The sequence below is a fragment of the Triturus cristatus genome, chromosome 9, assembly GCF_964204655.1.
Source record: "Triturus cristatus chromosome 9, aTriCri1.1, whole genome shotgun sequence".
Lineage (NCBI taxonomy): Eukaryota > Metazoa > Chordata > Amphibia > Caudata > Salamandridae > Triturus > Triturus cristatus.
The window spans coordinates 223,980,649-224,052,737 of NC_140592.1; positions in this window are offsets into that span (position 1 = coordinate 223,980,649).

The window sequence follows — 72,089 nt, forward strand, 5'->3', positions numbered from 1 at the left end:
GTATGTAAATATGACTGCTTACTGAAAGTGCTATTCACTTTGCTTTTATGGTTCTGTCTAGCGCTTTTGACAGTGTTAACAGATCTAAGAGGTGGGACCTCTTGACTTAAATGGGTGTGGGGAAGGGGTTAATACAGTTCCTGAGGAAGCTGCACTTAAATCTCCAGGCCAGGGTGATGCATGGGAAAAACGGGGAATGTTTTGACTCTTTGAGTCTGCAGAGAGGGGTCCAGCAGGGGTGTGTGCTTGCACCAATCCTCTTCCTACTGTACATCAATAAGCTAGAGACAGCCCTAGCAGGTTTAGGCACTGATGTCCCTAAAATCAAAAGCAGGATAGTGCCGACATTACTCTATGACCATGACACCATACTTCTGGCCAGAACGTCCAACGGGCTGAAGACTCGCATTGACTGTTTCGCTGATTTATAGAGGATCTCATCTTGGAAACAAATAGATCTAAAACATTTATGATGGTTAGTGGCCCCAGGACTCTGAAGACTCATACTATTTAGATTAAGACCCATCGAGTAGAGTGAGTGGGATCCTTCCCCTATTTAGGCATTTCGTTTGAGGAGCATCTTAGCTGGACCGCATGTTTGGCTAATAGGTGTTCGAGTGGGTCTATTTTTTAAGTTTCAACATGTATAGAGAACAAGCCCATTCATCTGCTTATTGAAATCTATACACACAGATGTGTCCCTGTTTTTACACATGGTGCTGGGATTTGGAGTTGAACAAGTGTGGATAACCTGTAGATAGAAGAAAACAGGGTGCTACATAAGCTTTTATCTGTTACCCCCACCAGTAGTGATTGAAAGAGATTGGTATAGACGTTTCTGAAGATCCTATTATGTTAGCTCAATTATTACTCTGGTGTTCAATCTGGTCTAATGCCCAGGCATCGCTGTGTAAAGCTGCAATTGAAGACTGTTTGGAGTGCTCCCAGGGTCCTTCGCTGCAATGCTTCCTATACATTCAAAGTAACCTCTCCAGTCTTGGCAGACCTAGTCTTTTCACCGATCCTATATCCATCACGAAGGAGGAAAAGAGTTGGATTAAGGAAACATTCCCGCTGAAAGATCCAGGGCAAGGGACCGGGCCCTATCCTCTTCAGATTCCTATAGACATTATATGATGATTTAAATGCATCCCGGATCTGAACCATACCTAGAGTGGGTGAATAGCCACTGAGAACGGTCACTCCTCACAAGATTTCGCCTGGGCTCTGTTAAATGGAAACTGTGCTTCCCTCTTAGTCGGTACTTTCTTTTTTTTGTGGGCTTTATTAACTTCAGTCACGTCTGATTTAGAATGGGCCATTTCTTAAAGTCTGCTGTTACACTCAGTAATTCCTTAATGTTTAAACTGCCTTTTTATCCCTTTTATGTATTTAACATTTGGGCTTTGATCTTGCCTTTTTTATCTGTAAATTGTGTTTTTAATTTTATTTTTAATTTATTGTGTCAAATATCTATTGTTTATTGTTTTGATTGTGCTTTTATAGTCAATATCCTTGGCCGGAAAAAAGATTATTCTGATTCTGTGACTTCAGAGTTCCATCCAGTGGCTGTTGTAGTTCTACTAGAGTTCAGCTTGGCTTAAAAATACAAATAAATATTAATAAATTGTTCACAGGATGTTTACTGCCATGCTCATGTTTTCATGTTTGCAGTGAGTTTAGCCTATGTGACATTTTTCTCTTCCCACTGGCCTTGCAACGCTCACCCATTCCTTGACTCTACTTTCCTTTTCCTCTCCTAACCCCTCCTCGCTTCATCTCCTCAAATCAGGCCCTCCACACACATTTAACCTGCTTAGAGTGGTGTCTGTTAAACTCCTTGGAATAAGGAATGCCATGTGGGATTCTGCACAGTAATTCTTTCTGTGCCCATATAGCTGTTCCCTGTTCTGAGGGGTCTAACTCATAATATGTGCAGTTCGGTAATTACGGGCACCGGGAATCTCTCCATGGAATCCCGACCAACTTATAATTAGATCCTTATTGTCCATTTTTTTCAAAAGGTTTATATTGTTATGTTATTTTAATTTATAAAGAGCACGAATCAACCCGGAAGGGCTATCTCGGTATTCCATGCTTGCAAAGTAAAATTCTTTTTACAAATGTATTAAATGTTTTCCAGTGGGAGCTAAACAATGGACAATATTTTATAATGCTGAATATTGTGCGTGATTTCATACATTTTTGCTGACATTTTCATGCTTTCTTTAGCTATCACTGCTGCCTATTACCACATCAATTAACTGTCTTTGAGTCCTATGAATATATGTTTTTCAATACATGATTGTCTAGTCAGGTATTTTATTTTATTTAGAAAACGATCACTCCCTAATTGTTCAGTGGGTCAGCTGATGTTTGTCCAGTTCTGATGATTCATTACCTTTCAAGACCACTAACATCAACAATACATTTTATTGGACGTTCAGCGCAAGACTATTTTTTTCTGTTATAACCTGGATAGGTCACACTCTGTGTTGCTTAGTATGTACTAACACTCTCCTGAAATGTTAAATATTTAATTACCACATGAGATCCTAGGCACATTTTAAATCACATTTTCCGTGACTGAATACTTTGATTAAAAAAGCATCACCTTCAATAGACCCGAGCCTTGTTCTTAACGCGGTATGACACCAACAATGATAATCTTTTTGGAAAAACGTGTTGCTGTTGTATTGCATCGAATCATGTAATGAATGGAACTGTAGTATTATAAGCTGCAACAAACTGAAGATTAAAATGGTTAAAGGAACTTTGGCTTGCGACCGCGAAAAGAAGAACGAATTATAGTTACTGGATGGCATATTATTGGATACCCCTTGAATCCCTCATTTTCATATTGCCTGTCCTAGTCCTTTCTTTCTTGCATCACTCTTACACATTATCAGACTGTCTTTCTCTCTGTAGTTCTGTCTCTTCCCTTGTCACTTTCTACCTCACTGTCAACTCCACCTCCCTTTCACTTTCTCTCTCCTATATTTGTTTAGCTTTGTCTCTCTTTCCAAACCCCTTTCCCTGTTTCTTTTTATGTCTCATTTCATTTTCCCTAGGTTCTGTTGTCCATTTGCTGTTATCCGTCTTTACTCGCTTTTTTCCTGGCATTCTTAATTCATTTTGTCTTTCTCTATAAATAATTATTTTTCATTATTGAACTTAGTCCCATTATTAATAAGTTGGGCCTCTCTCAGTGTAGTAGTAGTTATAGTAGATGTAGTAGTTTAGTATTTTATTTTAGTAGTAACCAAAAAATAGTCCACCCGTATTCATTTTTTTTATTTTTTATTTTGAGAGAGTATACAAAATACAAAAATGCAGTTTTGGCTAATATATGTTTACAGAGAATCAGATTTTTTTAACAGTTCATATATATTTATATACAGTACGGATAAATCTCTGTCCAATATCACTGTAACCGATATTGGGTAAAATCACAGAAAGACTAGTTAACAGAGAACTGTTTAACTTCCTTGCAACCGCCAGGATCCTTCACCTGCGGCAATCAGGTTTCCGTCCCAAGCATTCAACAGAATTCAACAGAATCTGCGCTTTTGGAAATATCGGACACACTAAAATCTATGGCTGACAAAGGCAGGAAGGCAGTCTTGATTTTACTCGCCCTGCCTGCAGCATTTGATATCATCTCACATTGCATTCTCGTTGCACGGCTAAAGTCTAGTGGCATCTCAAACACTGTATTGGCCTGGATTAGATCCTATCTTACCAATCATAGGCAAGCAGCGGAGGGGAGTTGGCCTAACGGTTAGGGTGCTCGACCTCGGACCTGGGGGAACTATGTTCGAGTCTCGGTAATGACTCTTAAACATCCTGTGATTCTTGGCAAATCACTTAATCTCCCTGTGCCTAACAAAAAAAATAAATGAATGTGTGTCCTCATGTAACGTAACTATGCTTTGTAAATCGCTCTGATCCTGATTGGATTCGGGTCAAGTTTGCGCTATATAAAACTCTGCAAAAGAAAAAAGCAGTGGCTCTTGGAACGTTCCTCTCTGCCGAATGTCCAATGACATCAGGAGTACCACAGGGCTCATCTCTCAGCCCTCTGTTATTCAATATATACATGGCCCCTCTCATCTCCTTGATATCTTCTTTTGATATTGAAGTAACGCCCCACGCAGACGACACACAATTGATCCTATCTGGATAAAGATTCCACAAAGGCAGAACTCATTTTCAAACTATGTCTAACAGAGGTCATCCAGAGGATGAAGCTTAACCATCTCAGGTGCAATGCAGATAAAACTGAGATCCTCCTGATAGGAAAGGACAATCCCTTCCATTCAAGTCTGTGGTGGCCGGAAGATGCAACAAAACCCTAAATTACTGTCGAAGTAGCAAAGAACTTGGGAGTGCAATTCAACACCTCACTTTCCTTCCAACCACTCGCCTTGACGGTGGCAGGGTTTTAATATAATTAAGACACTAAAAAAAATTCTTCGACTTTATTCCTCTCTCTGCAAGGAAGACAGTTGCGGTGGCACTTATCCTTTCGCATCTAGATTACTGCAATAGCCTATTGGCGGGAGCAAATAAACAAACACTAAAGAGACTACAAGTGGTACAACACGCAGCGGCTCGCCTAGTTGTAAAATTACCACATAGGTCCTCCACCTCAGCAGCTCTCAAAACCCTCTCAAAATCCTCCATTGGCTACCACTGCATAAGAGAATCCTATTCAAGATACTCTTAATCACCTTCAGAGCATCCTTAAATTTAGGCCCAACACATCTCTCAGCTAGATTCACCCCCTACACCACAGCCAGGGCTCTCAGATCCTCATCGGCAAACCTCCTCAAACCCCTCTGTTTTAGGTATAAAACCAAGGGAGGAAAAACTGTAGCCGCACTAGGAACCAAACCTTGGAATCTCATGCCAACACACCTGAGGTTGCTTAAAACAGAAACACAGTTCAGGAAGGCTCTGAAGACATGGATCTTTGGATCTTCAGATGAACTCTGTCTATCCCTCATATAGGGTCCCCCCTGTCCTCCTTGACTTTCTTCTGCCCAGCACCAGGATGCTCCTTCTGGAGTAACAGCCCACACTTTATAAATGCCTATTCAATTCAATTCAATTCAATGATTCTGAGGGTGTGTGATTCACTGTATAAGTGAGTGATTATACGTGTCTCAGTGAATGTATGGGTGACTGACTAATCTATGTGAATGTCTGTATCAGTCTGTCAGTTGGTGTGTAAGTGGCTGCATGGGTTGATGAGTACCTACATGAGTGTCTACATGGGTTATTGATTAGTTGTCTGAGTACCTGTATGGGTGCCTGAGTGTCTTTGTGGGTGGGTGGGGGGGAGGGTGTGACTCCCTGCATGGATGTGTGAGTGGGTGATTCACTCGGTGTATAGGTTCATGAGTGCATCTGTGAAGGGCTGTGTGGGTGAGTGAGTATGTTGGAGAGTGAATGGATGTCTCAGTGGTATATGGGCGAGTAACTGCATATGTGATAGGCAGTATATATGAGTGTTGGAGTATATCAGTGACTGTATGTGAGAATGAGTGATTGAGAGAGTGGCTGTATAAATGAATGTGTGCTTATGTCAGTAATTGTATACAATAGTATGTGTTAGTATCTGTATGAATAAGTGAGGGAGGTTGTGTGTGTATAACTATAGGTGAGTAAATGGCAGTGTGATTGACTTTGGGTGACTGACTAGGTGTGTGAGTAACTATAGGTGAGTGGCAGCATGTGAGTGTCTATATGGGTGTATGAGTGCATATATCAGTGGCTATATTGGTGAGGGACTGTGTGTATGAGTAGGTGTATGGGTGAGTGAGTGGATGTGTGTGTAGACCTATGAATCAGTGAGTGGGTATGTAGGTACTGGTATTGGTGTGTCTATGGTTTCAAGAATGGCAGTCTGAATTTGGGAGTGGGTGTATGAAATATTATATTAGGGTGTGAGTAGGTGCATCAAAGATTATGTGGGTATTGTCATCAATGATGTCATTAGTGATGTCATCAGTGATGTCACTGACCATGTCATGAGTGATGTAATATGTGATGTCATCAGCAGTACATTGCTGGGGAGCTAGTTATAGTTAGCTCAGCAAACTATAAAGGCTAAATTTCACTGGTTTTGTATGAGTGAAATGTCAGCGTAACTATAACGTCTCTGTAACCTTTGTTTTTTCCGTGAATTTCTAAGGTTTTTTAAATGCTAATTCTTAACTGTAACGTCCCTGAAACCTGTGTTTTTTTCAGTGAATTTCTCAGTTTTTTTAATTAGCAGTCACATTTGCAGAGTGGTGGAGAAAAGGGGCTGGGCCTCCAACCAGCTCTCAGGAATTCTGCTGGGTAGGACTTACAGCAGCTACCAGGAGGGCTTCTTGGCCCCCATGGTCCTTTTGGAGTAAAGTGGACTTCACCCCCAAACCAGTAGTGCGCTAGGAGGCACTTTTGCAGAGTGGTGGAGAAAGGGAGAATGTGGCCTCCAAAGACCTCTTAGCAATATCACTGTGTGGGACTTACTGGAGGTAACAAGAGGGGTAGTTGGCCTCCAAGGACATCTTTGTGGGCCAACTACCCCTCCTGTTACCTCCAGTAAGTCCCACACAGCAGGATTGCTGAGTTGTGATAGCAGGACATGCCCCCTCTCTGTACCAGTCTGCCAATGCGCCTCCTGGTGCACTCTTGGTTGGGGGATGAAGTCCCCTTCACTGCTGGGGTTCCTTAGGGGCCAACTAGCCCCCTTACGTCCAGTAAGTCCCACACAGTGGGACTGCTGAGAGGTGGTCGCTTGCCATGCCCCCTTTCTCCACCACTCTTTAAACGCACCTCCTGGCTGGCTCTTGGTTAAGGGATGAAGTCCCCTTCACTGCTGGGGTTCCTTAGGTGCCAACTTTCCTACTTGTTACCTCCAGTAATCCCCACAGAGTGGGATTGCTGAGAGGTGGTCGCAGGTCATGCCCCCTTTCTCCACCACTCTGCAAACACACCTCCTGGCATTCTCTTGGTTGGGGGATGAAGTCCCCTTGCCTCTTGAGGGTCCCTGGGGGCCAACTAGCCCTACTGTTACCTCTATTAAGCACCACACAGCTGGATTACTGAGAGGTGATTAGAGGCCACGATCCCTTTCTCCACCACTCTGCAAATGCACCTCCTGGCATACTGCTGCTTGAGGGATGAAGTCCACTTTAGTCCTGAGGCCCTCAGGATGCAAAGGTACCTCATCGCTCCACCAGCAGTGTGCTGAGTGGTGCGTTTGCAGAGTGGTGGAAAAAGAGGTAGGTCTCCAACCACTTCTCAGCAATCCCACTGTGTGGGGCTTACTGGAGGTAACAGGTGGGCTAGTTGGCCCCTAAGGACCTGCAGCAGTGAAGGGGACTTCATCCCCCAACCAAGAGCACGCCAGGAGGTGCGTTTGCAGAGTAGTGCAGAGAGGGGGCGGGCCTCCGGCGAGTTGCCATCTTAATTTTTCTTTTTTAGGAGGCGGGCTGTGTGGCCCCCCTTCTCTTGATCCTTTTTGGACCCCGGGGACCACATCCCCCATTTTTTAATCAAAATAAAACAGGAGGGGGGCTGCTTGGCCCCCCTCCCCAGACTAATTTCATCCTCAGGAACCCCATCCCCTGGGAAAGGCCAGCTGGTTGGGCACCATGGGGGTAGCCTGAAGCCCCCGCGTGGTCTCGGCCGGCTCCTGTCTCCTGCGGGAGCCAGCATGGCTTTTTCCCCCATGGCGCTGCTGACATGCAGCTCTCTGGGAGTAAAAAGCAAGATGTTCTCGCTTTGAACAAGCGAGAACAAAGTGCTCTCACTTGTTCAAAGCGAGCACTCTGTTTGCTGTGGGATGGCGGGAGCAGTGCTCCCGCCATCCTGTTGCAAACTGCAATGTCCCGGGAGTGGGTAGGTGGTCCCATGACCATTTAGGGCTCCAGGAGGGGGGCCACATGGCCCCCCTACAATTTGAAAAGTAGCCCCGGGGAGGTGGTGGTCCCCACAGCTGTGTGGGGGGGCTTGAGCCCCCCACACATTATTTTAAACATAGCCCTGGGGAGGTGGCAGTCCCCGGGGCTGTGTGGAGGGGCAGGAGCCTCCACTCCTAATGAACTACTTGGCCCCGGGGAGGTGGTGGTCCCCAGGGCTGCGGGGGGCTGTGTGCCGCTCCTACATTTCACAAACATAGCCCAGGGAGGTGGCGGTCCACAGGGTTACATGGGGTCAGAAGCATCCCCCACATTGATTTTTTTTAAATATAGCCCCGGAAAGGTGACGGTCCACGGGGCTGCAGGGAGCCACATGGGACCCTGCATCTCATTTTTTCATTGTCCCCGGGACCTGGCCCACCCGGAAGCTTAAAGGAAACGAAGTGCGGGAGCCTGCACTCCGTTTTTCAAAAAAGAATTCTGCCAGATTCATGGTTTCACCATGAATCCCACCAAATTTTTTTTTTTAAATGCATGTTTTGGTCCTGGGGGTCTCAATGGGACCCCCTAAGCAGGCATAGGGGGTCAGGGTGTTTCAGCCTGACCTATTTTCTTTATGTTTTCTTTATGTTTTTAACCTTTTTTCTTGTGACTCGGTTGAACCGAGTCACAAGATGGCTGCCAACACTTCCTGGTTTAGAGTGAAGGCAGCCAATCAGATTGCAGGCACCAGATCGGGAGGGTTGAAATTTCTCATGAACTACTGAATGGATTTACACCATTTAACCAAAAGAGTGCCTCTGAACCGAGAGCTACCTTTTTGCCAAATTTGGTGTAATTCCGTTCAGCAGTTTGGGCTGTAGCCGTGTCTAAATTTTCCTATGGAAATTAACATGGAGCAAAAGCATTTTGGGTCCCCCTTTTTCTTGGCCCCTACTTGACGAATCACCCTGAAACTTTCAACACAGCAGCTGAGGTGAGTGGCGTATTAGTTATGAAAATCTTGCAAAGATTTGTCAAACAACGCTAAAGTTATTGGCAAATCAAAAAAGGCTTTTCCAATGGAAACTAGCTCCTAACTATAATCACGTACTGGTGATTGCCAAGAAAGAAAGGGACAAAGTATTTTGTCCTAACTCTAGCGTTTTTTGCCATTTCTATAGCAAAGTCTTTAAACATAGGATTAGCACAGTGCTATCCATGACTTTGTCCCTTTCTATCTCAGCGTGGATGGCACTGTGCTAATCATATGCTTAAAGACTTTGATAGAAAAGCAGACATTTGAGGTGAGCAAATTTAGAGTCTCACTATTGTTGAGAATGCTCTATGCTGAAGCTGCTTTCCACCTAAACTTGAGAACTACCCATAGTTCTCTGCTTCATTTTTTTCATAATTTATGCATCACTCTATGCCTGAAAGGGTATTGTTTTGACTTATACTGGGTGATCCCTTGTTTCTGGACAAAGCTATACCTCTCTGAAGAGCTCTAATGAGAGTGAAACACATATCAGGGGTTGCTTTTATTAATTCCAGGTTGGCTTGGATGGTATTTTACAAATCCAAAGCTGTAATACTGTGCCTGGAGTTGTAAAAGGCTTTTGTCATTATACAGCTCGTCATGGATAGCACTGTGCTAATCCTATGCCTAAAGACTTTGCTATAGAAATAGCAAAAGACTTTATCCCTTTCTATCTCGGCGTGGCTGGCACTCTGCTAATCCTATGCTTAAAGACTTTGATAGAAAAGCAAACATTTGAGGTGAGCATAGAGTGTCGCTGGTGTTGAGAGTGCTCTATACGGGAGCTGCTTTCCACCTAAACTTGAGAACTACCCAGAGTTCTCTGCTTCTTTTTATGCATATATATGTATAGAAAGGTGGTACGTTCACCAAACCGTGTCAGGGCCTCCTTTTGAATTAAAATTTTGTGTTGAATCATCCACAGTGTCAGTGCCTGCTTCGGTATTGGGAATATATATATATATATATATATATATATATATATATATATATATATATATATATATATATAACCTACTGGCGGTCGCCAGTAGGTAGTTATAGTTAGGACCCCTTTTCCATAGGAAATCCGCAACATTCTATTTTGAATAACTTTGGCGCCGGTCGATGAATCCTCGCGAATTTCTCAAAATAGGTGGGGCGCTACGCTCCGCTCCTACCCTGAAAGTCTCGGGGGGATTCGTCAAGCGGGGGCTGAGATAAAAGGGGGGTCCCAAAACGCGTTTTTCCCATGCATTTTTCCATAGGACCTTTAGAACGAGCTACAGCCCGAACGGCTGAACAGAATTACTAGAAATTTGGCAGAGAGGTAGTCCCTATGTCAAGGAAGTGCCTTTTGTAGGTTTGGTGTAAATCTGTTCAGTAGATTCTGAGAAAATAGCCTTTAAATCAATATATATATCTGAGCCCGCTTACGGTACGCTTACCGTACGCTTACCGTACGCGTACGGTGGCGTGCGCGAGCGCGATTCTAATTGGCTCTTAGATCTTAGTAAACATTCGAATCGGCCGAAACCAGGAAGCGGCGTCCGCCATTTTGTCTCTCGCACTGAGTGTTATTTATCAAACTTGATGCCCAAAAACATGTTACGGGGCTGTTTTGACAACTCCCTCCCACATAGTCATGTTGAGGGAGTCCCCAAACATCCCCCAAGAGCAAAAACGGTTTTATTTTTTTTTCGGCAATTTCGCCGAGTACGCTTACCGTACGCTTACCGTAAGCGTACGGTAAAAAATAGAAATAAAAAAAACACTATCCACACTTACCCCACCCCCTGTGCTTTTGGTGGCCGTAGGCCACCAAATGTACAGGGCTTATTACATCAGTAAAAAAACTATATTTTGGCAACATGAAATTCTAAAATCGAAATAAAAAAAACACTATCCACATTGACCCCACCCCCTGTGCTTTTGGTGGCCGAAGGCCACCAAATGTACAGGGCTTATTAAAGTTGATAAAAACCGTGCACGGAACGCACTGCGTTAAGTGGGCGCGCACGCCTCGAATGGCGTAAAGTAACTTAGCATTTAAAAAACCGTACAAATTCACTGAAAAAACCATAGGTTTCACACACGTTATAGTTAGGAATTAGCATTTAAAAAACCTTGCAAATTCACTGAAAAAACCATAGGTTTCACACATGTTATAGTTAGCGGAAATTTTACTGATAAAAAACCAATGAAATTGCCCCGTTATAGTTAGTGCTGGCAACTATAACTCACGCGACCGCAATCTTCTGCTGATGACATATGTGTCTTTATAAAAAAAAATATTTGTAATATATGTATAGCTAAAAATGTATGGAAGAAGACATGGGCAAATAAGTGTCTAAATACAGTATTAGCATCAGCAGAGGATTGCGGTCGCGTGAGTTATAGTTGCCAGCACTAACTATAACGGGGCAATTTCATTGGTTTTTTATCAGTAAAATTTCCGCTAACTATAACATGTGTGAAACCTATGGTTTTTTCAGTGAATATATATATATATATATATATATATATATATATATATATATATATATATATATATATATATATATATATACATATATTTTACCTACTGGCAGTTGCCAGTAGGTAGTTATAGTTAGGACCTATTATCCAGAGGAAATCTGCAACATTCTATTTGGAATAACTTTGGCGCCGGTTGACGAATCTTCACGAAATTTTCAAAACTAGTGAGGCGCTCCGGTCCGCTCCTATCCTGAAAGTCTTGGGGTGATTTGTCAAGCGGGGGCCAAGAAAAAAGGGGGGTCCCAAAACGTGCAATTTTCCATAGGAACCTTTAATCGCAGCTACAGCCCGAACTGCTGAATGGAATTACACCAAATTTGGCAAAAAGGTAGCCCTTGGGTCAGAGTCATGCTTTTGGTTAAATGGTGTAAATCCGTTCAGTAGCTCCTGAGAAAATCAAAAGTAAAATCACATATATACCTGAGCGGAGCCTAACCACACATCTCATTGTGAGATCTGATTGGCTGTCAGCACTTCATCCAAGAAGTGTTGGCAGCCATCTTGGGACCAATATACATGATAGCACCTCATTAAAAAGCATTGCAGTTAATAGAAGGTTTTAAGACTTTAGATACATTATAAATCATTTGTTGATGGTACCATACTCATTTTAGGAATTGTGGTGTGTTCTAAGGTGATTTTACCATGTGAAAAAGCCTTCTGCGAGCGGTCGCGAGCATACGCGACCACTCGCAATGAGAAACCTCACCTCCCCGCGTTGAGAATCTCGCCAGGAGGTTTATTTCCACGCTTGCGATCGCCAACTTGATGTTGCTGATCGCGAACGAGGAAAAAGTCTCGCCGGGATGTCATTTTGCTTGCTTGCGGTCGCCAACTTGACGTTGAGGACCACGAGCAAGCAAAAAATGATCGCTGCCCTACACAACGCTACGCTACGCGTGTTTGCACTGTGCTACGTGCAATTCGCGTAGGGCAAAGCAGCGCAAACTGCGCAAACTACGCGAGCGTAGCATAGTGCTTTGCTCAGGATTAATCTGAATACCTTCTTGATGGAATCAAGGTAAAAAACTGAAAGCATTTCCCACTGAGGAGACTGCAGTAAATTAGGAAATTAGGAAACTTCACAACAAATAAATCTCCCAAGATGGCCACCAGAGACAAAAGAGCCCAAATGCAGCACTAATATCACCCAGATGTAGCCCACATGTAGCCCGATGACAGAAGTGTGCAAAACACTTTTTATTTTTTGTGTTTTTGCAGTTTTATATAGTGCAGACTTGTCAGGTATTGGAGTGCTTTACATGAGCATTGCTTACATCACACAAGAACAAATTCATTTTGGTTGTAGACATGAGGATATTAAGTGATTTGACCAGAATCACAGAATGTCGAGCTGAAGCAGAAACTCCAACCTGGTTCCCCAGTTGCAAAGTCTGCAGCTCTGGAAGTAACACCACATTCTCTCCCCTAAGTGCAACATTTAATCAAGTGGTCAACTGGATAAAAAAACATAAAGATAACAAATAATTTAAAAGTGCTTTGTCGCTATTTGAAAGCTCAGAAAATATGTCCTCATTTTAGTTTTTTAGAGCACTAACCATAATTTTGATGCAAATAAGACCCTCTCATATATGTAATTTCTAAAGGAAATGCTCTAGGTATTAGTTTTGATTACATCAAGATGACGTTAGGCGTTCCACACTTTTGTAATAAATACAGAATGTTAGCAATCTAGTTGTTCATTAGGATAATGTTGAGAGGCAGAGGCCAGGGGCACGGACTCTGAAAATTATAGACAGGTAGGAGGGTGCAGAGGCAACAATTTGACCACACTGGGCAGGCAGGAAGGGCAGTGGCAGCATACCAGACTATGGAGGGCAGTGGAAAGGGGGGCAGGGGAAACAAACCAACAATACAGGACTGGCAAGAGCGGCTGTGGCAATATAATAGACCATTGTGGACAGAAGAAAGAGGCAGTGGTAGTACAACCATACATGCCAACAGACCCGTTTCAGCCAGGAAACGTCCAATGTTTTTAAGCTCAAATGAGCTTTATTTGATCTGTCTCCTGTCTACAATCTCCTCTTTTTCAATGTAACTCAAAGGGGAAAATCAATACCCCAGTTTTTTTCAAAATCTCCCTCTTACCAAGTTCAAAATGTTTGCAAGTATGGTACATTGGATCATGGAAGGCAGGAGAAATTGCAGTAGGGACATGAACTCGGATAACAGAGGACAGGAGGGACATGGAGAGGTGCACCTGCTGGAGCAGAGTTTTCTGTTGAAAATCTATTGGGTTTTTTTAAGCTCTGGTTTGTCTATTGTCGAAAGAAATTAAAATTATTAATTTATAACTACTAATTATTTGTTTTGTGTAAATGTTCTGATTAATCAATACGTACTAATAAGAGAAAACTATACGTGGGGATGCATTAATGTTGCTAAATAATAATGTGCGGGTTTAATTAAATAAATGTTGCTGAGTGCTGTTTATTTTAAAGCACAAAAACGCTTTTAAAATGTTGTGTACTAATGCTTTTCTTGTGTTGCAAAGGCTAGATAATTACATACACATAAGGGTATTAGTGGGGTTAACACTGTTTAATCACTATGCTGTGGTAACGTTGTTTTGTCTCTTTTAATTAAGATGGTACGTTTTGGCCTAGTGAAAGATGGCTGCCGTTTAAAGCCTGTATTTGAGTAGTCGATTTGTGATGAGAAGGCCTTGCTGAACATGGTCGAGAGTCATCTGACCACAGTCTTCGCCTGGTTAAAAAAATTTCCGTGAGGACAGCAGCTCTGGGCGGACATCCAAGTGTCCTTGGAGGACAAAGGAGCCACAATGAACTTTGTGATCACAATGCTGGTTCCGAGGAAATATGAACATGAAAAGAAACATTTGCAAGTTTTAGTTCCTTCTTCCGTCTTTTTATTTTTGTGATTTTTCTGAGCGGAGATTTTTCCAAATGTAGCAATGCTATATCCTTTCCTGCTCGCTCTGCTCAGCGGTTCAGCGGATATCTAAAACATTTTATGTTGCCCTCTTTTGTTAAATTTATTATAAATATTGTTAGCCTCGAGAGGGTCTGTGTCATTGCATTTTGGATTCTGAGGCCACTTCTTTCCGAACTTGCGTTGGTGAGGATCGATGCTGTGAGGACGGTGACTTGGGAGATTTCTACTGAGAGACCTGTCCTGACCCGTTTATGACATTTAGCTAGAATAGGTAATTATGAGAATAATGATTTTGCTTTTGAATTGATTTTCTTTGAACTAATTTTAGATAAATTACCATTATTTGAAATACAGTGTTGGTGGTTATTTCTTGTCAATTATTGAGTACTCTATTTTGATTATTGTTGATTATTATTGGTTAAATCATGACTCAAGACAGTGTCAATTAGGTCTTATCGACCTTAGTGTAGATGCAGGGTGTTTAGAAGGTTTTCTCTCCACAGGTTCAGTGCTGATAGAGTAATCGAGTATATGTTAGTGAAATGGGCCCAAGCGTATGATGAGTGTATGTGCGTGTATCTGTGAATTTACTCTATCCGTGGAAGTAGGGAGAATTTGTACACCCCAATCTGCACCACACCAAACTGACCCTACAGGGCAGGCATCAGGGTTTGCAGCAGCACAATACACCACACAGGGCATGCGGGATGGGAGTGCAGCACAACAATCCATAGAAAGCAATAGGAAGGGGACAGGACCATTCACATGGACAACAGAGAACAGAGGGGAAAGAGGCAATGGTAGCTAGCCGACTATAATGGACAGACAGGAGAGAAAGCTGCAGCATAACATTCCATAAAGGGCAGGAGGGACAGATCAGGGGCAATACAATGGAACAGACAAGCCAGGAGGGAGGGAATAGGGGTCTGCACATGGAAAAAGAGGGCTGGGGCAAGGGGGCAGGGCAGGAGCAGGAATATGACCATGACGGTCAGACAAGATGGGCACTAGAAGCACAACACCCCATGGAGAGCAACAGTGAGACTGTGATGGCATACACACAGACCATGGAGGGAAGGTGGGAGGGGGTCAGGGGCAGCTAGCTGACCACACAGGGAAGGTGGGAGGGGCCGTGGCAACACAGAAGACCATGCATGGCAAGCGGGAGGGTTAGTGGCAACACAATGGCTATGAAGGGCAAGAAATAGGGTGCAGGGGCATGCACAAAGGACCATGGAGGATAGAAGGGAGGGTCAGGACCTGGGCACAGACAAGAGAGTTCAGGGGAAGGGGTCTCATAACAGACCACGCGGGGCAGGCAGGAGGAGCAGTTGCAGCACAACAGACCAGGGAGGGCAGAAGGGTGTGGCAGTAAAATGGACTATGGAGGATAGGAGGAAGGGGATAGGGGCATGGAATGTGGACAGGCAGGGTGGAGGTGGCAGGGACAGGTTACAGTCATTTGACAATGTTAGGCAGGTGGGAGGAGAGTGGCAGCTCAACAGAACACTCAGAGTAGATAGGAGTGGCAGGTCCATGGAACATGGTGGGCAAAAAGGATGGAGCAGGGGCATGCACAAAGACATCGGAGGGCAGGGGGAAGGAGAATAGGGGCAGCAATCTAAGCACAGTGGCTTAGCAGGAGGTCAATGATGGGGCATAGAATTGGGCAATGGAGGGCAGGAGGAGTGGACTGGTACATCATGCTAAATGGAGGGCAGTGGCACCACATCAGACCATGCATGGCAGGAGGGAGGAGGCTAGTCCATGGATTCAGACAACAGAGGATATGGAGGAGGTGGATGGGGCAGCAAGCTAACTGTTCAGAGAAGGCGAGTATTAGGAACTTTATTGTTTTTAAAAATGTGTGTCTGTGCGAACTACTTAAAATATGAACAAGTATGCAGCATAATCTCACTTTTATTCAGGAAGAAGAGGACGCTTGTCACTGTGACTCTGGGCTCACTTGGCAGAAACACCCCCTGACCCTCCACCCCCCATCGCAAAATGTAATGCTCGTGAAAAGGGTAGGTGAACACAGAGTTATATAGAATATAGTCCTGAGAGCACGATTGAAAATTAAAACTAGATATAGTGTATGGTATAAACTATGCATCAAATAGTGTGATATAAGATGAACCGGGACGTGAAATATAATATGCAGTACATTGTGCGCAATGACAGATTCATTGGAGAGCGCGAGATAGCACAGGCACTAGCGCGTGCTATGCGATATGCACCTTGGGGTGTAATATGCACAGGGCAGTGTTGTGTAACCTAACTAGTCTCTAAAGTTGTAATATAAAATATGTGCTGGGGAGTGTAACATTGCATATGCACTGTGACAAAGATATGGATCCCAGATTGTAATATGTATGGCATAGTGCTGTGCGTTATAACATAGGCATCGAGGAAGGCACATTAGATGGGGCAATATAACCCGTGCGAAGGCAAGAGTGGCATGACATATTCACGGGGTGGTGTTACAGTGCACATGGGCTAGAGAGTGTCATAGCATACGCACTAGCTGGTGGAATACAACACAGAGGTATGTGGCACTCGGCGGCCACTGGTGGGTGTAACATAGCCTTGGGCTCAGAAAGGAGCATGCTGTGACTCTCAAGTGAGGTTCGTCTCCTTTCCAGAGAGTAAAATGAAAAGTATTACACATCTGGCGGTAGATGTGTGTTTTATTAACCATGAGGGGGGTTTCTTGCATAGTTTTGGTCGAATTTTTGTTGAATCCCCTTTGAATGGCTTGGTGTGCGTGTGTATTAAATGTGCCCGTCAATAGCTACCCATGTTTGTATAAATTAACAACAAGGGTGTCTACTTGGAGAGTACCCACCGGCGGGGGCGCCGGGATTAAGCACGGTAGGGTGTCAAACACGTCAGAGCTTCACTAGCGGTGTAAATCCATTCCACGTGGATTCATTGTATGCATTATCGCCTTTTAATGAATATCACGCAAATCGTCATGGTGATAGGTACGTACGGTTTGTCCAGCATTTCCTAGGTGTTTCTATAAATATATTTAAAAAAATAAAAATAAAAAACAAAGGCAGCCCCCGGGGATTGGGTTTCCTGGGGCCATAAGTGGCCTGAGGAGGGGGGCAACGCAGCCCCCCTCCTAAAGAATTAAAAAAAAAAAAAAGGCCATGCCCCGGAGGTTGGGGTCCCCGGGGCTGATTAAGGCCTCAGGAGGGGGCCACGCGGCCCCCTTCCAATTTTTTTCTTCGAAAACAAAAATTAGGGGTTATGCCCTGGGGGATGGGGTACCCAGGGCCAATAAATTAGAAAAAGAAGGGGGCAACACAAATAAATAAATAAAAGACCGGCATCGCGCCGGAGGCCACGCCCCCTCCTTGCAGCACTCTGCAAATGCACCACCTGGCTAGTTGTAAGTTGGGGAATTAATTCCCCTTCAATACTGAGGGTCCCTGAGGGCCAACTAGCCAACTAACCCAACAGGTATCTCCAGTATGCGCCAGGGAGCTGCGTTGCAGACAGGTGTTCTGAGGCCACGCCCCTTTTTACACCTCTCTGCAACGCAGCTCTGTGGCGCTTACTGAAGGTACCTAGTGGGCTAGTTTGACCCTAGGGACCCTTAGGCTTCAAGGGGACTTAATCTCTCAACTTAGAACGGCCACAGGGCGCGTTTACACAGTGGTGCAGGGAGGGGACAGGCCCTGAGGTGACATCTGCAAACACGCCCTGTGGCACGTTTTAAGTTGGGGAAATAATTCCCTTTCAATCCTGAGGGACCCTGGGGGCCAACTAGCCCACCAGGTGCTTCCAGTAAGCGTCACTGCACTGCATTGCAGAGAGGTGGTGCAGGCCGTGCCCCTTTTTACACCTCTCTGCAATGGCGCTTACTGGATGTACTTAGTGGGCTATTTTGCCCCTAGGGACCCTCAGGATTCAAGGGGACTTAATCTCCCAACTTAAAATGGCCACAGGGCGTGTTTACACAGTGGGGAAGGGAGGGGATGGAGCCTGAGGTGACGTGTGCAAACACGCCCTATGGCGCGTTTTAAGTTGCGGAATTAATTCCCCTTCAATCCTGAGGGCCCCTGGGGGCTAACTAGCCCACCAGGTGCTTCCAGTAAGTGCCACTGCTCTGCGTTGCAGAGAGGTGGTCCAAGTGTGCCACTTTTTACACCTCTCTGCAACGCAGCTCTGTGGTGCTTACTGGAGGTACCTAGTGGGCTAGTTGGACCCTAGGGACCCTCAGGATTCAAATGAACTTAATCTCCCAACTAAAAACGGCCACAGGGCATGTTTACACAGTGGTGAAGGGAGGGGACGGGGCCTGAGGTGACGTGTGCAAACACACCCTGTGGCGCTTTTTAAGTTGGGGAAATAATTCACCTTCAATCCTGAGGGACCCTTGGGGCCAACTAGCCCACCAGGTGCTTCCAATAAGTGCCACTGCGCTGCGTTGCAGAGAAGTGGTCTAGGCCGTGCCCCTTTTTTCATCTCTCTGCAACACAGCTCTGGGGCGCTTACTGGAGGTACCTAGTGAGCTAGTTGGACCCTAGGGACCCTCAGGATTCAAGGAGACTTAATCTCCCAACTTAAAACAGCCACAGGGCATTTTTACACAGTGGGGAAGGGAGGGGACGGGGCCTAAGGTGACGTGGGCAAACACACCCTTGGCACGTTTTAAGAGGTAGTTTTAATCCCCTGCCCTATTATATACTAGGGTCTTACAGAGGAGGTCATGCTAATCACAGGGGGACCCCAACACATAGTGTTCCCTAGTGTATGTAGGTGTTTTCACTGTATTCTAAGTGTCTTTTAACATAGCACTGGCTCTAGGACTGGTTAGTCAGACTCAGTTACCACCAGTATCGGTCTGAAAAAGTTGAGGTTAAGGGATGATTTTGCAACAACGCTTCTTTCTGCTCTTCTGTTTGTTCTTTTTGCACGTTATCCTTCTTCCTGCACTTTTCTTCGTCTTTGAGGACTTCTGTTGCTTCTTTCTGCATTCCTTTTTTTTCTTTCTGTGCGTTTTTTCTTCTTTCTTCACATGTCCTATCTCTGTAGGCATAGTTAGAAATTAGCATTTAAAAAAACCTTTGAAATTCACTGAAAAAACCATAGGTTTCAGGCACGTTATAGTTAGGAATTAGCATTTAAAAAACCTTAGAAATTCACTGAAAAAACCATAGGTTTCAGGGGCATTATAGTTAGCTGGACTTTTCACTCGTACAAAACCATTGAAATTCACCGGTTATAATTAGTTCAGCTAACTATAACTCTCTCGCCCGCAATGCACTGCTGATGACGTCACATATTACATCACTCATGACATGGTCAGTGACATCACTCATGACATCTCAAATGGCATCACTCATAACATCACTGATGACATCATCCTTGTGATAGAGTGGTAGACCTCCTCTCACCCTAATATACCCTTTGATACACACATTCAAAAATTGAAACTAACATTTTCAAAACAATGGACATACCAATACTGGTTACAACAACCTATTCAGTAATTCTAAGATCCATATCCACATCCACTCATTCACCAACAGTCCTATACAGTCACTCATACATGTACTCACTCATCATATGTACTCATACACCTATACATCCTGTTACACAACGCCACTCATCCATAGAGTTACTCACACACATAGTCACTCATGCTAATAAAGAATCAAACATCCCTTTACTTGCATATACAGTTATACACACACCACCACATTTACTTCTACAGAAACTTACACATACTTAGTCTTTTAAACGTTCACTTATAGAAACACATACTTATTCATACAGGAACTCTTCCAATCTCTCACTCTCACATATACTCACTTATATACACCAATAGTCACATATACTAGTTTAAAACATATGTAGTTACTCATAAAGACACTATTGAGACAGTCATTCACTCACTAACACACCCATACACACACTCATCTACCCATACAGTCCTGCACACATGCTGTATTCAACACATACAAACAGTGAGTCACTCATTCATGCTTCTATGCACTACGTAATAACCCCCACCGAACCATACAGACACTCAGACACTCATACTGATACTCAAAATACCAACTAATAACCTATATAGACATTCATGTAGCTACTCACCAACACATGCAGCCACTTATACACAAAGTGAGAGACTGATACAGATATTTACATATTTAAACATTACTCACTAAGCCATGTATTCACTAATAATACATATAGAATAAATTTGGCCCTCCCAAGGCCTTAATCGGCCCCGCTGACCCCAACCCCCGGGTCATGGCCTTTTTTTGTTTTTAATTCTTTAGGAGGGGGGCTGCGTTGCCCGCCTCCTCAGGCCACTTATGGCCCCCGGGGACCAGATCCCCTGGGGCCGGCCTTTGTTTTTTATTATTTTAAAAAAATATATATTTATAGAAACACCTAGGACATGCTGGATAAACCGTATGTACCTATCACCATGACGATTTGCGTGATATTCATTAAAAGGCAACTATGCATACAATGAATCCACGTGGAATGTATTTCCACCGCTAGTGAAGCTCTGACGTGTCTGACGCCCTACCGTGCCTAATCCCGGCACCCCCGCCGGTGCGTGCTCTCCAAGTAGACACCCTTGTCGTTTATTTATACAAACATGGGTAGCTATTGACGGGCACATTTAATACACACGCACACTGAGGCATTCAAAGGGGATTCAACAAAAATTCGACCAAACTATGCAAGAAACCCCCTTCACGGTTAATAAAACACACATCCACCGCCGGATCATTCAAATAAAGGCATTTTCATACATACATATTTTCTAATCAAAATGTTTCTCTCAGAAGAGTGAATCACATATAAGTATATAAATAATGACCACAAAATCCTCAAAGTAGATGAGAAATTCTGAAAATGGATTGTTGACAACACATTCATGGGCCTAAACACTCAGGTAGGATATTGTGACTGCGTGGTTTTCTAATGGCTGCATTGGGGTAGATTGTACTTGTGGGTGGTGAGCGCACACTAGTGCGGGTAATTAGAATCAAAGTATTATGATATGCTAGTTAGCCCCCAGGGGCCCTCAGGATTGAAGGGGAATTATTTCCCCAAGTTAAAACGCGCCATAGGGAGTGTTTGCACATGTCACCTCAGGCCCCGTCACCTCCCTTCCCCACTGTTTAAGCACGCCCTGTGGCCGTTTTAAGTTGGGAGATTAATTCCCCTTAAATCCTGAGGGTCCCTAGGGGCAAAATAGCACACTAGGTACGTCCAGTAAGCGCCATTGCAGAGAGGTGTAAAAAGGGGCACGGCCTGCACCACCTCTCTGCAACGCAGAGCAGTGGTGCTTACTGGAAACACCTGGTGGGCTAGTTGGCCCCCAGGGTCTCTCAGGATTGAAAGGGAATTATTTCCCCAACTTAAAACGCGCCACAGGGCGTGTTTGCAGACGTCACCTCAGGCCCCGTCCCCTCCCTTCACCACTGTGTAAACGCACCCTGTGGCCATTCTAAGTTGAGAGAATAAGTCCCCTTCAATCCTAAGGGACCCTAGGTTCAAACTAGCCCACTAGGTATCTCCAGTAAGCGCCACAGAGCTGCGTTGCATAGAGGTGTAAAAAGGGGCATGGCCTCAGAACACCTGTCTGCAATGCAGCTCCCTGGCGCATACCGGAGATACCTGTTGGGCTAGTTGGCCCTTAGGGACCCTCAGTATTGAAGGGGAATTAATTCCCCAACTTACAACTGGCCAGGGTACGCGTCTGCAGAGTGCTGCAAGGAGGGGGCGTGGACTCCGGCGCGATGCCTGTCTTTTATTTATTTTATTTTTTTAAGAAGGAGGGCTGTGTGGCCCCCCTTCTCTTTCTAATTTATTGGCCATGGGGACCCCATCCCCCAGGCCCTGAACCCTCATTTTTTTTGTTGAAAAAATAAATTTGGAAGGGGGCTGTGTGGCCCCACCTCCCAAGGCCTTAATCGGCCCCGGGGACACCAACTCCTGGGTCATGGCCTTTTTTTTTTTATTCTTTAGGAGGGGGGCTGCGTTGCCCCCCTCCTCATACCACTTATGGTCCCAGGGACCCCATCCCCCGGGCCGGCCTTTGTTTTTTATTATTTTAAAAAAATATATATTTATAGAAACACCTAGGACATGCTGAACAAACCGTATGTACCTATCACCATGACGATTTGCGTGATATTCATTAAAAGGCAACTATGCATACAATGAATCCACGTGGAATGTATTTCCACCGCTAGTGAAGCTCTGACGTGTCTGACGCCCTACCGTGCCTAATCCCGGCACCCCCGCCGGTGGGTGCTCTCCAAGTAGACACCCTTGTCGTTTATTTATACAAACATGGGTAGCTATTGACGAGCACATTTAATACACACGCACAACAAGCCATTTAAAGGGGATTCGACAAAAATTCGACCAAACTATGCAAGAAACCCCCCCTCACGGTTAATAAAACACACATCCACCGCCGGATGTGTAATACCTTTTATTTTACTCTCTGGAAAGGAGACAAACCTCACTTGAGAGTCACAGCGTGTTCCTGGCTGAGCCCAATGCTGTGTTTCACCCACCAGTGCCCGCCGAGTGCCACACACCTCTGTGTTGTATTCCACCAGCTAGTGCGTATGCTATGACACTCTCTAGCCCATGCGCACTGTAACACCACCCCGTGAATATGTCATGCCACACTTGCCTTCGCACGGGTTATATTGCCCCATCTAGCGTGCCTTCCTCGATGCCTATGTTATAACGCACAGCACTATGCCATACATATTACAATCTGGGATCCATACCTTTTGTCACAGTGCATATGTAACATTACACTCCCCAGCACATATTTTATATTACAACTTTAGAGACTAGTTAGGTTACACAACACTGCCCTGTGCATATTACATTCCAAGGCGCATATCGCATAGCACGCGCTAGTGCCTGTGCTATCTCGTGCTCTCCAATGAATCTGTCATTGCGCACAACGTATTGCATATTATATTTCACGCCCCGGTTCATCTTATATCACACTTTTTGGTGCATAGTTTATACCATATACTATATCTAGTTTTCATTTTCAATCGTGCTCTCAGGACTATGTTCTATATAACACTGCGTCCACCTACCCTTTTCACGGGCTTTACATTTTACCATGGGGGGTGGAGGGTTAGGCGGTGTTTCTGCCAAGTGAGCCCGGAGTCACAGTCACAAACGTCCTATTCTTCCTGAATAAAAGTGAGATTATGCTGCATACTTGTTCATATTTTAAGTAGTTCGCACAGACACACATTTTAAAAACAATAAAGTTCCTAATACCCACATTCTCTGAACAGTTAGCTTGCTGCCCCATCCACCTCCTCCCTATCCTCTGTTGTCTGAATCCATGGACTAGCCTCCTCCCTCCTGCCATGCATGGTCTGATGTGCTGCCACTGCCCTCCATTTAGCATGATGTACCAGTATACTCCTCCTGCCCTCCATTGCCCAATTATATGGCCCATCATTGACCTCCTGCGTAGCCTCTGTGCTTAGCTTGCTGCCCCCATGCTCCTTCCCCCTGCCCTCCGATGTCTTTGTGCATGCTCCATCCTTTTTGCCCACCATGTTCCATGGACCTGCCACTCCTATCTACTCTGAGTGTTCTGTTGAGCTGCCACTCCCCTCCCACCTGCCTAGCATTGTCAGATGTTTGTAACCTGTCCCTGTCACCTCCACCCTGCCTGTCCACATGCCTTGCCCCTATCCCCTTCCTCCTGTCCTCCATGGTCCATTTTACTGCCACACCCTTCTGCCCTCCCTGGTCTGTTATGCTGCAACTGCTCCTCCTGCCTGCCCCACTGAACTCTCTTGTCTGTGCCCAGGTCCTGACCCTCCCTTCTATCCTTCATGGTCCTTTGTGCATGCCCCTGCACCATCCTTCTTGCCCATCATAGCCATTGTGCTGCCACTAACCCTCCCACTTGCTATGCATGGTCTTCTGTGTTGCCATGGCCCCTCCCACCTTCCCTGTGTGGTCAGCCACCTGCCCCTGACACCCTCCCACCTTCCCTCCTATGAGGTTAGCAGAGTCCATCTTTAGTGTTTTCTATTTTTCAAGTAAACGTCATTACGCTGACGATAAAACCAGGAAGTTCATTCCCGGCTTTGAACCTTCAACGATACGCGCCGATTTGATTTAGTCAATAACGGAATCCACTACCGATGTATCCTGGTAGGTAGCATTGATATATTTTGCGGTAACATTAAGAACTGGTGTTTAGTGGCTTTTTAATCGTTGCATACATTTGGGAGTTAACCCGAAATCGTTTTTACCACAGGTAGCTCGTATACGGTACCTCAGACGGTCGTTCACGGCTAGTGAAATGGATTCCTTCCATTTATTTGAAGGCAGCTTAGAAACGCTCCATACAGTCGATTGCATTTGCGCATACTTCACACCTAAATAAGGTGAGCCATGATTTAAAAGTATGGGCGAACTGTCGAGCGCTCGTTTAAAAATAACAGTTACAACAATTGAGTTTCTTCAATTTCTAGGGATTTCACACTGGGTAATAGAGAGAATCGGGTCCATTGTTGCAAATACAGCTGGCAGGTATGTAGGAGTGAACCACAATGAATTTCTTAGTGGCTTTGGTATGTTAGGGTTTTAGACAAATTTTTGCAGTGTTGTGTTTTCTCACAGTGTTTGGATCTTGCGGAATTCAGAGTACTGCCGTCGAAAAAAATCAGGTCACATTAATAATTTTGAATGTGTCTCGTTCACTTTGGTGAGGGGAGCACTGTGCACTCACATACCACAACAGCACTTAACATTACATCTGATCCCTAAAGTGCAAACTCTGAAAATGATCTCCTTTTTCTCTATACAGCATACCCCTGACGAAGGGACATAACGTCCCGAAATGCATTGGGTGTTTCATTTAATTTAATTTTGTTCTGTTCAGAAAATATGCGATACTGTCAATTTCAACTTGTTTGTGTAAAGAATTGAAATGCACGAAAGTATATTTATATGACAATGTATATATTTTGTTTGAAAACTGTCTAGATAAAAAATCACCTAGTCATCCTTAAAGTCTAGGCCACTCATTTGCATTGGGGTAGAAGCACAGGAAGATCAATGGTTTTCCCAAAATTTCCTAAATCATATCTGATCATGCAGATGAAACTATATGCCTCAAGGAGCACTGATGAAAGCTTGATTTCTCTTTCATAGAGTTGCCTTTAAAAGAAAAATAACTATATATGTGGAAAGCAGAATCTGGGTAAGTTAAATTTAAGACTAAAACGTAAGTTTAAAACTAAGACAAAACCCTAACTTTATGACTTTCCATATTCACAAAGGGGATTTAGGAGTAGTAAAGTTAGGTTTTTGTCTCAGTTAAACTTAAGTTTTACTTAAGTTAAACTTAAGACCAAAATTTAAGTTTAACTGAGAAAAAATCCTAACTTTACTACTCCTAAAGAGTAGTAAAGTTAGGATTTAGTCTCAAATTACTTTTGTGAATCCGGCATATGGTCCTTAACCAGCAGACAAAGATAATGTGAATATTTTTAGGTATAAGGTGCAGCATGGACTTAGCTATAACGAGCAGCAAGATGCTTTTTACAGAGAGCATTTTTATTTTGGGAGGATCACCTTATTTTTAAAGTAAAACAGACACAGAATGAGAAAGGACACATTGTTCAAAGAGAAAGCGCTTAGTTGAAATCAGAGCACAAAGCAGGAAGAAGGCACAAACTGGAAGAAAGGGCTCTGGATTGGTGAGAAGAGACAAACGAGAGAAATTCCAGAAAAGTGAATGTAGTACAGATGAGAGAGGATATGCCCACACACACACACACAAAAGTGTGTGCGCAAACACACACAAATGCACAGTGATTGATGGTAGAGAATAGGAAAATTGAACCCAGTAACTGTCACATCCTGTAGATATCAAGTTTCCTATATCTCCCTGTGGTCCACAGTAAAAATAGGCATATATTTTCTCTCTCTGACAAACACAAGAAATTCTCTTAAAAACACAGGTCATAATATGCTATACCAGCTGTTTACCATACAGTACCAGTCACTTTCCTATGCATTATGTCTGTTTGAATCGATGAAAAGCAAAGCAGAGTTATTTAGCCTCCAGTGGAATAAATAAAAACATTTCACTGCATTTGAAAACCCCTTCTGCAGCTCAGTATGCTCTTTCTATGGAAACTAGGTCCAAACTATAACTACCTACTGGTGACCGCCAGTTGACGAATCCTCGCGAAATTTTCCAAACTGTTGGCCAGCTCCGCTCCGCTCCTACCCTGAAAGTTTCATGGTGGTTCGTCAAGCGGGGCCGAGAAAAAAGGGGGGTCCCAAAACGCATTTTCCCCATTCAATTTCCCATAGGATCTGTTGTCGCAGCTACAGCCCGAACCGCTGAACGGAATGACACTAAATTTGGCAAAGAGGTAGTCCTCAGTTCAGACTCGTGCCTTTTGCATAAATGGTGTGAATCTGTTCAGTAGTTCCTGAGAAAATGAGAGTTAAAAGTACATATCTATGGCTGGGGAGGATCCGTGGACCCTACACGCACCGCAAGTGCACCCTCCCCGAACCGAGCGCGCACCCTCCCGATCTCGCGCTGAATGCTAATTGGCTGTCGAGTGTCTCTCTACATTCGAAACCAGGAACTGTTGGCGTCCATTTTCTGCCGCGGTAGAAGCGAGGCTGAAGAAGCAAGGGGAATAAGTGTGTAAAACATATAAAGGGGGCAGAGTGGAAATACTCTGACCCTCTAGAGGTGCTTAGGGGGTCCCAGAAGGACCCCCTGGGGCCCCCTTTTATTATTTTTTTTAAACGGCGAAATGCGCGCACGGAGCGCGCATCCTATCGCGTTGGGTGCGCGGATCCACAGATTTTTTTTTAAAAAAGACAAGCAATCATTGGTTGTATGACTTCTTTGTACACTGAAAGGTAGGGTGTATATTTCTGTTTTTTAAAGGTATGATTCTTATTGGTTAACAAAAACAGATTGTAAGGAACATTATATATGATTAGCTGATATGTTGAACAGTGAAGCACACTTCCTCTCTTGTGTAAGAACATTGTGTGCTGAACTTCTGACCTGTGTGCTCAGTGCAGTGTTCCATGACATGTTTCTATGGTAACAGGCAGAAGGCAGATTGGGGGAAGGGTTGAAATGTATTTCAGTTGGAAAGGGTTGAAATGTTTAACCAATAGAAATGTGCGTTTGCTTTTGAGTTTATGTGTGAAGGATTGTGATTTGATGTTTACATGTATATGTGTGAAAAATGAAAGGAAATCTTTTCCATTCTTTGTTTTTGCTGAGAGGTGCACAGTGCAGAGATTCTGTAAAAGAAAATATGGTGAGTGACTGATATACTTCTTAATCTACAAAAGAACTTGAAAGATGAGTTATTTAATTGTGAGGGGATGTATGTAGACTATTTTGATTTTAATCAGACTAATGCATTTCTCCTGCTAAAGTGTAGGGAGTACTTTTTTTCTCTACAATCTTATTGACAGTGTGTGTGCATGTAGAAACCATTCTGTGATAAGCATTTGTGTTTTTCAAGTGCTGTTTTTATATTTCGGTACAACTAAAAACCAGTCATTGTTTGTGAAATGAGTTATGTTATGTTTCTATACTAAAATGTAGTACTTATTCTAGATGAAGAAATGTGTTTTGGTATAGTGCAAGGAATAGTGTTGTTTGTCTAGAATCACACAGTGAGTATGTGTGCATTTGGGAACCACTGTGAGAGAAGCATTTGGTAACATTGTGTATTTGCTGACAGATAACTGTTTTAACCTGTCATGTTGTGAAGTTTTAGTAGCATTAGAAGACAGTTATGGCTTATGCTTTGATTAAACTTGCACTGTAGTGAATGAGTTTTAGTAAACTCCTAGGGATAATGGTGCTTGTCCAGAATCACACTGTGAGTTAGTGTGTATTTGGGATCACTGTGAGAGAAGCATTTGGTGACATTATGTATTTGCTGACAGACAACTTTTTTTAAACATGTCATGTTGTGAAGTTTTAGTAGCATTAGAATCCAGTCTTTGCTTATGCGTTGATTAAATGAGTCATGCTTTGACACTGATGTGCTGTACTTAAATATGTAGATTGTGTGCAGTACCATTAACTCTTCTAGACTAGTGAATGAGTTTTGGTAAACTCCTAGGATAGTGTTGCTTGTCTAAAATCACACTGTGAGTCCGTGTGCATTTGGGTAAGGATTGTGAGAGAAGCATTTGGTAACATCGTGTATTTGCTGACAGATAACTGTTTTAAAAGCGGTCATGTTGTCATGTTTTAGTAGCATTAGAAGCCAGTCTTTGCTTATGCTTTGATTAAATGAGTCAGGCTTTGACACAAAAGTGCAGTCCTGAAATATGAAGATTGTGTGCAGTTCCCTTACCACTTCCACAGTAGTGAATGATTTTTGGTAAACTCCTAGGTATAGTGGTTGTTGTCTAGAATCACACTGTGAGTCTGTGTGCATTTGGGAACCACTGTGAGAGAAGCATTTGGTAACATCCTGTATTTTTTAGCAGATAACTCTTTTAAAACCTGTCATGTTGTCAAGTTTTAGTAGCATTAGAAGCTAGTCTTTGCTTATGCATTGATAAAATGAGGCAGCGTTTGACACTAAGGTGCAGTACCATGTACTATTCTCTTCACTGTGGCAGAACTGAAAATTTAAAAGTTTTACCCAAGCACTGTCCTAGAAGTAGTCTTATGATTTAGTCAGTTTCTTAGTACCAAATAGACTGCTTCAAATGTCTATGCAGTATGCATGTAGTGTTCTAACATACTATACACTTGTCTTTTACACCTTCAATTCCCTAGTCAGTATCCATACACTTCCAGGAAACACCCTGTCACTCCCTTTTCAGTCCTCTAGTGACCCATTCAATACCATGTACTAATCCATTCACTGTGCCAAAACCCAAACACTTATAAATTCACCAAGACACTCTCTTTCCAGTACTCTAATGATTCAGTCACTGCCTAAGTATTCATGCTCTGAGCCAGGCCTTAGCACATGGACTTCTTCAAACCCCTATCCACTATGCATGCAGTCCTCTAACCACCTACACACTTGTCTTTCACACCTTCAATTCCCCAGTCAGTATCCATACACTTCCAGCAAACACCCTGTCACTCCCATTGCACTCATCTAGTGACCTTATTAAGCATCATGTACTAATCCATTCACTGCGCCAAAACCCAAACCCTAATAAATTCACCCAGGCACTCTCTTTTCAGTACTCTAATCATTCAGTCAGTGCCTAAGTATTCATGCACTGAGCCAGGCCTTAGCACATGGACTGCTTCAAACCCCTATCCACTATGCATGCAGTCTTCTAACCACCTAGACACTTGTCTTTCACACTTTCAATTTCCTAGTCAGTATCCATACAGTCCAGCAAACATCTTGTCACTGCCTTTGCACTCCTGTAGTGACCCATTCAGTACCAAGTACTAATCCATTCCCTGTGCGAAAAGCCTAGCACTTATAAATTCACCTAGGCACTCTCCTTGCTGTACTCTAATCATTCAGTCAGTACCCAAGTAGTCATGCAGTGAGCCAGGCCTTAGCACATGGACTACTTTAAATGCCTATGCAGCATGGATGCAGTCCTCTAATCACCTACACAGTTGTGTTTCACACCTTCAATTCCCTGTCACTCACCCAGTGTGTCTCCTTATAGTACTGTAATCATTTAGTCAGTTAGCATGTAGAGTTTTAGTGAGGTAGGCTTTAGGGCATGAACTGCTTCAAAGTAGTATGCACTATGCATGTAGTGTTTTAACCATTGTCACACTTGTGGTTCAGGGCTATAGTTTCTTAGTCAGTATTTATATAAAATGTGTTTGTACAGTAATGGAATAGTATAATTTTGAAAGTTATTAATATACATTTATTTGTGATTCTTTTTTACAGATACAGAACAGGAGTGTTTCTCATCTGTTTGCACTCTTCTCGTGCAAGATTGTTTGGCTGAAGAGTCCTTATGTGTTTCATCATACTTGCTATGCCGCATGAGTATTTTTTGTTAGGATCCCCTCGTAACAGAACTCTTTTGAAAATCTTGTGCATGAGAAAGGTGGTATGGGTCTTTGTTTGCCTCTCGAGAAAAGTAGAAAATTTCCACATCACTGAAGGAAAACGTTGTGGGCGTGGTGCATCCTCCAAAAATTCATCTTTAGATTTGGTGAATATTTTATAGCGACATCATTTACAGTTTTTGTAAGTTAAAGTTAAAAAATTGTTAGCTGTGTGCATTTTATATATCTGCGATTTGTATTTTGAGAATGGCATGTTGTTTTTTTTTTTAACAGTCTTTGAGATTGTGTTTTTTTTGCCCGCTGTTAAGTGATGAGTACGATTGAAATCACTATTTTTAGTGAAATTTAATATATTCTGAGAACAGCAAAAAAGGCAAAAAAATTACTTTGTGGAAATGATGCTGTGTTGTAAAAAATGTATTATTACATGTTACAATTTTTTTTTCCTTTTCTTTCACAGATCCAAATTTTAAAATAAGCAATTTATATGAACTTATATTTGAATGAAAAACAGAAAAAAATGTATACCATTTTTTATTCCTATTACTGTGAAGGTAAGTTTAACTAAGTCTCAATATGCAGAATGAAGAGGCCTGCAAGAAGCTACAAAGTTGAAACACGTTTCTAAAAACACTCCGTTTATGTAGTTTTGAAATCTGACCATAATCAGATATCATGTGACCTGCAAAAAAAGAGATTTGAGGGGTTCATAATATTTCCCATTTTAGCTGTTGAAGGACCGCAATCATTTCAATCATTCTTCTTTGAACATCTTTGCAGACAAAACTCTGTGCTTACCTTCTATCATTCGCAAGGAAATTTAAAAACGGAAATATGTCACTTTTTGTAACAAGATACTCTTTCATATTTACAAAGAGAGGAAAAGGCACTCTGTGCACTTTTTATACTCCATGTAAATGTAACCTCATCATGCACACCACTTTGTGTTGAACGGGTGTTCTACAAGTGTTGTTGTGCATGATTGCACTTAATACTCATAGAACAAGACACATGTCTAGATTTATCAGAAATCATAAATCTTGATATGTGTGTGAATGCTGCACCATTCTAAAATTGGTGTAGGAAAGCACAACAAGGCGAATTGTTTTAATTTCTCCACAATTGTATATCTTCAATGCATGCTGAAATGTTCAGCATACATTGAAGAAGAAAAATGCATTTTCTCATTGTTTTTGTGCAGGAAGGTGTGTCTTCCTGTAGAAAAACAAACAGCACATGACACAGATATCCTTGCAAGGGTGCCTGTGTCACCACATGGCTGCAGTTTAAGCAGCCGTGCAGAGAGAAGCATAGATTTGCAACATATTTATGTACATACGTTGCATCCCTGTGCTTCGGAAGTACAACAGCACACTGCAGTTAAAGAGGTTACTGTGTGATGCTGCAGCACTTCCTCATAGTTCTGCACTTATACATTCACCATACGCTACTAATGCATTCATTCAGTCAATTACATACTACACATATATTCATCTAAACTAACACTAACAAAGAAATTTAGCTCTTTTTTTAAACCAGGAAAGTTAGTTCTTACAAGAACTTTTTTTTTTCTTCTTTCTTCTTTTATAATTTTTTGGGGTTTTCTGAACAATTTTTATTTTTTTTTGGTTTTTCTGCAAAAAAAAAACAAAAAACAAAACAGGAGAAACCATACAATAAACTTCAGGGAACAATAAAAAAAAATAAAAAAAAATCTAGCAAATGTGACTTTCTTGCCGGCGGCAGATCAGATCGATCGACTGCTCACCATAGCACAAAGTCTTATTGCACTTAGTGCAGAGCACTTTTAAAAATTGAAATTGAGGACGGATGTCCAAGGTTTGGGCTGATGGATGCACTCTTGATGTGCTCGGTTGCGATGAGGTGGATGGCGCAGGAGCAGGAGTGTTTCTCATCCGTCTGCAGTCTTCTTGTACAAGATTGTTCGGATGAAGGGTCCTCATGTGCTTCATCATACTTGCCGTGCTGCAAGAGTATTTCTTGTTAGGATCCCCTCTCAACAGGACTCTTTTGCAAATCTTGCACGTGACCAAGGTGGCATTGGTCTTATTCTGCCCCTCGGGAAAAGTAAAACATTTCCACACCACTGAAGAAAAACGTTTTTTGGGTGGTGCCTCCAGCAAAAATTAATCCTCAGAAGTATGAGGTGATGCAGGTGATGCCTGCTGCCCTGAAGCCATTTTTGGTTGAAAAAAGTTAGAGCTAAGTGTCAACTTAGTCTAAAAAATCTTCTTCTCTCCAAAGAGAAGGGGCTCTGAAGAAGGTCAAAGAAGAATGATTAAAATGGGTGGGGTCTTTCAATAGTTAGAAGAGGAAGTGTAATGAACCAATCAAATCTCTTTTTTTGCAGGTCACATGGGATCCACGCACCCTGCGCATACGCAGCACGCACCCAGCGCGCATCCGCGAAATTGAATAAAAAAAAATTATAGGATTAGATGTAAAACAAATTTAGTTTTAAGACTAGTTTTGAGTTTGTCTTCAATTAATATTCACATGAAATACATACATATGTTTTTTAAATGTTAAATACTTCGTGGGATCTGCGCACCTACCGCGTCATAGACCAAAGGTTTCAGGGGCGTTATAGTTAGGAATTGGCATTTAAAAAACCTTATAAATTCACTAAAAAAACCATAGGTTTCAGGGGCGTTATAGTTAGCTGGACATTTCCCTCGTACGAAACCCTAGAAATTCCCCCGTTATAGTTAGTTCGGCTAACTATAACTCGCGCCCCCGCAATGCACTGCTGATGACGTCACATATTACATCACTCATGACATGGTCAGTGACATCACTCATGACATCTCAAATGACATCACTGATGACATCACTGATGACGTCATCCATGTGATAAATTAGGCATCTTCTCACACCCTAATATGACCATTGATACACTGACAATTTCAGACAGCCATTTTGAAAACCATAGATACTCCAATACCAATAACTACATACCCACTCATTGACTCTTAGGTCTACATTCATCTCCACTCACTCACCTGTACAGTCACTCATACTTACAGTCACTCCGTACAGGACTATCATATGCATTTATACACCTATATAGACACTCACACACCGCCAATCATCCATTGAGGTACTGACACCCCTAGTCAGTCATGCAAATAATTAATCACAGTCCAATTTACTCACCTATACAGTTAAACATACTCAAGTTCACTTACTGGCGCTCTTATGCAATTACTGATATAAGCACACACTCATCCATACAGCCACTCCCGCAATCACACACTCTCACATATAGATAGTTATATACTCTTTCACACATATACACTGCGTTTCACATATGCAGTTACTTACACATGTACAACTGAGATATACATTCAATCACTAACACACCCATACATACACTCACCCAACCATACAGTCCATAACAGTTGCACTCTTAAAACCATGCACCCATAGAAACACCCACTCACACATCTAGGCACAGAGTCACACACACCCTACCCACACAAACACTCAGGCACCCATACAGATACTCAGACAACCAAACAATAACCCATATAGACACTCATATAGCTATTTAGAAAACCATGCAGCCACATATACACCAACACACAGACACATACAGACATTCACACAGTTTAGTCACTAGTCTGCAGTAAGATACATTTAATGACTCACTTATAGGGTCAGTTACGCACCTAGAAAATCATCCATTCACACACTTGTACACCCACTCATTCTTTAACAGGCCTTTCCCTATATATATTAAACATATTAAAACTTTACAGAAACACAGACTCACTGGATGATGTCATCAGTGATGTCATTTGAGATGTCATCAGTGTTGTCATCAGTGATGTCACTGACCATGTCATGAGTGATGTAATATGTGACGTCATCAGCAGTGCATTGCGGGGGCGACAGTTATAGTTAGCTGAACTAACTAGAACGGGGGAATTTCTAGGGTTTTGTACGAGGGAAATGTCCAGCTAACTATAACGCCCCTGAAACCTATGTTTTTTTAGTGAATTTCTAAGGTTTTTTAAATGCCAATTCCTAACTATAACGCCCCTGAAACCTTTGGTTTTTTCAGTGAATATATATCTATATATATATATATTCAGTGAAAAAACCATAGGTTTCACACACGTTATAGTTAGCTGGACATTTCACTCGTAAAAAAACAATGAAATTTCCCCGTTATAGTTAGTTAAGCTAACTATAACTCGCGCGCCCGCAATGCACTGCTGATGACGTCACATATTACATCACTCATGACATGGTCAGTGACATCACTCATGACATCACTGATGACATCTCAAATGACATCACTGATGACATCACTGATGACATCATCCAGTGAATGTGTGTTTTTCTGAAAATTAAATATGTTTTATATATCTCAAGGTCGATGGAAGAATAAATGAGTATATAAGTGTCTAAATGGATGATTTGTTTTTGAAAAATTGATTGTATTACTGACTGATTAAGTGTATCTTATTGAATACATGGCTAAGTGAGTAATGTTTAAATGTGTAAATACCTGTATCAGTCTCTCACTTTGTGTATAAGTGGCTGCATGGGTTGGTGAGCAGCAACATGAGTGTCTATATAGGTTATTAGTTGTTTTTTTGAGTATCAGTATGAGTGTCTGAGTGTCTGTATGGTTCAGTGGGGGGTATTACGTAGTGCATAAGTGCATGAATGAGTGACTCACTGTTTGTATGTGTTGAAGACAGCATATGTGCAGGACTGTATGGGTGTGTTAGTGAGTGAATGGCTGTCTCAATAGTGTCTCTATGAGTAACTACATATGTTTTAAACTAGTATATGTGACTATTGGTGTATATAAGTGAGTGTATGTGAGAGTGAGAGATTGAAAGAGTTCCTGTATGAATAAGTATGTGTTTCTATAAGTGATTGTTTAAAAGACTAAGTATGTGTAAGTTTCCGTAGAAGTAAGTGTGGTGGTGTGTGTATAACTGTATATGCAAGTAAATGGATGTTTGATTCCTTATTAGCATGAGTAACTATGTGTGTGAGTAACTCTATGGATGAGTGGCATTGTGTTACAGGATGTATAGGTGTATGAGTACATATGATGTGTGAGTACACGAATGAGTGACTGTACAGGACTGTTGGTGAATAAGTGGATGTTTATGTGGATCTTAGAATTATTGAAGAGGTTGTTGTAATTGGTATTGGTATGTCCATTTTTTTGAAAATTTCAGTCTCTATTTTTGAATGTGTGTATGAAAGGTTATATTAGGTGAGAGGAGGTCTGCCACTCTATCACATGGATGATGTCATCAGTGATGTCATCAGTGATGTCATTTGAGATGTCATCAGTGATGTCATGAGTGATGTCACTGACCATGTCATGAGTGATGTAATATGTGACGTCATCAGCAGTGCATTGCGGGCGCGCGAGTTATAGTTAGCTTAACTAACTATAACGGGGAAATTTCATTGGTTTTTTACGAGTGAAATGTCCAGCTAACTATAACGTGTGTGAAACCTATGGTTTTTTCACTGAATTTGCAAGGTTTTTTAAATGCTAATTCCTAACTATAACGTGTGTGAAACCTATGGTTTTTTCAGTGAATTTGCAAGGTTTTTTAAATGCTAATTTCTAACTATAACGTGTGTGAAACCCATGGTTTTTTCAGTGAATTTGTATGGTTTTTTAAATGCTAATTCTTAGCTATAACATATGTGATTCCCATATTTTTTTTTATTGATTTTTTATGATTTTTTTTATAAATTCTTATATTAAATGTGTTTTTTTTTAAAAAAAAAAACAAGTTTTTTAAAACTTTTTATTCTCTTAAAACACTATGTTTTTTTTCTAAAAATTCTGCAATATTTCAAGTTTTCTCTTTTTTTTTTTACCAAACAGGTAAGATATATTAGTATAACTTTGAAAATATATATATATATTTTTTTTTTTTTTTTTTTTTAGTGCGCGTACGGTAAGCTTACGGTAAGCGTACGGTTTACGCAATGTCCGTAATTTATCTACTCTGTTTGCGTATAGTTACGCAATTTGCGTAGCCGCGCATACTGCGCGTGGGGCGCGTACGCGTGTACGCTACACGCGCACGTTACGCGGAAGTGTTGGGGAGTGACTGTTATGCGCATGCGCGCGAGCGCGTGTCTTTTTTACGCGCATGCGTACTTTTGCCGTAAGCGCACCGTAAGCGCACCGTAAGCGTAACGTACGCTCACGGTGGGTCATGTGATCATGAAACACAACTTTTGATTGGTTGAAACTACTTTCAGTTCTAGAACTCTCCTACACCACACCCATTCCCCTCATTTCTGCTTGTGATCCCTTAGGAGAAGGAGCTGGGTTGTCTTTGTGATACGATGGCAGAACAGCAGAACTCTTCTGAGAGTGAGGCTAGCAGCACTACCTTGAGGCAGAGAAGGAGGAAAGAAAAGACCTCTTTCATATGGGAGTATTTTACTTTTCCAGAGGACAAGAAAAAGGTAAATGCACCCTTAGTGACTTATAAGCTGTGTGGCCGTGTACTTTCAAGAGGGAATCCCAACAAGAAGTATTCCTTCGGGAATCACACCATGTTGAGACACCTTAAAGATGTACACAGAAGGACACATGCTCGACATACTGAAGGTAACCCTTCAGTAAGTCAACCAAGCACATCCACAGCAGCTCAGCCTGGTCCATCATCTGCAGGGCCGAGTCCTTCTTTCTTCTGCAGGTCAGGTGAGCCCTTCATCTGTGGTGGGAGCATCTCCTTTTTCTTCTCCTCTGGAAACAAACCCTCGTTTTTTGAGGGTTGAAATACGGTGCGCCACTTGTCATGATCTAATTTGTCATAGGGAGACCAGTGTTTCCCTAGTGAACAATAAAATAGATCAGCACATTTGTCGTACCGACTAATATTCCCAATCTTTCTTTCCTCTGTCCCTGCATGAACACAACGGCTCTTGTAAGAGCCAACCTTACCTTTCATCTATTTTTTATGTATGTTTTTAAAACTTTTTTTTGATTTTTTTTTACTGTACGCGTACGGTACGCGTAATTTTTTATTTTTTTAAAAAAAAACACTAAAAATCAATTATCACATTACAAGGTCCTTGAGAGACTACAATGAAAAACTGAAAATGTGATTGTGGAGAAGTGGGAAAAAGGGACCATGAAATTTTTGACTTACCATACCAACTCAAAAAAATATTTATTAATTTAAATTTAATTTTAATTGCTTTAAAAATGGTTCTAGTTTTCGAAAATTTTCTATCTCAATCTGAAAAAAAAGAAAAAAGTATTAATATTTAATAAAACATTTTATAATACAGTACACATATTTACATATTTTTCAACAACAAAAAATTGCCTTTTTTTTGCTGTTTTCAGAATATATTGCATTTCAGTATAAATTGTGAAAGCAATTGCATTCATCATTTAACAGCGGGCAAAAAAAAAATTAACAATCTCAAAGATTGTTTTAAAAAAGCCCACAATCTCTTTTTGCATAAACATAACTTTATAGAAATGCATAATATTCTTAAAAAATATCATCTAATATCAATACTTATTTCTTTAAAATACCGTCTGACATTTTTGTTTCAGAAGTATAATCACAAAAATATATCTCAAATAACTCCACAATACATCTGATTCCATTTCCTTTAGGCCAAATAGTAATTTAAAAATTCTTTCTTGATTAAATTTCCAATGGTAATCCAATAAAAAAATCTAAAGTTTAAATTGTACAGATCTCACCGATTGTCTGTAACATTTTGGTTTCCGAAAGATTAATTAATAATTAAATAAGTCCACAATAGAATTGTTTACCTTTCCGCATGGCCAAATAGTAATTTTAAAAATCTTTTTGGAATAAATTTCCAATGGCAATCCAATAACATTCCAAAATTTAAATTGTGCAGATGTTACCGATTTTTTCTAAATTTTTGGTTTTCCAAAGTTTCATTAAAAATTGAAAAAGTCCACATTACAATTGGTTACCTTTCCATTAGGCCAAATGATAATTTGTAAAATCATTTTTTTTTAAAATTCCAATGGTAATCCAATAAAATGGTAAAATTGTTTTGTACAGATCTTGCCAAGTCTCTCTAAAATTTTGGTTTCAGGAAGATTAGATAGGAATTTGCTAAATCAAAAGGCAAACGTTGCTTAAAAATCAATTGGGAATCATTACACAGTGTCCAGCCTTTTTCACTTTTAAGATAAACTGTGTAATGACCAGAAGTTACAGTAGGTCCATCATGGAAAATTATTGCAACTGTTACAAAAGTTTTTCCTGAAATTGATAATTGCTGTCCTGTAAACTTCTTTATTAAAGTATCTAATTTTGAACCATCAGCTTTACAGCGTTGCATCATTAAAATTACATACTGTCCGTATTCTTTTAAAATTAACGTTGAAAACATGTCAGATTGACACTCACTGCATTCCATGCTATGATTAGCATCTTTAACTAATTTAGCAAAAGTGACTGTTTTACTTTCTGGCAATGTTAAATAAATAAACCTTTCAGAATCAACATTAGAGCCACATATATTATAACAGTTTTCACAACTATGTTCCCATTTATAAGAGAGACCAAATACATTTTCAATGGGAACCCCTTCTTCTTCCAGTACCTGAAGAAAAAACAGCAAGAATTCCTGTGCGTCTTGCTGTACATTTTGAGAAAACTGTGTTCGTCCTGAACATACATCTAAAAGTTTTCTAATTTCAGTAGCACTTTCTATTTGAGTTTTATCATTACTCAGCTTTTGAAAAAGGAGACTCAACTCAGAACAGAATCTTTTTCCCTGATTTACTATTATCTGCTCTTGCACACTTTCCAGATAAAATGCAACATTCAGCACTACATTAGCGTAGCAGTTGACACCAGAGCTATTTTCAAAATGACATCCTACAACCTGTTCTTCATTTTCCTTTTTCTTTTTGCTTGCAATTACATCACTCCTCTTTTTTTTCCTCCTCTCTACATCTTCATTACAGATATTCTCATTTCTCCTTTTACGAGAAACTACACGTTTCTCCAACACAGGATACTGACCTAAATGAGGAGCATAGCTTCTTCTTAATCTATTATACTCCTTTACACAATTTGTATCAGCACTAACTTTTGAGTCATCAAAGTCTATCATGAATAAACCTGATAATGTTTTCACTCGTGACAAAGCAACATATGCCATACCTTCTTTGAACACAGTTGAACCAATGTTCACAAATGCACAATCTACAGTCAATCCTTGAGACTTGTGAATAGTTACAGCATATGCTAGAGAAAACGGAAACTGCTTCCTACGTACATATAAGTCTTTCACAAGCATGAAACGAACTGAACAACGACAAATATCTTTAACTTCTTCTATCTGATCAAATTTTATTTTTAAACATTCAATTCCATCTTTTTTCTGATAATTAATAAAGCCCACAACTCTTCCCATAGCTCCATTAACTAAACCTTTTTCAACATCCAAATTTCTCCTTAAAAATACTCTACAGTTCATGCAAACATATAGATTTTTTTCTAATCCAGCTGTTTTGGAAATGTTCTTCTCTAGTGAATCCAATTTATTTTTCAGTGTGCTTGTTAATGTGATAGTAATTCTTCCATCCTCAATTTTGTCCACTGCTTCCAATTTCCTGATATCTTCCTTTTCCAATTTCAAAAGCTCCTCGTTGAATATTGAGCATTCACGTAGAGTTGGCATTAAGCAGATGACACTTTTCTTTTCTGCAATGTTCTTGTATATCTTCTCTGCAACTATTTCTTCCTTTGGAAATAAATTATGTAGCAACCGACTCTGTAATGCTTTTGTGCCAGCTTCAGTGAGTAGTCCAATTCTGATATCTTTCAGAATACTTCCATATTCTTCATCGTTTGCTTGTCTCATATTGGTAGTGAGTTCCTTGTACTCAAAGAAGGACCAAATATTTGCATTACCGATGCTTCCCAATGACTTCTTTGTGTCTTCATGTGTCACAGTATTAAACACTGGTTGTCCTTTAACTGGAGTAAGCTGTAGAAGATCCCCAAAAACTATGACATGTTTTTCACCAAATAACACGTCATAGTCTGTCCTTAGAATTTGCTGCATTCTTAAATGCACAAAGGCAAGCATTAAGTTTGATACCATGCTCACCTCATCAATAATGAGAACTTGCATCTTCTTCAATACTCTTGAAACTTCCAAGCATGCTTCTCCAGTTAGCTTGTTGTATTGTATTTTGTTCTCATGCTCCACTGGTAACATTAGCAAACGATGTAAGGTGATTCCTTTTATGTTATATGCTGCTAACCCAGTTGGAGCAGTAACCACACAAGACAAAGTAGAATCCGTTTTTTGCTGTAGGTAGCTTCTGATGACTTTTATTAAGAAACTTTTTCCAGTTCCAGCTTGTCCACTTACATACATCCTGATTGGATGAAATGATGTGCATGAGCACTCTTTTTTTTCATGTAGAAATCCGTGATCAATTTTGTTTCTGATCTCTTCATAAATTTGTTGCTGCTCTTCGTTCAGTTGTCTTTCCAAATTTTGTAAGTCTATAAATTCTTCTTGAGCTTGATTCATAGCCGTTTCCACTTCATTCATGGCTATTGATGCTTCATTTTCAACGATTGGTTGTCCTAGGGGATCTTGACTGAGTGTTCCTGAACTTTGGCTGTCCTGAGAACTGTCTCTAGCTACTTCTGCTGCAATTGTAGTTTCCTGTTCAATTTCTTCATTTAACATTTGCAGATAAGTTGAGAATGTACTGCATTGTATGCTGTCTTTGCAAGCATTAAAAGAATCTTCATAGCTTTGAAATTCTCCCAGTAGTTCATCCTCTGTACGCCATGGTTTAAACAGCTGTAAAAGAGCCAAGGAGTAAAATTCCTTTTTGTCAGTACTGTCGCAACTCAGCTTCCTGTGATTTATCAAACTTCCTTTTGTTTGCTTCACCAAACATCCTTCCTCACCAATGACTTTATATTTTCCATTGTTGATGTCTTCTGCGGCTTTCCGTGAATAAATGTAGTTCTGCAGCACTTCATGAAGACACATGTTCTCCAGATGATGACTTCTCTTTGGGTAATATGTGTCCAACATGTTTGATTTCAAAATATCTGTACTTTCTGGGTCATTCTCAGCCAAATATTCAATTTCTCCAACAGATTTCAGTACCCGATTTCTCATTGCTGCAAGGCCTAAACTTGCCCAAATTATTCTTCTTGATTTCGAGTAGAGACTTGCAGAAGATAACCTATCTGAACATTCGTAGGATCCAATTTCTCGATGCGATAACATCTTTAAACTGAAACTGTACAGCTTCTTACTGACAGTCTTCTCGTGAGAAATCTCTTCCCACATTTCCTTCAGTTCAGTTTTTTCAGATTTCGTAATGTAAGACGTTACATATCGAGCAACAGCAATGGAATTGTCAGCTACATACTGTATATCCATGTTAGCATTCCACATGGATAAAATGACTGGGTTGTAGTCATTTATATTTTTTGATTCTTCTTTTCTTTTAAGGTTGTAGGTATTCTTAGGTGATTTTCTTGTGATAGTATGTCTCACAGATGACATAAAACTGTTTACTCTTCCATTTGAAAGAACAGGTCTAGGAAATCCAAATCGACATTTAGTGTAGTATTTATCTTTGCTCTTGTATTTCCGTCGACAGTATTTTCCACACCAATGACTTTGGAAACGTAAAACTTGCTCCTTTAACTTTTTCTCTTCTGTGCTTTTTGGTATAGCACATGTTGCATATTCTTCAATGTAAGATAACACTGCTTCATCAGCATCTGTTCCAAACTTTGGGGCATCCTTGATCCACAACAGCATATGAATATGAGGAGCACCTCTTGCCTGGTACTCTTTTCTCCAAAAGAAATCCACTACTTCTCCTAGAGGTGGATTTTTTTTATTGCAGATGAAGGACATCATAGCCTCAAATCTATGATTGAAATATCTGCAAACATTAACCGGATCCAATGAGCACAGTTCTCCTGCTTTCTTGTATTCGATGTTTTTAATGTTTGAATTTGCCTCTCGTAGAAAATCCAGTAAATCATCCCAAGCGTACTCAGCACAGCTTAGGGTAACGAACCATGTTGGTGTTCCTAAATTCCGTAACATGCATTTTAATTCACCATGGCGTCGGTACCAATATTCATTTGTCCCACGCTGACAAGCCATCAGATTGATCAGTTGTGTTTCCAAATGATCATCTCGGTGCTGCACTTTCTCCATAAAATCCTTAGCAGACACATTTTGTAAATGTACTCCACTTTTTAAAATGTGATTTACTGCATATGATAATGCAGACAAGTCGCTTTCAAATAAAAGATGGAACAAATAAGGAATACTTTGTCGAAATCTTGGATCTTCTGCATATAGTCTTGTAGTCCGATACTCAGAAGCTGGAATCTGTTCTGGACGTTCATCGTATCGTCCTCCTTTTCCTTTAGGAAACAGCTGGGGAAAACATCGAGCTTCCAAGCTCTCCTCCCATACACTCACGGGAGTTCCTTTTGCTTTCTTCATCTGAAACAGATCAATATTGTCTCCCGTAACTTCTTTTGAATGAAGAGGATGTATGCTAAAATGTTCATAAATTTCTTCTTCCTTTGACTTGTCCACTTTTTCAATTTGTCCAGTTGGTGTTTCTGTGTCTTCTTGTAAATCTTCTTCTTCTTCTTCTTCTATATAAATTGATTCATACCATTTGTTATTCCTTTTCAAATACAAATTTGCTCTTTGTACTTTCCGTACATCTACCAGCTCCTGCCAAATCTTCTTATTCTTTGTAGGTACACCATTAACCAGAATAACTAATGGTTCAGTTTCCAAAGTATCTGCATCAATAGTTTCCATATTTTTTTTCAAATCCAAGGGCAAAAACACCACTCTACCTTTTAAACCTCTCAGTAAATCTGAAGGAGGTAATTTACCAGTTTTGGGCTCCATACGTACTATGGTCTGGAACGGATGAACACATTGAATAAGTATAGACTCATAAGTATTTAATTCAGAAAGTTCGGCAGGAATAACATCCAATTCTAAATTATTATGTACAGCTCTGGTCGGCATTCTATTTTCTTCTAATTTGTTGTAACAGTATTTACAAATACGCTGAACTTCACCCAATTCAAAACAATTTTCAAGAAATATATATGTGGCAAAATCCTTCCACTTATAATTATCTTCATTTTCACTTTTTCTATAGAGATCAACATACCTGGTTTGTTTTCTATAATGAGTTCTGCGGCAACAAATACAAGTAATATTTGGTCTTTCATTAGAGATTTTTTCAAATTTTGTTATGTGATCATTAAATGTCTTACTTACAAATGGTTCTACATTCTCTTCCACTTCTTCCTCATTTACTGTGTCCTTTTCTGCACTGTTTTGTTCAGGACCAAAGTAACAAAACTGAATTTCATCAACAACCTTCTCTACATCTGATACTGACCCACGGAACAGAGCCCTATTCAATTCATCTAACTTTATTGCTGGACTTTTAGCAAAATACAACCGTCTCACAAACTATCTCATTTCAGTATGATGAACAGCCAGCATTCTAAAATGATGGAAAACACTATTACACACTTTTCTAGATAGACAAGCCAGAGAATGACCCTACAAACCAGTATTCTCTCTCACTCTGCATGGATCTAGACTTTGAAGCACCTTAATCTTCTGTTTTACACTTTTTTTACTATATTCTCTTAGAAACTCACGAAATTTATCAATAGATTCCTGACGCACAGTGCAAATACTACTACAATTCCAAGTGTACACTGGGGCTTTAGGACGTCTCCCCATAGCCTCATCCGCCATCACTTGTACCTCATCTCTTGGAACCATTATCTCCTTCTCCATTATGCAACCATTTTTCACTTCGTAAGCACGACCTCTGGTGTCAACTGCATGCAGCAAACTATTACTTTGAAAATAGCTCTCTTCATTAAAAAAAGGTTCACTACTTGAACTATGCATCCATTTTCCTAAAAACACTTTACAAAAGTTTGTTCTGTTCACTACTCTTTTCCTTTTGCTTTGTGATTTCAGTACATTAACCATTTTATCTAATGTACGCATCCTATTCAGAATTAAAATGAATAGTTTCCTTTTTAATTCTAATGCCTTTGCTGCAATGGCTTCAATTTCTTTTTTTCTCTTGTAAAATTTAGCCTTTTGCTTATATTTCTTCACATCCTTTATCAAATTGGACATAACTCTTCTCTGAAACATTTTTCTACGTATCTCTTTAAACGCTGTTTTTCTGTTTAAGTTAATCTTTTTAGTTGCAGAAGGTATATTTGCATTAACTAAATTCTCAATTTTTTCCTGTCCTTTTCTAGTGAAAACATTCTTTCCAGTACAGACATTTTGTAAATTTTTCCTTTTTTTGAATATGTTCTTTAAAAAATCTTTTGTCTGCTCACCAGAAGATTTTTTCTTTTTCCCAACATGAGCATCTCCAACTAACTTAGGTCCTCCAGTTGTCTTCAAATATAGGTTTTTTTTGTGGTCTTTCTTTACTCTGGATTTTGTAGGCATCTTAAATTTTGTTCACTGCTCTTCAGCAATACCTGAAAAAAACTAAAAAAAAATTCCTTTATTTTATTTAAATATATTACTACATTTTTTATGTTCTTTAGAAATCTTAAAATACTATAAACCCCTTTCCTATAAATGAAAATCACAATAACACCTTCACAAATTAAATATCTAAAAATAATTCCTGTGTGCACACAAAGTCATGCTTTGAAATTAGACAGAAAACGAAATTTCTTTGCCAATTGCAAAGCATACTTTCTACTACTTTTTAGGCAAGTGAAAAGTACTTTTACAGACTGACACATTATGAATCCACTTTTCAGATTCTTAAAAAAGCACATGTCCAAACTGCTTTTTCAGACCAGCACCATGTGTAACCTGGGTGACTGACTACACTCCAGCAAGGGCAACCAGCCTTAGTGATGCTGAATGTTTTTGCATTACTGACTGAAACCTCAAACCCCACTCGCTTGTGAATACTGTGCATGATTCCACAGGGTAAGCAGCTGGGTGTGTGCTAAGAGTGTGCTTCTGCACCAAAAAATGGCTCCCCCTTTCCATCTAATGCAACTGTGAAATCACCAGAGCAATACGCAATAAATCTCTGCCTGTAATTCCTCTTTGCACACAGAGTCATGTTTTCATATTAGTCACAAAACGAAATTTCTTTGCCAATTTGAAAGCACACTTACTACTCTTTTTTTTGGCAAGTGATAAACACTTTTACAGACTGACACATTTTAAACCAACTTTTCAGATTCTTAAAAAAGCACATGTCCAAACTGCTTTTTCAGACCAGCACCATGTGTAACCTGGGTGACTGACTACACTCCAGCAAGGGCAACCAGCCTTAGTGATGCTGAATGTATTTGCATTACTGACTGAAACCTCAAACCCCACTCGCTTGTGAATACTGTGCATGATTCCACAGGGTAAGCAGCTGGGTGTGTGCTAAGAGTCTGCTTCTGCACCAAAAAATGGCTCCCCCTTTCCATCTAATGCAACTGTGAAATCACCAGAGCAATACGCAATAAATCTCTGCCTGTAATTCCTCTTTGCACACAGAGTCATGTTTTCATATTAGTCACAAAACGAAATTTCTTTGCCAATTTGAAAGCACACTTACTACTCTTTTTTTTGGCAAGTGATAAACACTTTTACAGACTGACACATTTTGAATCCACTTTTTAGATTCTTAAAAAAGCACATGTCCAAACTGCTTTTTCAGACCAGCACCATGTGTAACCTGGGTGACTGACTACACTCCAGCAAGGGCAACCAGCCTTAGTGATGCTGAATGTATTTGCATTACTGACTGAAACCTCAAACCCCACTCGCTTGTGAATACTGTGCATGATTCCACAGGGTAAGCAGCTGGGTGTGTGCTGAGAGTCTGCTTCTGCACCAAAAAATGGCTCCCCCTTTCCATCTAATGCAACTGTGAAATCACCAGAGCAATACGCAATAAATCTCTGCCTGTAATTCCTTTTTGCACACAGAGTCATGTTTTCATATTAGTCACAAGACGAAATTTCTTTGCCAATTTGAAAGCACACTTACTACTCTTTTTTTTGGCAAGTGATAAACACTTTTACAGACTGACACATTTTGAATCCACTTTTCAGATTCTTAAAAAAGCACATGTCCAAACTGCTTTTTCAGACCAGCACCATGTGTAACCTGGGTGACTGACTACACTCCAGCAAGGGCAACCAGCCTTAGTGATGCTGAATGTATTTGCATTACTGACTGAAACCTCAAACCCCACTCGCTTGTGAATACTGTGCATGATTCCACAGGGTAAGCAGCTGGGTGTGTGCTAAGAGTCTGCTTCTGCACCAAAAAATGGCTCCCCCTTTCCATCTAATGCAACTGTGAAATCACCAGAGCAATACGCAATAAATCTCTGCCTGTAATTCCTTTTTGCACACAGAGTCATGTTTTCATATTAGTCACAAAACGAAATTTCTTTGCCAATTTGAAAGCACACTTACTACTCTTTTTTTTGGCAAGTGATAAACACTTTTACAGAATGACACATTTTGAATCCACTTTTCAGATTCTTAAAAAAGCACATGTCCAAACTGCTTTTTCAGACCAGCACCATGTGTAACCTGGGTGACTGACTACACTCCAGCAAGGGCAACCAGCCTTAGTGATGCTGAATGTATTTGCAGTACTGACTGAAACCTCAAACCCCACTCGCTTGTGAATACTGTGCATGATTCCACAGGGTAAGCAGCTGGGTGTGTGCTAAGAGTCTGCTTCTGCACCAAAAAATGGCTCCCCCTTTCCATCTAATGCAACTGTGAAATCACCAGAGCAATACGCAATAAATCTCTGCCTGTAATTCCTTTTTGCACACAGAGTCATGTTTTCATATTAGTCACAAAACGAAATTTCTTTGCCAATTTGAAAGCACACTTACTACTCTTTTTTGGCAAGTGATAAACACTTTTACAGACTGACACATTTTGAATCCTCTTTTCAGATTCTTAAAAAAGCACATGTCCAAACTGCTTTTTCAGACCAGCACCATGTGTAACCTGGGTGACTGACTACACTCCAGCAAGGGCAACCAGCCTTACTAATGCTGTATGTATTTGCATTACTGAGTGCAACCTCAAACCCTTAAAGTATTCCTTATTTTTACCAGTACACCTTAATTTATCGTGAAAACATAGTCCATATTATTTTACATGTTCCTCACATTTAAATTTCTCCCAAAACAGAAAATGATAAACACAACTTCAACAAAAGGAATTCCATTTCTATTATTCATTTCTTAATTTACCATATACATCCCCTCTCAAACTCTAAACTCACCTTTAAAATTAGTTAGCTGTGAAAGAAATGTGGCACTCAAACAGCAGATTATCAGAGCCAGGATCTCTGTTCTTTACACCTCTCTCCTCTCAGCAGAACCAGATAATGGCAAACTTTCCCTCTCTTTTTCCACACATATACATGTTAATTTCAAATCTCAGTGCTTCCCCCTTTTTTTCAAATGTAATCACACATTTCTATTGGTTGAAAACCAACCCTTTTCCAAAAGTACCCTTCCCCCAACTTGACTTCTGCCTAGTACCCTTCCCCCAACTTGACTTCTGCCTGCTACCATAGCAACAGCTCATGGAACACTGCTTTGTTGAGTTAGGTCAGAAGTTCACCAAACAATGTTTCAATTCCACAGAGCAAGAGTGCTTGACTTTTCAAACCTAACAGCAAATCCATAGTACTGTTCTTTGGTAACACATTTTTCTGTACCAATACAAAACATGCTTCTATTAATTTACACATACAGCCTAGTTTTTATTCTAGAATGGTATGAAACAGCCAATCAGTTCTTTTTTTATAAAAAAAATATGTATGCCTCCATTTCCAAACTGTCTTTCATTTCTTTTTACCATTCTACTGAATTACACCTCCTGAGTGCATCCAGTTCTCCTTTGAAGATGTTCACAGTGTGGATTGTAGGGCACAGCTATGTCATCTGGAGTGAAAAGTATGCAGAGAAAACAGATATGGTGAGAGACCTTGCTTTGCCAAATGTAGACATTAAATGGATTGGTCAGAGAGGGTTAAAGTGGCACCAATTGATGCCATTGGTGAAATCCTTCATGCAAATCCAACACCCTGACCTCATAATAGTGCACTGTGGTGGCAATGACCTAGGCACTTCGACTGGGGTAGGTCTGGAAATGCTTATGAAGGACACCTTTGCACAACTGTTTTCACTTTTCCCTAAAACTGCCTTTGTGTTTTCTAACATATGCCAAAGGCAAAAATGGAACTGGTCCAATCATTTCTGTCCGCAGATTGACAAAGCAAGAAAGCACGTCAACAAATCTGTTTCTGCTTTCCTCCGTGACTATGGTATGGGTTCCATTTACCACAACAACTTGCGTTACGACATGCAAGACATTTATAGAGGAGATGGTGTGCACTTCAATGATGAAGGGAACAGAGTCTTCCTCTTGAACCTTAGACTCTGCATCGGTACTTACTTGTAGGTACCAATAAAAAATCACTTCATAAACACAACGGCTCTTTTTAGAGCCCCCTAATATCTAAACACTTAAATCTGCATTTCATTTCTTTTTTTTTCTTTTTTTTACCGTACGCGTACGGTGAGCTTACCGTACGCGTACCCCGCGATTTTTTTTAAAATCAATAAATGTTTTCTTTGTACTTTTCTGTCCTTCTTTGACCCCCTTACAAATGTTAGGGGGTATGTAACTCTCTCCCTTGCCCCCTTTTCAAGATATCACTCTTTTTTTTCTGAGTGAAACACACGAAATGGCGGCCGCCGCTTCCTGGTTTCGACCGATTCGAATGTTTACTAAGATCTAACAACCAATCAGAATCGCGCTCGCGCACGCCACCGTACGCGTACGGTAAGCGCACCGTAAGCGCACCGTACGCTGGCTCAGATATGTATATTGATTTAAAGGCTATTTTCTCAGAATCTACTGAACAGATTTACACCAACCCTACAAAAGGCACTTCCTTGACCTGAGGACTACCTCTCTGCCAAATTTCAAGTAATTCTGTTCAGCCGTTCGGGCTGTAGCTGTGTCTAAAGGTCCTATGGAAAAATGCATGGGAAAAACGCGTTTTGGGACCCCCCCTTTTATCTCAGCCCCCGCTTGACGAATCCCCCCGAGACTTTCAGGGTAGGATCGTAGCGTAGCGCCCCACCTATTTGGAAAAATTCGCGAGGATTCGTCAACCGGCGCCAAAGTAGAATGTTGCGGATTTCCTATGGAAACGTGGTCCTAACTATAACTACCTACTGGCGACCGCCAGTAGGTAATATATATATATATATATCCAAGGAACTCCGCCCTCAGTATCCAATATGTTCGGAAAGACGAAACCGGACCCAGTCTTCTGTCCAAAGTTATTTATTGTTTCATAGGAATCCCGTACACCGCCATTATATATATATATATATATATATATATATATATATATATATATATATATATATATATCCTTACTCATATTGAGCTGAAGAATGGGTTTTGAAATTTGCTGATGTCTACTGATGTCTTGTAGTGACATTTTTACATTTTCTTTAACAACAACAAAGAAAAGCTTCCTTTAAGAGCATGATTTTTAAATCAAAGACATGCCATAGTTGGCTTTTTCAAAGGGCAAATAATACAATGATTTTGGCCCACCATTACAAAATTAACAGCCCCGTGGAGGTGGGGGTCCCAGGGGCATGGGGGGTCCGTTAGGACTCCTGATTTTTTTTTTAGATTAGTCACAAGGAGATGGCAGTCTCCAGGGCTATGGAGAAGGCTGTACAGCATCCCCCTCACTAATTTCATAAATATCCCTGGGGAGGTGGCAGTCCCCAGGGCTGTGGAAGGGTCGTGGCCACCCACACAATTTCTAAGTAATACCCTGGTGAGGTAGTGCTCTCTGGGGTTTTATATGTGCCCTCCTCATTTATTTTATACATGCCCCTGGAATTTGGCTCACCCAGAGGCTTCCTGATTTTTTTTGCTGTGGATCCACCCGCGGACTCACTGCAAAATTGAATTTAAAAGAAAACCTTTTAACTGCCAGCAGGATCCCTGTCACACCCCACCACCACAACTAGGAGGTCAGGGTATTCCTACACTGCCCCCTTTTCTTTATTTTTTATATTTTTTGTGGGACTCAGCTTTAAGACGAGTCCCAAGATGGTCTGCAAACACTTCCTGGTTGAAGTGTTGGCGGCCAATCAAATTTCAGCATGGGAGCTGTGGATGCAAGAGTCCACTGCAACGATCCACATCCCTAGATATCTATATTTATTTATCCTTGAATAACTCTAAAACTACTGGCTAGATTTATACCAAATCACAAAAAGCATGCTTTCTGGACCAACATCTAGCTTTCTGGCTCAGACTATTTGGAGTAATTTCGTTCAGTTGCTCGGGCTGTAATCGTATTCAAAATCCCTATGGGAAAAAGCATGGGGAACCCCCTTTTTTACCTCCGCTCCCGTTTGGTGGATGATCCTGAAACTTTCAACACTAGCTGAACCAACTAATGTATACGTTGTAAACATTTTGGGAAGATTCGTCAAGCGGCACCAATGTTATTGGCAAAACAAATGCTATTCCTATGGAGACAAGATCCTAACTATAACTTCCTACTGGCAGCCACCAGTAGGTAACATATATATATATATATATATATATATATATATATATATATATATATATATATATATATATATATATCACAGCTCCAACAGATGGTTTATTTTGACATTTAAGTCAGATATAGTATATCTATGAGTACTGGGACACTATCTTTCCAACATGGCAGCCGTAATGGGAATCATTCCGTAGTCCTTTCTTGTTTGTCATCACTCCAACAAATCACCAATGAGGAGGAGTTTATCATTTAAATGAATTTCATGCTGTGCGCAATGTATACACATTTTGGCACTGAAGAAGGCTTATTGCAGAAATGCGTCTGCAATAAAATGTGAGATTTAGGCAAACCAGCGAGTGCCTCACATCTGCTGGAGCTGTGAGATAGAACGTGAAGCCTACCCTCACTCTGGGAAGGCACCCGCCTTAAGAGTTCAGCAACGGTTGGTGGGACTTGAGCTGATATATCTCTTCACTCTGGATTTGTGGTGTGCTTCCTGATTGCCGGTGGTGCAGGAATGAGGCAATACCAAAAACGACTCAACATCAAAAGACATTTCCATACTTAAAGAGAAGGCCCGCACTTGATTATATGGGGCATTTCCATTTATTCACAGATCACATTTGTTCACAGGACAGGAACGCATTTCGGCTGTTCTTCCAGCCTTTGTCAAACTGACGTGCGACAACCGTTTTTTCAAATTTTAAATGCTCTCCACAGGTGCAGTAAGTTACATAAACATAGAAGAGTCACTCTCATTCTCATAGCCCTTTTAAATGTAAAATGTCACCATATTCACATTTGCTAAACACCTGTAAAAAAAGTGTCATTTAAATCCTCAACAGTTCTTGCCATGTTTAAAAATACTGAATCATTAAAGCCAATTTCATCAGGTTATACAGGTTGTACATATAGAATAAAATACACTCTGTAATCCCACTCTTGTGTATGAAATTGCAGGTTGTGCTTCGTGACATGTGCCCTCAGGTGTGTGCCTCTGTGTCATTAGGGTGTGGCTTGTTGCTACGTACAACTGGGGTGTCCATGATTCAGAGGGTCAGTATGACATCTGCAATGTGACTGTGCGAGACAAGACCTGTGTGACATATAGGTGTGTGATCATCTGACAGCGCACAATGGTGTATGCAACTGTGTCCCTCATGCAGCTGGGTTATATGCATGGCAGACTGTGATGTGTTAATGTACATGGATTTGTGTTTGCTGAGACTCATATGAATGATTTTCATGATGTGGGGTCTTCTGGGTATGTTGTTTGCATGGGATGGCCAAGTGCGCTGGTCATCTGCAGAGTCAGATTTACCCCTGAGCTAGGATTGTGAGTCAGTGCATATTGTTGTTATCTGGATGTCCTGCCCCTGTGACAGGAGACAGTGTTGACTGACTTTCAGGGCATCCCAGTGCCATGGCATTGAACTTGCTATGAGTAAGCCTGCGTTGTGTTCAAGTGTGCACCATGCACCCCATTGTGGCCTTGCCCATCAGGACATGAGTACATCATAGTGTGTGTTACTGGCATGCATCCCAAGCATGTGAAATGAGTCTCTGCCCATCCCTTCATCCGGACACCTGTACTGAGTGAGTCGCAAGAGATGTGCTGTGTGTCTAGTGACATACTCCTACATGTTCACTTGCATGTACAACTAATGTGTGGGTGGTGCATGTTGGCACATTGATTGTTAGCATCCAACATGCAATGGGCATATGTGTAAAAGTCAAGGAGGGATATGTGTGCCATGGTTGATGTTGAGAATGACATTTGTCTCATCCTAAACAGTGTTGGCACTTTGAGCTGTGTTCAGCTGATGATGCCAGGGCTTGCCCTGTGATGTGATGTACTCACTGTGGTGTGTGCAGTTGGTGCAGGTGACTGATGTTGTTCTGTTACTTCCTATTCCTAGCCAGATACATCCACAGCCACAGGAGGGAACAGCTCCACGGACCAGGAGGAGCCACATAGCCTTACAGGGATAGAAGGAGAGGAGTCAGGTGGAACCAGTGGCACGGAGGGCGAGTTGAGCCACACAGAGGAGTCATCAGCACCATCCCCCCAGCTGAAGGCCAAAGCAGCTCTGAGGATGACTCCCCTGTGGAGGCGGGTGTCAGCAACCACCAAACACCAGCTAGTGAGGCTGTCTCCACCACTGCCACCACCACCACCACCACTACCACCACCACCAACCCCTCCCATCGGCTCCCATCCCAGAAGTCCCTGTGGGCTCCCGTGTTCGTGAGCATGTCTCCTTTGTGCCAGGCACCGCACCCCCTGCCCCTGTGTCCCCTGCTGCCCTGAGTGAGGAGTCTGTGGACTTACTTAGACAGATCCATGTAGGGCAGACGTCGATACTGAAGGTCCTCCATGCACACACAGGTCTGTTGACACAACTGGTGTCATTCATGAAGGGCATTTCCTCGGACATGTCTGCCCTACAGAGGACCAACCAGTCCGTGGCCTCCTCCCTGACGGCAGCAGTGGCCCTCACCCCTCCTACCCCTGCACTACCCACAATTCCTAGCACCCTACCTGTCCCAAGCACAGAAACCCCCAAACCAAGGGCAAGACATGCACACAAGCAAGCGCAGGGGACTGATTCCACACTCACAGGGGCTAGTTTGCTGACACACAAACAGTCATCCACAACCACTCCACAGTCCTCCGAGACCTCTCCCTCCCAGCCCCCTTCCCTTGCCTCACCTGCAACCCCATCCCCCCAGAAGCTCTTCCTCTGTGACCTTGGCCTCTTCCCCACCGACCCAGCAGATCCTGATTACAAGGGAAAGAGGAAGTCCCCACACACAGAAGGGAGTGCCCCTCACACCCAGACACCCTCCCCCAGGCGCAGTCAGACCGAGACGCCCACCCGCAAGTCCCCCCGGCGCAATAAGAGCAAGACCCCCCAGCCAGCACGCAGCTCCAAGGCAAAGTCTCCATCCTCCATCCCCCAGGCCACCACTCCAGAGGTTCCCCCGCCACTCCCTGCCCCGGGTTCCCCCACACACAGATACACCATCCACAAAATGCTAAGGCCATCCCCCCTAGCACTTGCTCCTCCACACCTGTTCAGACAGTTGGTGCCACTGATGTGGGGACCGTGTCCCCCCTGCCCTGCTGACCTCACCTGTCCCCCATTCCGCTCCCATGGATGTAGGCACTGCTTTGGAGTCCACGGCCACCCCGCCTGACTTGGGCACTGCAGTGGTGAGCCAATCCACTCCATCTGACCTGCCCACTGGAGTTGTGCCGGCACCCACCCCATCTGACTTGTGCCCCACAGTTGTGACAGCACCCACCACTTCAGTCAGCTCCACTGCAGTTGCAAGTGTCTCGCCAGCATCCCCCACCTCTTCACTGCCTCCTACTGCTGCGCCCTGATCCTGTCCCTGTGGTGCCTGGCCTGCCCCCATGTATGCCCCTCCGAGGGGATGACCCCGGTCCTTAGAAGTGCAGGCAAGCAAGGTGTGACAGTTGTCACTCTAGTTCACTCCTTGGCATTTTGACATGGACTGGCCATTGACCTTTTGGTTGCACAGACGTTTAGCATTTCATATACTGAATTTGTCACTCTAGTTCACTCCTTGCCATTTGGACATGGACTGGTCATTGGCCTTTTGTTGGGGCAGACGTTTCACTATTCATATGCTGAATAAAGCTTTTTACTTTGTCCCTGTGAACTTGATTTAGCTGTACATCATGTTGATGTTGTTTTACATGCCCTTGCACCTGTAATGCTTGGTTTACAATGTTGCATACTGATGTGTTGATGTGAGGTACTCCCTGTGGTCCATGAGATATGTATCCTATTCTGGTGGGTATCCATGTCATCCTTTGCAACTAGCTGGGTGTGTCTAGATCAACTATTTGTGTACATCTCTCTGTGAGCATTTCATTGGCATGGTCACATCTGTGGCTTGCACCCCTGCACTTATGATGTGCTTACCATTGTCCAAATTGTCACTTCCACATACTTCGTGCTCATCACTACAGGCCCTACAGGTGTGGGCATCATCGTAATAGGAGCAACTGGGTCCTCTGTGCAACTTGCTAGACATATGTTTTGGGTATGTGCAGCTGACTTAGGGGAGACTCCCATACCCAGGCTGTTGTGACTAGGGCCTTCATTGTATGGTAACTGATGGCTGACTGACCAAGTGTTCTGCAGACATGAGTGGGACTTGCGGTGAATATGTTTGGCACAGATGGGCTCCCACAGGAGTTGTGTCCCCTCAAGTTAGAGTGTTGTCCAGTGACATGGCCTGGGCCCATGGTGTGTGTTGTATGTGCATGTGTGTGTGTCCACATCCCTGTTCATATACAGACAGGGTTCTCTTGATATGTTCCTGTTGTTGATGCTTGCTGAGTGGTACTGGGTTCATCCCACTACTTTTCCAATGGGCTACCAGATGTGTGGGGGCATGACACACTACTGTTAATTGGTGTATCATCATTGTGATTTGTCAGTTCTGAGTGGTGATGATGTTGTCAGACACAGATGGGACACAGTCAGGGTTCCTCAAGGCACTTGCTTGTTCGCAATATCATGTAGTTGTCCCTAGGTGGTAGTTTTCAGTGATTGAGACATTTGTATGTGTGTGTGACTGCTCCCACTTGTCGGGTTCACGGCAGCGATGCTGTCAGGTGTCAGCATGGGTGCCTTGTGTTCCTCCTTGGCATCTGCTAGTCCTGGGACTGTGGCAAGGATTCTGAAGGTTACATGACATTTTAGGTTATGGTCATGTACCACATACTGTGCAGTGTGTCTGTCATTCCCCAGGGTTGTAAACAGTCCTTGTGTGATGTGTGTGTACACCTTAGTTCCTGGCAACATTCCTGTGTTTGTCATGGGTGCATGTGCAATGTCACCTGTCCATGTGGACTTCACAGATACACATTGTTGCAGTTCAGGTGTGTGGTGTTGATGGTGGACTGATGTGAATGTTTGCATGGATGGTCCCCTAGATCCCGTTTGCCCATGGATGAGGGGCCATGCTGAGTGATTTGTGTTTGTGTATGTGTGATGTACGTTTGTGGAACAGGACACATGTCTGGGTTTCCCAGTTTGTACGACATCTGCCTTTGTCATCACAGTGGAGGTGTCATGCATGCTTGTGTCACCCCACTGTCTGTTCCATGGGGGTAGTGGTGTTGTGTGTCAGTCTCTTGCTGTGTTAGTTGGTGTTCATTCCAGCTTGTGTCACGTGTCTGTTGTGCTTCCTCTCATCTCCCAACGCCTGATTGCCCACTGAGGGTGTCCCAATGATGGCTAACTTTTGTATGGCACTGTGTCTACATCTGTGTCACTGTGGTTCAGCCCCCCTCATGTGTTATGTAGTTGCCTGGGGATACTGTGACACACACACACACACATGTTGTGTCCGATGTGCAGTGTGAGTTTGCCTGTTTGTGCATCTGCACCAGTGCATTGGTATTGCTGTTGTGGGCCTTGGTCTGGATGCTGTTTCTGTGATTTTGCATGCTGTCCCTGTGAGTCATTTCACATCATTGTACACATTCATCATGGTTGTTGGGTGCCATTGCTGGCATGGAATGTGAGTTTGTGAGCTGACACCTACAGTCTACACATGTTGTTTTGATTGGTGTGTCTATTTTCGAGATGTGTGCATGCTTGGTGATGCTCACTTCTGCTGTTGTAGAGTTAAGAACAATGGTTCAAGGATGGCCCAAAAGGGTCCAATAGAAAAGGTGACCCAGGCAGGGTCACTTGTTTTTTAAGATAAGTGAAATCAATTCCGTAGGGAGCAGGAGACAAAGTACGTAAAGGGTCATGTAGGTCAAAAGATAGCAGGTATTTATTTAAACAGAGTCAATTTTAGAATGCTCTCAAAATAAGAAAAGCGTGGTGTGAAATAGTGATAGTAGTTTTAAAAAGACATCGCATTGACAACAATATAGTAGTTGAATTCCATAATTGATCTTTACAAGTTCTAAGGAATTCATGTTGTGGGGTGGTCGACGGCGTTTCGAACCCAATTATTGGGGTTCATCTTCAGGACAGTGGTGAGCATGTATTTTGAAGTTAAACTGCCCGTAAAGTTCCTAGAGTCTCCAAAGTGGGAGGCAGGGGCTTCAAAGGTTAATTATTTGAAAACAAGCAGCTTGGCAGTACATAGATCCGCCTGGAGAATGTAATTTTCTTTAGAGGGGCGACAGGGCAGTGAATGGGAGCCTGAGGCCGAGCAGTCAGAGACGTCCTGCAGCTGTTGGGGATGGCTTCTGCTGTTGTGTCATTGTACGCTGTGTGCATTGTCCACCCCCATGTGTGGTGCTTGTCTGCACATGGCCGAGAGTTTTATGTTTTTACAGCACTGTTAGCCTCACCACATCTCTGTGTGTATGGGACACAACCACTAGTTTGCCCCAGAAGTGTTTGATGTGTTGGGAGCAGGGATCATACATGCTGTTTGTTATTTGCAGTTTTGACCATGATGACACTTACCTTTTGGTCACTGTGTTGAGGGGGGTTTGGTCCCCATCACCACAATGCTCGACATCTGCTGCATTTTGTGAGCCCCTACTTAACTTCTGCTCTACACAGTGAGGGGGTGTTCTTTTTACAGTGCCACAGTGCTATGGTGATGCTTGCCTTGTGTAGGTCACACTCATGTGTTGGTCACACATGTGCTGTTACTTACATTGTATGCTCGTAGCCATAATCACTGTTGTGGGCATTTGTCACAGACTACACACTGTTGTCATGATGTCATGGGGGATGTATTTTGCGGACATACCTGATGTTTGCGTATGCTGGATGTGTTGCGCATCACCCATCCTATGGGTGTAGGTAGCAGGGGTGATGGGCAACAGGTCACCTGTGAGTGGGGGTGGCAGGGGTGCTGGGCAACATAGTCCCTATGGGTGGGGGTGGCAGTAGTGATGGGCAACATAGTCCCTATGGGTGGGGGTGGCAGTAGTGATGGTCAACAGGTCCCCTGTGGGTGGGGGTGGCAGGGGTGATGGGCAACATAAGCACTAGGGGTGTGGGTGGCAGGGGTGATGAGCAACAGGTCCCCTGTGAGTGGGGGGTGGCAGGGGTGATGGGCAACATAGTCCCTATAGGTGGGGGTGGCAGTAGTGATGAGCAACAGGTCCTCTATGGGTGGGGGTGGCCGTAGTGATGGGCAGCAGGTCCCCTGTGAGTGGGGGTGGCAGGGGTGATGGGCAACAAAAGCACTAGGGGTGTGGGTGGCAGGGGTGATGGGCAACAGGTCCCCTGTGAGTGGGGGTGGCAGGGGTGATGGACAACATAAGCCCTGTGAGTGGGGGTGGCAGGGGTGATGGGCAACATAGTCCCTATGGGTGGTGGTTGCAGGGGTGATGAGCAACAGGTTCCCTGTGAGTGGGGGTGGCAGGGGTGATGGGCAATATAGTCCCTATGGGTGGGGGTGGCAGTAGTGATGAGCAACAGGTCCCCTGTGAGTGGGAGTGGCAGGGGTGATGGGCAACAGGTCCCCTGTGAGTGGGGGTGGCAGGGGTGATGAGCAACAGGTCCCCTGTGAGTGGAGGTGGCAGGGGTGATGGGCAACATAAGCCCTGTGAGTAGGGGTGGCAGGGGTGATGGGCAACATAAGCACTAGGGGTGTGGGTGGCAGGGGTGATGGGCAACAGGTCCCCTGTGAGTGGGGGTGGCAGGGGGGATGAGCAACAGGTCCTCTGTGAGTGGGGGTGACAGGGGTGATGGGCAACATAAGCCCTGTGAGTGGGGGTGACAGGGGTGATGGGCAACATAAGCACTAGGGGTGTGGGTGGCAGGGGTGATGGGCAACAGGTCCCCTGTGAGTGGGGGTGGCAGGGGTGAGGAGCAACAGTTCCCCTGTGAGTGGGGGTGGCAGGGGTGATGGGCAACATAAGTACTAGGGGTGTGGGTGGCAGGGGTGATGGGCAACAGGTCCCCTGTGAGTGGGGGTGGCAGGGGTGATGGGCAGCATAGGCCCTGTGAGTGGGGGTGTCAGGGGTGATGGGCAACATAAGCCCTGTGAGTGGGGGTGGCAGGGGTGATGGGCAACATAGTCCCTATGGGTGGGGGTGGCAGGGGTGATGAGCAACAGGTCCCCTGTGAGTGGGGGTGGCAGGGGTGATGGGCAACATAGTCCCTATGGGTGGGGGTGGCAGGGGTGATGGGCAACAGGTCCCCTGTGAGTGGGGGTGGCAGGGGTGAGGAGCAACAGTTCCCCTGTGAGTGGGGGTGGCAGGGGTGATGGGCAACATAAGTACTAGGGGTGTGGGTGGCAGGGGTGATGGGCAACAGGTCCCCTGTGAGTGGGGTTGGCAGGGGTGATGGGCAGCATAGGCCCTATGGGTGGGGGTGGCAGTAGTGATGGGCAACAGGCCCCCTAAGGGTGGGGGTGTTAGTGGTGCTGCCATGTAACCTCTATGGTGGCCTGTTGTTAGTGGCCAGGATATGGATCCCCTGTGTGTGTGTGCCATTTTGCGGGTACGTATCGTTTGTTTATGTGGTAGGGGTCTGACTTACCGCCTGCGCCGTCGGCGTCGGTTCCTGAGCCGGCCATAGATGTAGAGTACTGGTATGACCTGCACGATGGGATTCATGATGTGTTCGTGTCGTTCACGCTGCTTGTTGCTCCGTCTCGTACCCGCTGCAAGCTGGTCCGTCTTGTATTGATTTGTGGCGCGAATCGTAGCTGATATGCTTGTTTTCCGTTTGCTGTGACGTGCCATAATACGTGACAACCCGTCCGGCGCGTAGGAAGTACGCATCGTACTTGCCATGCCGGAAACTGCTATGGATACTGCTTCCGGGCGACACGGTTCCTCTTTGGGAATTACGGCTCGGATGGAGAATGGAGCTTGATTCACAGCCTACGTGTCAGTCGTGTTTTTGGCAGTTATGCGCATCGTACTTACTCTACAGGACTGACCGGCTCCGGGTACGTGTCGGTCGCAGGGTAAGGCTGCGGACAGCTGTCCGACCGGCCATCGGAATCGGCCCCTAAATAGATAACCCCTACATTCTATATTATTAATCATTCTGCAATGCTTCAAAATCTTCAGCAAAGATATAAAATAAATGGAAATAAACATCCACAACTTTTAACCATCCATGTTACATAGAATTTGTGTATAGCACTGATTTAAAACAAATTAATATGGGAACGTGCCCAAACGTCCCCTGGTGGATAGCTTATTGTCTACAGAACTTTTCTCACAGAATTTTTGCAACAGGTTAGGCTTTAAGCCACAACCTACACACATCAGGTGCTCACAACCTTTACCTTCTTTAACAATACTTGCACCCCAAACTTTCCTTGTTTTTTCCAAAGAATTTCTTTTTTATGTAAGCTAAGGTTTTTTTACTATACCTACCTATACCGTCACTTTAACTTTGTTTTTTTCAGTGACTATATCACAAATTCCATATCATTTAAATTACATATTGCCAGTGGCGACTGCTACCAGATTCGGGTGGTGGGGTGGGGGAGAGACAAGGGATGAGGACTAATAAAATATAAACCACTTACCTGAAACGTATGGCAACCGCCTTTCCTCCGTTCTCTGACCTCTTCCTTCTTCCTGGGCAGCAGCAGGAAGGACCCAGCTGCCTTGTTCCCCAGAGCCAATCACAACGCCGCAATGCAGCGTAATGGTCTGAGCACCATGGATCGGCGCTCAGGTGGGGAATGGGGAGGCTTTGCATGTTCCTCACCAGGCTGCGTAATGCAGCCTGGTGTGGGAGATGTAAAATGCGAATGGCTGTTTGGCCAGCCCGAGAGGGCCGGTCAAGCAGTCATGCCCACTTAAGGAGTGCAAAGCACTCCTCTCCCCTGATGTACCCAGCCCAGCCCTACCTCGAGAGCCACTGATTGCAAAGGAAAACTACAATGATAATAATGATAGTTATTATCATTTAAGTTTTAAGTTTTTCTTCTGCTCAGTGGGCCGACGCTCCTCTGCCATAGTGGAGGAGCCGCCACTGCATATTGCCTTACCCTTGAAATACATGCAGTATCGTCCTTTGTTTGTATATGTGTTTTTATTTAATGATATTTTGACTTAAGTTAACCCCTTCGATGCGCATGACGGAGCGATTCCATCATGCACATCGGTTGACCTGTGCGTATGACGGAACCGCTCCGTCATGGCCCTGCCCGCGCAATAGAACCTTCAGCACAGCGCGGTAATCCGCGCCGCGCTGAAGGGGTTAATTGTTTATTGGCCTCCGTACTGAAAATTCACAAACAGCTGGCCTTTCTGCACCTTTCCCCCACTGCAAGCAACTGGGCACATTTAAATGGCATAAACATTCAAGACCCTACTTGCACCTTTCAGGGCAAAGCACATTTTGCAAGCCATAACACGACAACCCTCTATGCCTATAGATGTGGTACGCAATATTGTGGTTGGAATATTGCCAGACATAAATATTGTGTCCTAAATATTGCTTACAAAAATATCACCCCATTGGAGTTAATAATAGAAAATCTACACCGAATGGAATTATATTTTTGTAACTGCTGTTAAGAGACACTATTTATGTAGGATATTTCTCCAGAGGGTATTGACGTACAGCTACCTCGGTAATGAGATAGTTGATCTTTTGCGTTGTCAGTGTAAACATTGTCTTAATAAAATCAAAAAGTTAATTAGTGTTGCAAACTGGAAGTACAGCAAAATCTCATCTACAATGTTAATATTTTTCTGGCCTCTTCTTGTTCGTCATTTCTGAGCTGTGTTTAGTTTCAGAGTCATTTCTGAGCTGTGAATTCTGTACTTCTACTCAAACCTGACAGTTTGAGCTGCCTGCTGTATTATGATAAAGTGGTACCTCGGTACATGGCATGGGTACTAAACTGAGGGAAGACTCGTGCTAGTTTACGTCATCTATTTGCTACATCCTTTCATTTGTCCTTGGGACAGGCATTGGCTAATTTATTTTACTGCCTTATGTTTTGCTTCTTTATTTGAATACTAATTTCGAATAAGTTGTGTGTATAAAGAAACGTATTTTCCATGCATAATTTAAAAGAGAACAAACGAGGAACCATATTGGCATATATGTTACGCGCAAAATAAACATCCTGTGTGTGAGAGCCTTAAATATTCATGACATCCACACACAGGTTATTTCAGATAAGCAGCAGGGATGACTGGCTGCACAGTGAAGATTATGCATTGGCGTAAACACGGGTCCTATTTAAGTGCTGGCGGGGGCAGAGGAGAGAGCCATTCACCTTGAGCTAGTGCATTAAGGATTTAGGAATTACTGACCTCTGGCGCGGTCGTTACCGCAAATAATTGGTTGTTCCAAAGGTATGCACCTCGAATTGTAAAACTGCAGCAAAACAGAGGAGGGAATTTATAGCCTATAAAAACAGTGCTAGCTATGCTCTGTAATGTTTTTACCTGTGCTTAATTTGAGCCAGAGCTTTCCGGTGCTGAGCACCGGCACTTAATTGGTTTCCGGTGCTCGGCACCTAATTGTCAACACCACACTTAGGGGAGTCTGCCACAAGGTGCTGCTGATGTAATTTAGAGTTGAGCAGTCTAACAATTGTTTAGGAAAACAATATACATAAAAAATTACCAATACCTGCCTCCCCAGCCATTCCTTTAGCTTTGGGGACCTGGAATAATCTGAACAGTCGCATTTACATGCAAGAGAAATGGTTAGTAGTTGTTTTGGCAGCGAAGACCGGGCAATGGGTGGTGCAAGCTGCAATGGCCTTCTGGTCAGAGCTCTGGCACTTAATATTTTACAAATTAAGCCAAGAGTAATGTTCTTTTAGGCTCAAAAATAGGATAAAGTGGGAGGGGCATGATGACCCCAAGTGGCTTTTTTAGGCATGAACTGAAAAAAAGTAGTCACAATGATCAGTGACTGCCACCATGAAACAGTTCCTGAAAAGAACACACACCTGTGCCATGCAAACGTACGGCACAGGTGTTTACAACTTTGAGAATGCCGTTTTTCATTGTGGAGGCAACCGGTAAAGTTATTGACTTCACAAACTTCACAACTAGCTTTACAGCAATTGGTCGGCTAGGTCTGGATTTGAGATTATGATCCAGATTTACTAACCTTGTGGCGCAGCCACTACACAAATAACTAACTAGTAGATATTTACAAAGCCATGGAAGGGGCAAGTTGCACCGCCTTGCGTGGCTTTGAATAGAAATGTAACACAATGCAGAAGCTTGCACTGCATTGCTTTACATTTTGTTCTGGGAGGCATTCCATGGGAGTAGCATGGGCGTTCCTGTGCATCCACCAAAGTATTTCATGCAATCCCAGATATACAAAGGTTTGTAAATCTGGTATTGTGTAAAATTTTTGCACCTCCCAGAAAATGGTGTAACGGGGAGAAAAATATATTTTTCCCCTTGCTATTTCCTGTCGGAAAATGCCTGGAGGACTTGTTTCTGTGCAGGAATGTATTCCTTCCTGTACAAAAGAAAATCTTGTAAAGCATGCACTGTGGTGCAAGGGTGCCTATGTTGGCGCTAGGCTGCCTGAAGTGTTCCAGCGCTATGAGAGAGCAGAAGTGTGCTATTTCACAGTCGTTAGGACGTATTTCTACTCTGTCCCTTTCAAGTTGCCTTGCTGTATCGCATTACGTGAAAAGTTAGTGAATCTGGCCCTCTGTTTGGTTCACTCAGAAGGACAACAAGGCATAGAGTAGGGATAAGACTCGCAGGGGAGTAAATAATAGGGTAGAGGGGGATGATAAAGCAATAGCTTCCGGTCACAGAGAGTTGTGGGCGATAACAGAACCAACACACTATTACATTAAGGCACAAAAGAGTATAATGAGTGCTAAATATTGCAAGGTGCCTGGAGACAGGAATATTCCTATTAGTATACTATATACACCTTGTTGTTTATTTAATTGGTCAATCATTATAAACAAGCTATGGGAATCTGTAAGCAAATCTCTTCTTTGAAGCTCTGGTAAGGCCATGATTCAACAAGGACTAAGCACGAAAAATAAGAGGGGTTTGATACTTATTCAAAGAATTCTGGGGCATATTGTCAAGGAGCTATCTCCGAGTTAACTGCACTTTAGCGCAGCCAAAGTTGTGACGAATTTACTGCCCCATTCACAAGCCGGTGCAAACTGCCGACAGCACCACTTTTCCGGTGTTAGCATCCGCAACAAACATCGCCACGGATGACCCCGGCAACTATCGCTAATTAAATGCAGAGTAGGTTTTCCCAAGCAAAAAGCAGCGACAACATCACTCCGCAACATTCTCAATGACCAGCCAGATCGGCGATAAGAACACAAAACATGAGATAAGGCACGTTAGCACCAGGAAATTAACACCTGCTCTGACCTGGTGCAAAGTTGGACCACAACCGGCACCAGACAAGGGAGCACAGCCCCTAGCCACACATGAAGAACAACAGATGCCCCCAGGCAACTGCCCATGCAGCACGGACACCCAAGAGGGCCACAACACCCACCGACACCACACCCAGGCCCCCAACCTCCTCCAGCCCCCACCAACCACAGACAGAGAAGCTGCACACCAACACTACGAATCCCAAAACAAAATAATTTGCCCGATGTCGCACAAGCAGGAAAATCGACATACATGCGTGGCCAGAAAATGGAGAATCAGTCATACAGCAATGCAATCACCAACACAAAACACCATTCAAACAAAAGCGAAAACAACCATTCTGATGAGTCCTAGCGGGTCCTCACTGGACAATCTGTAGGACATAGCCTGGAAGACAAAATCCAAGAGAAGAAGGTGTGCCATGTGCCCAACAAAGGAAAAAGAGGGAGAGAAGGAGGGAGAGAGCGAGGAAGAGAGATTAAGTGAGATTGCACAAGCAGCACAAGGCCCCTCGGGCACCTGGCTCCACATGCCAACTTGTGTGTGTGTATCGCCATTGTTACACCATGAGCACAAAGCTTTGTCTCCATCTCAGCGCCAAAGCCACATCACATTCCGAGAACGCAAGTAGTAGTCAGACAAGCATTGGGGATGAAAGCTCCTTTGTTCCAATGCAGAAGGCGGGAGGACACCTGCACCTCTGACCTCGGTCCTGAATGTGGCTAAAACACCCTGAGAGAGATGCCATGGCAGATGGGGATGACTCCCACACCACGCATTGCACAAATGAACTATCCAACTTATCCACACCCCACACACAGAAGCCCCTGCCTGAGGTACCCCCGCATGGGATGCACTTGACACTCACGGAAACAGCAACCCATTCTCCCCAACACTGCACACACATTCGAGTCATTGCCCAGTGCTGTGGCATATCTTCCACACAACTGCCGCAGTTCAGAAGAGTGCCAGTTCCACGAGACGCCCCAATGCAATGGCAGGCCATCCCGGGCACATGCACAACCCCTGTCATGTGGAACAGTACTGTGCACATATGCTGCATTTACTGGACTCACTGCCACTGGCAGTGCTGAGATCAGTTACCGGCTGCAATTCCGCCTTGCCTACGTCACCTGCGTCCAGCCCTGGTTCCACTGCTGGATAAGCACATTTGAGTGTACCATGGATGTCTGCCTCTCCAACACAACAGTTGATGAATTGGACTATGACTTGTGTGTGCGCCCCTGTTGGATCACGAACACAAGTGTAACCAAGACAGCCATGCATGGGATGCCTTGACATACTGCAGGGGAGATTGCACAATTCCTCATGTGCAGTGACCACATCGAGGCGCACCCCTATTGGGCTGTGTTGCGGATTGGTGAAACGGAGTGGGCTGAGCACACCTGCCCTGACCAGTTAATGTATTGGCTCACCCTGGTGTTCCTTGAACACGACAACTACGTACTATTGGAACACAATGCACATGAAGCTGCGCGGGCATTCATGGACGAGTAACTACGTTCCTGCAGCCACATCGGAATGTCACCCACAGCACAGGTCCCAACATCTTGTTGCATCATGGGGAATGCTCACATATCCCACCGCAACAGAGGAGATGTTGGTCTTCGTCAGGACTCTGGATGCATGTGCATAGAACTACACGTGTGTACACACACCTGTGCAAGGTGATGCAGGTCCATGGTTGGAGCAACACAGCATCGTTTGGCAATGTTACCAATTCGGACAGACTGCTGGGGGGAGAGTACACACATGGCAATGTAGCACGACATGTTAACCTGTCGGACCCTTTCACCTGATCACTGTCAGCAGAGCAGACAGTCGGCGCACTCCGGTGGCAGAGCACTTTGCACACCCATGGGCAGTGAGTCATGCCCCCTCACACGGGGCAATGGGCAGACCCCAAACAACACATGACTCGTCCAGCACGGCAAGGTGGGTTGAGACTGTTGCCATCGGTGATAATTGTTGTCCATTTTTGCCTCACCATTTTCTTTACCTCGACATGTTCCCATGCTGTGTGTAAGTATCTTAAGCATGTCCCTGCCTGTTGTGGCCATTGCCTCGTCTGTACTGACACTCACATGCCAATAAAGTCTATTCAACTCCACTTGTGTCTAACTGTGATGAGTGTTGATTAGATTGTCCACTCGTGTGCCACAACGAGCATCGTCCCTACACAGGGAGGAACTGACTGACGCATGTACAATGGGCGTGGCTCCCTTTTGCAAGCTCCACCTCTGTGAGCCAGACATTGTTTTGGGATAGTTGCTGGCCGACCTGTGCATTTACGTGACTTCAGCAATGTGAGTATAGTGTCCAAACTCAGACCATGTGGAGCAATGGTATGAATAATAGGATGTGTCCACACAGATATGTGTGGGTAGGTATGCAATGTGAAGTTCGGTTGTCACATGTGATGTAGGACACCACGTCTGGCCTCCATCGATTTGGTCATTTCTACACACAGCCCTATTCAATACATGGACGTGTGCCTACGTTGGGGGGTTGTGAGATTGTTGTTGATGTGCAATGGGGACACAGCTCGTACTCACCTTCACAGTCATCCAATTGGCCATGTGTCTCAGGGATAAACATGTGCATGGATGTCCGTTACCAGGGTGTACCTTCATGTGCAATAATTGTCCCTACATCCAGCCATACTTCCATACATGAGTGAACATAGTCATAACACATCTGTGTGATTTAGAATGTTTTATTCACATTCTGGTGATTGACGGAGCTGGAGCTGTACAGGGCCATCCAAGCCCACATTACATGGAAGCCCTGTGGTGGGCCAACCAGAGTCCTTTGGGGATTGAAAAGTGATTTGGAAGAGGGGCAGTGCAGTCCGCAGCAGGATTGCTGTGTAATTGTCCAACAGTGAAGATATGGCAGTCCGTGTCAGAATGTTCCGGGGGTCAGTAGAAGGTATTGTCCCAGGGCATGATTCATAGGTCAGAACCAGTCAGGGACAGGCCATATGGCAGTGATGGATGCTACTACCTTCTTCCTCACACAGTAATTACCATCCCCATCTTACTCCCCTGATATGGGTTCTGTGTCCGGTGTGTGTGGTGGGGTAATGGCTGAATCACTGTGTGCCACTGACACATCAGGGGTCGGAGCTGTGTGTGTCTATGTTCCAGCTGCAGTCATCTGGGACCGGCTCAGTGGCAGCAATGGCAAGATGATGAACTGCAGGACATTGAAGTTTCCAGCTACTACTCACTGGTGTCCAGCCGTGGCAGCCATACTTCAAGCCTTCATCTGCTCCATGGTCTCCATTGACCTCCGCATCTGTGCCAACTCTGTGCTGTCATCACTGGTGTCTGTCTGACCAGACAGTTCTTGTATCCGATTAATGGCCCCAGCGAGGTCAGCCAAGGTCTGTGGTGTAGCATGGAGCGGACAGGGGGTGTCCGATAGGTATGAACGTTGTCCCTGATGGGACTCAGACACCCATGTATGGCATTGAATTTGGCTGCCACGAGCTCAAAACCCACCCGCAGCTGATCAGCCAACTCCACCTGGCAACACAACAGAAGCCGTTGGAATTCCATGTATTGGTCGGGGGTCCTGTGAGACAGCCGTGGTGGTGTGTGTTTCCTGCTGTGTGGTCTGTGGAGGTGGTGGGGTCACTTCGAGGCAGCTGGCCTGCCTGCTCCTGGGAATGGGGTGCAGAGGATGTCCATTATCCATTGGAGGGTGTCCTGACATATGTGCAGGGTGTCCGCTTCATCATCAATGATGAGAAGTGTGGAGTGCTCTGCAGGAGGTGTTGTTTGGTCGTCTGCAATGTAAAGGGGAGATGCAGGTTAACAGTTTCACATGTATGTTGAAGATTTGCAGATGTTTACATTCAGACTGGAAGCCAATGTACATTATGACTGTTTTGGTGGAGCTGGCTATTTGATGGCAGTCAGTGTGTTTTCGACTACGTGATGGATGTGTGGTAGTACCTGTACATTATCATCACACAGTGTCAGGCAATGCCAGATGTGAGTGGACAGTTACTACGCAGAAGCGGAACCTATTCTGAGCTCTGTCCTGTGGTGTTGGTGTTGCACTTTGTACCACATTGCCGTCATTGCTGATGTTCTGTGATTGTTATGTGTGTGTGCTGCATTGTGGGGGAGTTGCCCCTGCAGCTCTGATTTTGTGTACCATTCTCCCTTTGAGGCCTTTGATTTGTGTGCTTTTCGGGGGCTGAATTGTTTGCAACTTGGGTCATATGTGCTCTTGGACAGATTTTATGGCCTGGTGCATTGTGCATCTGCTGCGTGTATTGTACCGCATGGGTTGTGGGTGCACGTGGATATGTCAGAGTGTGACCTGCTCCTTTACGTATGTGATTCGCACTGGGCCACCTCCATGTCGATTCGTGAACCATGTCATGTTTTTTGGCTGGTGCCATGCTATTGGGCATGCAGTGTCACTTGCATAGTCAGGGTGGCTCACAGAGCCTCTGCTTTGCAGGATTCAGCACATGTGCATGGGTAGGTTGTGATATTGGTGATAGGGAGGGGGGGGCCCTTTGTGCACATTATGGACGGGGGCCTACTTGGTGTTTCTATGTGTGCTGCAGTGTGCCAAGGCTATTAGGGACATGTTCCACAATCATTGTGGGTGTGCAGTGTGCTACACATAATTGTGCACATGTGCCAATGTGCCCATCTCCCCCGTCCCCCCAGTCCCTGGTCGTTACCCTGTTGCTGTTGGGTCAGGTCATATCGAGCTGTGTCCAGGACCCCAAATCCTGCCACCATTTCCACACTGCTGACTGTGGCCACCATTTCCTCCATCTCATCCAGCTCCTCCTGTGTCACAGGACTCCCACCTCCAGTTGCCGTTGCTGCCTTCCTGTTGGCGGCGAGTTTCTGTTTGGTCCGCCTTTTCACATCATGCCAGCGCCTCTTGACCTCCTCCATTGACCTCCTCGACACTCCGACTGCATTGACGTTGGTGACGATGGCCTGCCATTTTTCCGTTTGGGTTACCAGAGCCGCAGTGGATTTGCTGAACAGTTGTGGATGGTGTTCTATCACCTCCGTGACGATGATCAGGTCTTCCTGCGGACTGAACCCCGTCTTCCTCTTCTCCTTGCCCTTCCCCGAACACGGGGTTCCATGCTGGTCCTCCGTGGGGCTTGTGGAGTTCGGCTTGTCCTCTGCACTCGGTCCGGGTGCATCCATGGTGCTACACAATTGAATTGGTTTTGGTGTTTTTTTTTCTTTCTTTTATAGTGCAATTTCTTGCCAGACACGCGGGATTTGCAGGCCTGTGGCTGATTTTCAAAGCTTTGTATCGCGCTTGGCCACATCGCAGCTTTTTTTGCATTTGTGTTTTGCATTTTTGCGGCATGGCGTTTTCAATGCAGCCATTTGACGCGTTATCTGTTGACTATCGCATGGTACTGCCGTGTTGTGAATACTTGGTTAACACGGCGTAAATTTCCCGCGATAGACTGCGATGTTATAGGTTGCATTAAGTTACTTTTGCTTATTTGATTATCACACGTTCTTGATAATATTCCCCTCTGAGTACTTTCCATTATAGCAAACTCTAAACTAGATCTTTACAGTTGCCAATAAAGGCTAAAAATGGTGGTTACGAAACAGACAACTAAATCAAGATGCATCAAAGACTGAAGGCAAACAGACAGACCGAATCAAGTAAAACTACACAGTGGAAACGCAGCAGGAAAAGATCGGTGGAAAAGGCCATGACAATGTGGCAAACGCACGACGGGGTTATCAGAACATTTATAGGAAAACAGTAACAGCTAGCATAAACTATTCACAAAACCTTATGAAAACAATGCAAAGCTACAGAGAAACAATTGAGCTAAAGAGATGAATAAGGAACAAAGAATTTAGAATGAACTGTCCATATTTTTACGATATTTTGTCCTCGGTATACTGAAGCACCGATATTGCAGATTCGCTGTCCAAGGTGCACACGTTACAGCAACACCAGTTGTGGAAAGATTGGATAAAGCTTCAATGCATGAGCTAATAGCTTTCAGCCCTTCCTAGGAGCCCTTTTAGCACCATTATATCACAGCCTTGTTCACAAAAAGGATTCAGCAAGATGGGCCGCAGATGAAAGTACCCTCCAGTCCAAACCCAGCAGAGAGGGAAAAAGCCTTCTAAATTCAAGAGGTTATAGTCTACCTGGTCAAATAGAATACACCAGGCTTTCAGAAGCTTCCTTCTGAGGACCGTAGCACTTCCATTATTACAGGAATGTTAGAAAATGTAAGCAAGACTATGGAATGTTTTCAGGTACAGTTTAAATCGTTTAATTCAAGTCCCGGTTGACTTGTGTAAGAAATGTTGTTATTTACGAAAGAATCTGAAGTTCACTGAGGTCAGAGGCGTATGTACTAGAATCAGCTTAAGTGCTTCTTTTAGAATAGCAACATTTTTCCTTAGACCCACATTAGGCAGTGTGAGACATTTTTTTTCTTCATAAAGTTCTATTGGCCTTTATAGGTAACCGTATTACAGCTGTATATATGAACATTGTTTGCTTCAATTACCATTTACAGACAACTTAGTTCCCTACATGTTCTTTACCAGTATAATGTATACAGCATCTCTCAACAGTTAACTTCCACCACCCCCTCCCATGCCCTCCCATCCCTGGTCAGTCCACATCAGGTCACATGATCACCTGCACAGTTCAAAAGCACATCTATTGTTGGAATTCCATACATGTCCTAGGCAGTTTTGCACTTTTATTCTCTTCTCTGGGGAGCTTCCCTCCCCGAGACATCCTGGGATGCAGGCGCCTGGCCCCCCTATAGGTCTGCCAACATAGAGGCCCATGCCAGCAGGTCTTCCTCAACTTTATCATCCTTCCGCACAGGTTTCATTTGTACTGATTCCGCAGTCACCCATTCGCTTACATCTCTAATCCAGTCCGCAAGTCGCGGGGGACGAGGATGCATCCATGCTATGACCACCCGCCTCCTAGCCAGGACTAGTCCCAGGTTGACAAATCGCCTACCTAGCTAGTTGTTCTTTGGCGCAGGCAATACTCCCATCAGTGCCTGGCTAATATTTCTGGGTATACTCTAGCGCATGACCTCCCATAGACGAGTCAGTACTTCCCCCAAAAGTGAAGCAGCAACAAAAATGACCATACCATATGGAGAAAGTCTGCTCCCTGTTTCTTGCATCTGAGACATTCATCCCTACGGGATGAGTAAATTATGTGTAGCGTGCATGGGGTGAGGTATACCTGATGCACAAGATTATATCAGAGGAGCTTAAATCGTGCATTTACACTAACCCTTTGCACCCCCTCATGTACCTTTCTCCAGTCACTCTCTGTCAGGGGTTCATCCATCAGAGTTTCCCACTTTTGCTGGATTCCGAGAGGCTTTCCCGATAAATCCTCCCTTAGTGCTCTATAGAGGTGGGAGATAAGTTGCCTACCTTTCGCCATATTCAGCATGACTTTCAGAGTATTAGTGGTAGGGGGTTCCTCTGGAAACCCCGGCCAAAGTTCACATGCAGCACTAGAGATTTTCCCATATTGCAAGAATTGGCCTGGTCTGAGGTCGGAGCTATCCTGTGC